This window comes from Sarcophilus harrisii, chromosome 1 (assembly GCF_902635505.1).
Source record: "Sarcophilus harrisii chromosome 1, mSarHar1.11, whole genome shotgun sequence".
Classification (NCBI taxonomy): Eukaryota; Metazoa; Chordata; class Mammalia; order Dasyuromorphia; family Dasyuridae; genus Sarcophilus; species Sarcophilus harrisii.
In genome coordinates, this window is record NC_045426.1 from 562440608 (window position 1) to 562512696 (window position 72089).

A 72089-nucleotide genomic window follows, 5' to 3' on the forward strand; every position below is an offset into this window, starting at 1 on the left:
ATGAACTGATGCTGAGTGAAATGAGCAGGACCAGGAGATCATTATATACTTCAACAACAATACTATATGATGACCAGTTCTGATGGACCTGGCCATCCTCAGCAAGGAGATCAACCAAATCATTTCCAATGGAGCAGTAATGAACTGAACCAGCTACGCCCAGAGAAAGAACTCTGGGAGATGACTAAAAACCATTACATTGAACTCCCAATCCCTATATTTATGCCCACCTGCATTTTTGATTTCCTTCACAAGCTAATTGTACAATATTTCAGAGACTGATTCTTTTTGTACAGCAAAATAACGGTTTGGTCATGTATACTTATTGTGTATCTAATTTATATTTTAATATATTTATCATCTACTGGTCATCCTGCCATCTGGGGAGGGGGGGGGTGTAAGAGGTGAAAAATTGGAACAAGAGGTTTGACAATTGTTAATGCTGTAAAGTTACCCATGCATATAACCTGTAAATAAAAGGCTATTAAATAAATAAAAAAATGTTTCCAAGGATGCAGGTATTGCTGATTATTTAGCTCAGTTATCCCTGTCCAGCTGTTTTGTGTATTGTTTCTCTCAGACAAGAAAAAATCAGCCTATGGGTTGTAGCCCAGTGACCTGCAAAACACAAGAAACAAACACAGACTTACAGTGTGTTCCAAATCCTGGTATACTTAGTATATTAATAATTTTTAGAAACTCTGTAGAGGAAAAAGATACATAGATTGCATTTCTCTGCCATGAACAGGCCTTACCTGGCTTTCTTACTTTCTTACCTGTCAATACACTCATTCCCACAGTACTAGTGGATGCATCATTTTAATGTACATCTGCCAAAAGGCCTGACCTACATCTGCTTTTGTAAGCTACCTTTAGTAAGTGTCAGAAGGGAAAGTACCTAGATCTACTGGCAGCAAGTGATACTTTACTACCTTCATAGCCCAACTTTGTCCTGCTTTGTTGATTGTAGTAACAATTTCAAAAGATCCATGATTTTATTAGTGTAGGAATTCCTTTTACTATTACCATAAATTGTTATTTCTCTATGCATTGATAGTCTTATTGAGTTACTGATGCCAAAATGTTTTTGACCTGGTGATCAATCTTCTGGTGATGATACTAATGATATGTTCTGTGTTTGGCTAGACTGATTCATGGTGTCAGCACCATGGCCAGTGGTAGCACAGAAGCTTGACATGAGTTGAGTCAGCACCACAGCAATGGAGAGTGCAGATCCTTTAAACTGAGCTAACTTGTTTTGTTCTGGACAGGTTGGATATGGTGCATAAAAAGATTTAAAGATAAGAAAGAGCAAAATTTACTGCTAGTATCACCAAAATGATTTTCCTAAAGTTCAGGTTTATATTTAATTTACTTAATAAATTCTAATGGTTTCTTTTTGTCTCTAGAACAAAATCTTCTGCTAACTTTTAAAGCCTTTCTTGGTCCCAGTCAACTCTCCAAAGTTATTATACATTATCACCTTTCCTACAATGCATAATCTAACCAAACACTTGTGTTCCTCATGAACAATATTCTTATTTATTATCTCTACACTTTCTCAGTGACTGTCTGCCTGTGCTTGGAATGCTATCTCACTTTACCACTGCTCGAGTAACACCTTCTACATATAAAGCCTCCCTAGTGCCCTAGGAGGAGGGCTCAACTTTAAAAAATGAACAAAAAAGCAAAAACAAATCCTTGACCATTGAAAGCTACCATGATGACAGGAAAGATCGGAACATAACTTAGAAGAGAATGGCAGTGGCAAAATACCTACAAATGAGTCCTCAAAGGGGAATACAAATTGATCTCTTGGAAGAGTTTAAAAGGGCTTTCAAAATCAAGTAAGGGAAATAGAAGAAAAATGGGAAAAAGAAATGAGAATTAGAAAGGCAAATTATGAAGAAAAACATTAACAGCTTGGGCAAAAAGCTAACAGCTTAGAAAAGGAAGCACAACAATATACTGAAGAAAACAAATCCTTAAAAAATAGATTTGTCAAAATAGGAAAAAAACATATTAAAGAAAGCAACTTCTTAATGGAAAAGTGAAAAACAAATCCCCTGAACAAAACAATTCCTTTAAAAGTACAACTGACCAACTAGAAAAAGAGGTTAAAAAATTAGCTGAAGAAAATAATTCATTAAAAATTAGAATTGGACAAGTGGAAGTGAATGATTCAAGACATCAAGAATCAGTCAAGCAAAATCAAAAGAATAGAAAAAAAGAAAATATAAAATGCCTTATTGGAAAAACTATTGACCTGGAAAATAGATCTAGAAGAGGGTCTAACTACCCAATAGAGATATGCTTCTCAAGACTTGCAAGTATCATCTTCCTACAGAGGGATATAAACAGTTTTCATCTTACTGAATAGCATGCTTTTGTCCTTTTTTATTGACCTTGTTATGCTTCTCTTAAGTCTTATATTTGAAGATTGAATTTTTTGTTCAACTCTGGTCTTTTCATTAGAAAAGTTTGAAAGTCCCCTATTTCATGGAATGTCCATCTTTTCCCCTGAAAGATTATGCTCAGTTTTGCTGAGTAGTTGATTCTTGGTTGTAATGTAGTTATAACCCAAGCTCCTTTGCCTTCTGGAATATTATACTCCAAGCCATCTGATTCTTTAAGGTGGAAGCTATAATGTTCTTAGTTCAGTTTTTTTGGAGGTCTTGGAGCAGCCTTTGTTTCAGTAATCACCACAAGAGTAGCCAGAGGTTAAAGTTAAAATCCTTTATTATCTCTTTCAAAATCTTGTCTTCTTTCCTGGGCCCCAGTTAGCTTTCTTAAAGGCCTTCCAGAGTCTTGGTTTCAGTGGAGAAAATGTAGGAGGACAGGCCTGCTATCAGAGAGCATGAGATGGGATGAATGAATCTGAGTTCAAGGGCTTGTGCTTCAGTCTGCTTGTCTTCCCTAGCTCTCACTCTGGCTGAGGCTCCCAGCTTATATGCTTTCTTATAATTACATTATCATAGGTATGAATCTTGTAGAACTATATTAAATACTAAGTACATGTACTGAACTATTAAGCACAATGTTAAACTAGATAACCATTGTCTTTATCAATTCCACTGACTTAACACCTTGTAAGAATCCTTATTTCAGAGTTCTGGCCCATAACAGGAAGCCACTAAGTCCTGTGTAATTTTGACTGTATCTTCTTGATATTTGCTTTCCTTGATCATTTCTTGAAAGATGCTGTCCATGCTCTTTTTTTTTTTTTTGATTACAGCTTTCTCGTAATTCAATAATTCCTTTTTTAAAATAGCTTTTTATTTTTCAAAATACATGCAAAAATAGTTTTCAACATTCACCCTTGAAAAATCTCATCTTCAAAATTTTTCTCCCTCCCTTTCCACCTTTCCCTTCACTAGATAGTAAGCATTTCAATATAGGTTAAACATGTGCAATTCTTCTAAATATATCTCCACATTTTCATGCTGTGCAAGAAAAATTAAAGCAAAAGGGAAAAAAATGAGAAGGGAAAAAGCAAACAAGGTGAAAATACAATGCTGTGATCCACATTCAGTTTCTGTAGTCCTCTCTCTGGATGTGGATGGTTCTTTCCAACACAAATCTATAGTCCAATAATTCTTAAATTATCTCTCCTAGATCTGTTTTCCAGGTAAGTTGTTTTTCCAATGAGTCATTTTACTGTCATAAAAATTCAGGCTTTAAAAATAATTGGAAACAATATTCATCCTAAGGAATTAGTAGGTCAAATAAGAAATTATAGAAGCAATCAACATTTTCTCCAAGAAAACTATAATAGATAACATACTGAAACTTAGGGGATGCAGCCAAAATAGTTCTTAAGGAAAATTTTCTATCTCTAAATGCTAACATAAATAAAATAGAGAAATTATTCAATTAGAAATACAGCTGCTGTCAGTCACTATATATTTGCTACATTCAATATATGTCAATCCTGTGTTTAAGGAGCTAAATTGTAGCTCTTAAGTCATCCATGAGTCAAGTCCAGGAAGCTCCAGAGGAGACAGAAAAATATTAGTGCATTATTAAGTACTGTATGTTACTTTTTTCTTGCTTTGTTCTCATTAAACAATGCAACTTTGAATCTTCAAAATTATGTGTGCTTATATATGTATGCATGCATGTTCTTGTATATGCATGTGTGTATATGTGTATGTGTGTGTATATATAACCATTGTGAAGTCAGGAAGGCTTAAATCTTTACATTAGTACTTCATGAAGGGTCCATTATCTCCAAAATATACAAAAGGGATGTAATAATCAAAAGGATGAAAATAAACTCTTAAAGGCAGAAGCTCCTCAAGTTTGAAGTCTCAGAAACCAAACAATTCTTGGTTTTGCCTCTTTGTCTGTGAAGAGGGTGCCTTTCATCAATGACTATAAGTACCTATAAGACAGATCCTAGGGATTAGTGAACTTAAACCCACCTATTGGGGGACTAAAAGTAGTTTCTTCTCATTCTTACTGGGATTGACTTGGAATGGTTAAGTACCCCAATGTGAAGCCATGAATAAACATTTAGTACATTTCCTAACTGAGGACATTTTGGGAGGGAGGAGCTATTAATTTTCCATTTCTCCCCCATTCCCACCTTTGATGAAAGCTAATAGAATACTTACTCAGTAACACACAGAAGACTTTCACCATCCTCAAATGGATGCCTGTGAGAAATCATAATAGGAAAATCTTTCCTAGAAGATTTCAAGTAAAAGACAGAAATATATGGAACTTTCTTTTTCACTCATATCAGAATGCTCAAGACCTAAAACAGCTAAGTTTCTGTTATCCTCCATAAATAATGAGAAGTGGGAAATAAAAAAAGAAATGTTCCTGGGATGGAGTGAGTCAATATTCTTCTTTGGCCCCTTTCCTATGGCCCTTTATATAAAGAAACTTAACAAAAAGTTAACACAGAAAAAACTAGTCATTTAACAGAAATGATGTAATACCTCTTTGATGATGAAATATTTTACAATCCTTTGTAAAAAAAAAAGAAGAATCAAGAAAGAAACAGAAAGGCAGGAAAGAAATGGAAAGAAAAAAGAAAGAAAGGAAACAATGAAGGAAAGAGTGAAAAAGGAGAAGAAAAAAAGAGAAGATGAAAGAAGAAGAAAGAAAATGAAAAGTCACTAATACAATGACAACTTCACTGTTAAATGATAAGTTCCTTGAAGGCAATACTATCCCTTTAGTGGTAGGTCATTCCATAGGTGTTTGTTGAATTGAATTAATCTTGACACATATACAAAATTGACCATTATAATTTTTTGTTCTCTGTTTGACATTTCTAAAATGATTTTCTTTTTTTTTAATGTCATGATTAATAATTTGAACAGGCAGCCACCAAGCCAAGCAGCTGCAGTCATTGCTTTAGAAACAGCTGTTTCATAGCTAAATTTATTCCAAATTCACCAGCCACCTCCAGTTTGCTTAGGAGTTGCTAGTGACTTATCTTTAAACATTTTAGTGGTAAGTGAGAGAGTCCTTGTGCTAAATCATACTCTGATAAAAAGCCTGTGTGCCTGAGAAGAAAAGGGATAGAAAATAGGCCAAATTTTTGTTTGTTTGTTTCATTGCCACACATAAGGTACAGCCAGATGTTCCCATTTCATCCTGCTTGAATAAAAAACTCTCATTCAAAAATGTCAATATTATTTAACAGCAAAAGCAATATAATTATAGTATTCAATAAACATTTAACAAGGCACAGACATTTTCTGCTAAAAGAAAACTCACCAGCATGTACCTTTTGGCCATTTAGTAGTTAAATTAGTAATTTTTTTTTAACAACATCTGGTGAACAGTCTCTAATTTCTAAAGTTTTGGAATGAAAAGCCATTGGGCAAATTCAGAGTTATGAATGATTTGCCAGTTGTTTACCTTTATGCCAATCTTCTCCCTGTCCCACATGACTTCAGACAAATTCATTTCAAATGTGTTTTTCATAAAAAATCTCAAGTTATCTGGGCAAAAAGTTAATACCATTCAAGCACTCAGTGATCATCAGTGCTTTAGGATGTCATTATTCTTTTTGCATAGTAGTTGTCCTGGTTAAGACTTAGTAGAAAAAATATTTCAAGTTTATGTCTACATATAAAAAATTAAGTAGACTATGAGGCAGTTATCCATCCAGGTAATTTGATAGAAAAGAAACTCAATTTAACATCTGTGATTTCAGGAAATGAAACAATGGAGTAAAAAAACCCTCAAAATATTGGTTTTTGGACAGAGATATGAAGGTTTGATTTTTCTAATTGTTGTACTAAATTTCCCTTTCATAAAGAAATACAGACAAAGTTTGAGAGACCATTAGAATTATTTTGAAAATACATGTAAATGTGATTAGATCATTAGCTCTTTCTAATCTTGAGTTATTAAGGATGTAGAAGGTGGCAGTGAGTAGCAGCAGCCTGAAGCACTTATGGTATGTTGTATTTCATCTTTTACTTGAAAAGGCCAAGTTTCTGGTTTTTGTTTTTTTTAGGTTTTGCGGATCAGTTAGTTTACATGCCAGGCTTATCCACTCAATATTGGGCTACATTCTGCTTTGAAATGTATGACTTTAGTCATTGACACATATCAAAAAGCTGGACTTGGCTTTCTAGTAGTAAAATAATTTGTATTTATTTGCTTTATGTCTTTCTCCATAGAAGTTTAAAGCACTTCACATTTATCCTAATGCTATACCTGATCCTGGCAAAGATTTAAAATGCATCTCCAGTTTTGGATGCCACATTTTAGGGGAAAATATGACAACTTCTTTTGTAGCCAGAGAAAGATGACCAGGTTTCTTAGAAGGTTGGAAATCATGTTATCTATAATGATCATTTGAGGAGATCTGGACTCTAACTTGGAAAAGAAAAGACTTAGAAAAAGGACATGATGATTGCCTCCCTATATTTGGTATTGGAAAGATGGTCAGATAGAATAAGTAGAGGCACTAGATTGGAAAACTGAGGCATAAGAAATATAAGAGCCTAACAGAAAACAAGGACAGAGCAGACTGAGGTTTTGCTCCAAAATTAATACCTGAGAGCTCTGGGTTTCTCAAGGTTTTCCACTGGCCAATATTCCTCTGGTGGACTTGAAGGAGAGAGTAAAGCAACAGGGTCATAAGCCAAATGAGGATATAGGTGAGAACAAATGACAGACTTCTTGCTCAGACCAATTGCCCCTGAGACAGAAGTGGCTGCCAATGGATATAGTGTACTTGACCCTTAGTCTGAATGGGCAATTATCTGGTTAATTGAAACATTTGTCCCCATTCTTTGAACCAACCTGTGCTTCATATCCAGGTGTATCACAGGCAAAATTTATGGTCATTTATTTATTTATTTTCTCTCTCTGCAGAAGAATGGTACTAGTACTGGAGAATAACTTCCTTGGAAAGTCTGGGACCCTGAATATCCATATTCTGACCTGCTTTGGCCTTTCCTCCTCATACACAAACTTTTCTTCCTACTTCAAGTTGCGGGGATGGTGGAACTTAATTGTTGCTTCTCTGGATGAAAAAATTCTTGGTTGCACATGTCATATAGTGGATCTTTACATACATTTATTCTTGGAGGATTGCAGCTGTTTAAGATATGACCCTTTGTGAGAATTTTGAGCTTAGAGACCTAAATTCTTAGACTTGTAAGGAATATTAGACTCCATTTCTTATGGCTAATCAGGGATTTCTCTTGAACTCTCTAAAAAGCATTATATGCTTCGAAGATATATACTGTTAAATAGTTTTTCCATCGATGGCAGTTTTAAGTGTATTTATAAAAGATCAGAAGCCAACTCCAGAGCTTATCGTGATTGCTCATATCTCTTATATGGATTTTCTGTCTTGTCCTTCAAGCAAGAAGAAACTCAAACATGGACTCCAATGAATTCCTGACTGATTGCTTTTCCTTTTTTTTTTTTTTTTTAAGACATTTTATTTTACTTTATTTTCACAATAGTATTTTGTTTTTCCAATTACATGTAAAGATAGTTTTTACATTCATTTTTGCAAGAATTTGAGTTCCAATTTTTTTCTCCCTCCTTTCCTTCCCCTGCCAAACAGCAATCTGAGATAGGTTATACACATAAAATCATTTAAAATATATTTTCATGTTAGTCATATTGCAAAAGAAAAATCAGAACAAAGGGGAAATACATGAGATATTAAAAAAAAAACAAAAAAAGATGAAAACAGTATACTTCAACTCATAGTTCTTTCTCTGGATATGGATAGCATTTTCCATCCCAAGTCTATTGGAATTGTCATGAATCCCTGTATTGCTGATGAGCCAAATCTCTCATAGTTGATCATCACGTTATTTTCTTATTACTGTGTACAATGTTTTCTTGATTCTGCTCACTTCACTCAGTATCAGATCATGTAAGTCTTTCCAGGTTTTTCTGAAATCTGCCTATTCATAATTTCTTATAAAACAATAATATTCCTTTATATTTATGTATCACAAATTATTTAGTTATTTCTCATCTGATGGTTATTCATATACCACAATTTATTCAGCCACTCTCCAATTGATGGGCATTCACTCAGTTTCCATTTTCTTGCCATTACAAAGAGGTCTGCCATAAACATTTTTGCATGTGTGGGTCCCTTTCCCTTTTTTAAGATCTCATTGGGATATAATCCCAGTAGAAACACTGCTGGATCAAAGGGTATGTACAGTTTGATAACTTTTTGAGCCTAGTTCCAAACTGCTCTCCAGAATGGTTGGATCCATTCACAGTTCTACCAACAATGTATCAGTGTCCCAGTTTTCCCACATCCCCTCCAACATTCATCAATATCTTTTCCTATCATCTTAGCTAATCTTAGAGGTGTGTAATGATATCTCAGTTGTCTTAATTTGCATTTCTCTGATCAATAATGATTTGGAGTACCTTTTCATGTGGCTATAAATAATTTCGATTTCTTCATCTGAAAATTGTCTGTTCATATTCTTTGACCATTAATCAATTGGAGAATGGCTTGAACTATTATAAATTTGAGTCAATTCTCTATATATTTTAGAAATGAGGTCTTTATCAGATCCTTTGAATGTAAAAATGTTTTCCCAGTTTATTGCTTCCCTTCTACTCTTATCTGCATTAGTTTTGTTTGTACAAAAACTTTTTTTTTGCTTACATTCTTTTTTTTTTAAATAATTATAACTTTTTATTGACAGAACCCATGCCAGGATAATTTTTTGCAACATTATCCCTTGCATTCACTTCTGTTCCGATTATTCCCCTCTCTTTCTCCACCCCCTCCCCCAGATGGCAAGCAGTCCTATACATGTTAAATAGGTCACAGTATATCCTAGATATAATATATGTGTGCAGAACTGAACAGTTCTCTTGCTGCACAGGAAGAATTGGATTCAGAAGGTAAAAATAACCTGGGAGGAAACAAAAATGCAAACAGTTTACATTCATTTCCCAGTGTTCTTTCTTTGGGTGTAGCTGCTTCTGTCCATCATTGATCAATTGAAACTGAGTTAGATCTTCTCTTTGTTGAAGAAATCCACTTCCATCAGAATACATCCTCATACAATATCGTTGTTGAAGTATATAATGATCTCCTGGTTCTGCTCATTTCACTTAGCATCAGTTCATATAAGTCTCTCCAGCCCTCTCTGTATTCATGCTGCTGGTCATTTCTTATAGAACAATAATATTCCGTAACATTCATATACCACAATTTACCCAACCATCCTCCAATTGATGGGCATCCATTCATTTTCCAGTTTCTAGCCACTACAAACAGGGCTGCCACAAACATTTTGGCACGTACAGGTCCCTTTCCCTTCTTTAGTATCTCTTTGGGGTATAAACCCAGTAGTAGCACTGTTAGTTCAAAGGGTATGCACAGTTTGATAACTTTTTTGGGCATAATTCCAGATTGCTCTCCAGAATGGTTGGATTCATTCACAACTCCACCAGCAATGCATCAGTGTCCCAGTTTTCCCACATCCCCTCCAACATTCATTATTATCTTTCCCTGTCATTCTAGCCAATCTGACAGATGTGTAGTGGTATCTCAGAGTCGTCTTAATTTGCATTTCTCTGATCAATAGTGATTTGGAACACTCTTTCATATGAGTGGAAATAGTTTCAATTTCATCATCTGAAAATTATCTGTTCATATCCGTACAAAAACTTTTTAACTTAATATAATCAAAATGAACTATTTTATGATCAATAATGATCTCTAGTTCTTCTTTGGTCACAAATTCCTTCCTCTTCCACAAATCTGAGAGGTAAACTATCCTATGTTCTCATTTGTTTATATTATCATTCTTTATGTTTAGCTCATGAACCCATTTCAACCTTATCTTGGTATACAATGTTAAGTATGGGTCTATGCCTATTTTCTGCCATACTAGTTTCCAATTTTTCCAGCAGTTTTTCTGAAATAGTGAATTCTTATCCCAAAAGGTGGGGCTTTTTGGTTTGTCAAATACTAGATTATTATAGTCATTGGCTATTTTGTTCTGTGAGTTTAACCTATTCCTCTGATCAACTAGTCTATTTCTTAGCCAGTACCATATGGTTTTGATGACTGCTGCTTTATAATATAGTTTTAACTCTGATACAGCTAGGCCACCTTCATTTGCTTTTCTCTTTATCAATTCCTTTGAAATTCTTGGCCTTTTGTTCTTCCAGATGAATTTTGTTTTTTTTCTAGTTCAGTAAAATATTTTCTTGGAAGTCTGAATGATATAGCACCAAATAAACAGATTAGTTTAGAGAGTATTGTCATCTTTATTATATTTGCTCGACCTATCCATGAGCACTTGATATTTTTCCAATTGTTTAGAGCTGACTTCATTTGTGTGGAAAATGTTTTGTAGTTTTGCTTATATAGTTCCTGACTTTCCCTTGGCAGATAGATTCCCAAATATTTTATACTATAGACAATTATATTAAATGGAATTTCTCTTTGTATTCCTTGCTGTTGGATTTTGTTAGTGATGTATAAGAACAGCATAACTTTCTTTAAGAAGCTTTCCTAAGTGATTAAAAAAAAAAACACCTCTGTTCGTATTGAGAATGCATCATCAATGGGAGACATCTCCTTCCCTTATTGTCTGTGTGTGTGACCTCACAGACCCTATATAAGCAGTGGGGTCCAGGAAGTAGGTGGAGCTTATTAGGAGTTCAATAGGAGTTCAGCAGGAGTTCAGTAGAAGGTTAGTAAGAGCTCAGGAGAGGGCAGGATGTGAATACATGGAATAAAGAACTGAGTTTGCGAGCTGCTGTCTTCAGGTGTTCTGTTGGATATGAGAACCACTGCTTGGAGAAGCAGTAGCCAGGAATCTGAAAGGACCTGTGATTGGGTAAGATTCCTGAAGGTCTGGGAATTAGGCAAGACTGATAACTAATAACCTCTGGATGGGAGGGTATACTTCTCTTTCTCTATTTTATGAAAGTAGGCCTCTAGAGATATAAAATTTTCCCTTATTACTGCTTTGTCTGCATCCCACAAATTTTGGTATGTTGTCTCATTATTGTCATTCTCTTTGATAAAATTATTAATTGTGTCTATGATTTGCTGTTTCACCCATTCATTTGCTTTTTATTGAATGTAATTTTTATTGCATCATGATCTGAAAAGGATGCATTTACTATTTCTGCCCTTATGCATTTGATTTTAGGTCTTTATGTCCTCCTAATATATGGTCTATTTTTGTGTAGGTTCCATGAAGTGCCGAGAAGAAAGTTTACTCCTGTCTCCATTCAAATTTCTCCAAAGATCTATCATACCTAACTTTTCTAGTGTTCTATTTACCTCTTTAACTTCTTTCTTATTTATTTTGTGATTTGATTTATCTAGTTCTGAGAGTGCAAGGTTGAGATCTCCCACTATTATAGTTTTGCTGTCTATTTCTTCTTGCAACTCTCTTTACTTCTCCTTTAGGAAGTTAGATGCTATACCATTTCGTGCATATATGTTTAGTATTGATATTGCTTCATTGTCTATGCTACCCTTTAGCAAGATATAGTTTCCTTCCTTATCTCTTTCAATTAGATCAATTTTTCCTTTTGCTTGATCTGAGATAAAGATGGCTACCCCTGCTTTTTTTTACTTCACCTGAAGCATAATAGATTTTACTTCAGCTTTTTACCTTTACTCTGTATGTATCACTCTGCTTTATGTTTCTTGTAAACAACATATTGTAAGAATCTGTTTTTTATTCCAATCTGTTATCTGTTTCCACTTTATGGGAGAGTTTACCCCATTCACATTTACAGTTAAAACTACTAATTCTGAAGTTTGCATTTTATTTTTTTACATTTTATTATCCCCAGAGATACTTTTTTCTTTCTTTTTCCTCTTTCCCTTCTCTCTAGTATTTAATTTATGAATACCACTTGCCTCAAACAGTCTTACCCCTTTAGAATCCCTCCCCCTTTAGAGTCTCTCCCCCTTTGCTTATATCTTTTCCCTACTATTTCTATTTTCCCTTCTATTTAGCCTACTCTTCCCTTTTTCCCTTTCCCTTTCTACTTTTCAATAAGGTGAGAGAAGTTTCTCTGTAAACCAAATATGTCTAATATTTTCTCTTTGAGCCAAATCTGATGAGAGTAAGATTCACATAATGTTCATTCCACTCCCTTTTTCCCCTCAAATGTAATAGGTTTCCTTTGCCTCTTTGTGAAATGTAATTTCCCTCATTTTTACCTCCCCTTTTCCCTTTTTCTGGTACCATCCCCTTTTCATCAGAAATAAGTGGAATTCACCTGTTTCATTGAATGCCCATCTTCTTCCTTGGAAGAAAATGCTCAGTTTAACAGGGTAGTTTATTCTTGGCTGCATTCAAAGTTCATTTGCCTTTCAGAATATCAGATTCTAGGCCCTTTGATCCTTTAAGATGATCCTGGGTGATCCTTATTGTGGCTCATCAGTATTTGCATTTTTTTTCTGGCTGCTTGTAACATTTTTCTTTAGTGTAATAGCTCTGAAATTTAGCCATAATATTGTTTGGAGTTTTAATTTTGGGGTTTCTTTCAGGAGGTGTTTGGTGAATTCTTTCAATGGCTATTTTACCTTCTGATTCTATGACATCTGGGCAGTTCTCTTTGATGATTTCCTGAAAAATATTGTCTAGGCTCTTTTATTCATCATGGTTTTCAGGGAGTCCAATAATCCTTAGACTGTCTCTCCTAGATCTATTTTCCAGGTCTATTGTTTTCCCACATAGATATTTTACATTTTTTCTATTTTTTCATTTTTTTGGTTTTGCTTAACGGATTCTTGATGTCTCATCAAGTCATTCATTTCCATTTGTTCAATTCTGATTTTTATTGAATTATTTTCTTCATTTACTTTTTTTTACTTCTTTTTGTATTTGTCCAATTGAGTTTTTACATGAATTGTTTTGTTCCATGGAATTTTTTTCCATTTCACAAATTCTGTTTTTTTAAGGAGTTATTTTCTTTTTCCACGTCACAAATTCTGTTTTCCTGGGAGTTATTTACCTTTTCTATTTCACAAATTCTGTTTTTCAAGGAGTTGTTTTCTTTTTCCATTTTGTAAAATCTATTTTTTAATAAGTAATGTCTTTTCCCAACCCTTTTGCAAAAATTTCCTTTCCTTTCCCCATTTTTCTTCTAACTCTCTTTTGACATCCTTTTTAAGTTCTTCTAGGATAGCTTTGTGTGATGGGGATTAGGTTATATCACCTTTTGGTGGCTTCAGGGAGATGATCTGTTTTTAGTCTCTTCAGAGTTTGAAATCTGTTCTTCTCTTTCACCATAGAAACTATCTATAGTTAGAGTTCTTTTTCCCTTTTTATTCATTAAAAAAAATGGGATCTGTTTTTAGGGAAAGGGAGGTTTTCCAAACTTCCTGTGCAAGCTGCGGTGCTGGGATCATGCTGACTCACTCCCGGTGGTGGGTGGACGTGGCCAGGTCCCATGAGACTCTGGTGCTTCAGGGTTCATTATTTACCTTTTGTGTTTGTATTAGATACTTTGTAACTTCTCTGCTGATCTACTGGCTTGTAACCATGACAGAATAGCCAACACTGTTGTAGAGTCCTCCCCATAGATTCTCCACCACCTGAAGTATGCACTGCCACATGGATAGCACACCTCACCCCAGGTCTGCATAGCATGCACTGCTGTCCTGCGCCTGGCCAACTCTCTTCGTGCCCACCCTAAACAGACCTTTTCTGGTGATCTTTGAATTTATTTTCTGCTGGTAATTTGCTACACTTCCAATATTCATGAATCCTGCCATTCTAGAACTAATTCAGAGGTTGCATTTGCTAATTCATTGAGGGTTATTGGACAAGGTCAGAAAGAAATGTGTATCCTCTCCACCATCTTGGCTCTGCCTCCACCATTCCAATATCTTTGCCAAGAAAACACTAAATGGGATAACAAACAGAATGAAATGACTAAACATAATAATGCTGCATACCACCCAAAGTCTTGGGCACAGAGAACACTAAATGTTTGTGTTGTGATTATATCACAGGGTTAACAATAGCAAAGTCTTATAAGCTTATAAAGTCTTCTGAGCTTTTTTCCAATGGACTTTACACAGAACTTTGTATCTTTCATAAGTACCTTTTTTATGTTTCTTTACAATTATTACATATTTATAGCTAAGAAGATTAGCATCCTGGATATGACTGAAGAAATGGAGGGCAATGGTCAGTAGCTCCAGTGTTGCTAAACCACTCACTGGGGCATATTGAAATTCCAGGGTGATTTGCATTGCTCTGGCTACCAGGACATAATGAGACTGAAAAAGAATTTACTCACCACAATCTAAACAGGTTTTTTTTTTTTTTTAATTCAGGTTCACAACTGTACCCAGTCAGCTGAGCAAACCTTCAGATAAAAAATTTTCTTTTTTATATCATCATTCCTTCAGCAAGAATTCTCCTAGGCTGCTTAGATATTTAGAATAATATGATTAAATTCTTAACTTCTGTGTTCTTCTAAGCTAGGAAAAGATTGGGAAAACTACTTTACAGCTTTACTCTATATTCTTACAGCTTCATCAAGGTCCTGGTATTCTCACCTACATGTGAGTTTTACTAGATAAGGAGGAGCTCCTTGACAGTTGTTACCTTTTTTTAATGATCTTTGTCACTGTCATCTGGAATTATGCCTTATACTTAGGCACTTAATAGATGACACTGAGTGAATGGTAATGGTTGGCCTGAATTTATGATAATCATACAGAAACAACTTGATTCAGTAGCTAAAGTTACCAGAACACTTTGGAACAATTCAAAAGTTTGGGAATGGTTTTGTTATGGATGTAGAAGAAACCTCAAACTCATATTGAGGTTTATTTATTCCCCAACTGGCCATCATTCTTTTGGGAGCTACTTTGAACTTCTTTCAGTTACTGCATGAAAAAAATGCCATTGTACTTCTATATCATCTAATTCGCCTAAATCATTATTCATTTAGGAATGCAAATCTTTTACATGATAATTTTAAAGCTAAGTCTATAGATAATAAAAGTTAACATTCAATACCATGTAAAATTCTTAAATATGTTCTACGAATAATGTTAATCATAGATAATTATCTTGTCTTTTAAAAAAATCATTCTTCATGAAGAAAAATAGAAATTATGGAATATCAATTTAATCAAGGCTGAAACTAGTCATGCTGAGCATCTTAATAGAATTGCCATTCACTCTCTTTCCTACTTGTCATTCTCCCCTACCTGGGAATTGTCATATAGACAACCTTAAAGAGGAAAAACAAAAATGGATCCATGAATTAACAGAAAAGTGTTGGTTAAAATAATTATTATGATGTGCCGCACTGCTAAGTGTTGTGGTTACAAGTAGGAAAGTAGACACAGTTTCTGCTTTCAAGGAGTTTATGCTTTGGTTGAAAAAGACAGCAAAAAAAAGTGATTCCCCTCAAGTTAGATGGAAAAGTCTCATGTCCTCAGAATTCTATTATAGGAATTTTAAAATTTCCTTTTATTATTTGGGGCTCAGGGTGATTTCTTCTGAAAATTTTGATTAATATTAACCTTGCTTAATTGAAAGTTTTACAATGGGATAAGAAAATTTACTTAGAGGAATGTACAAGATTACAATATGTAAATTAATGATTTCTTTGTCTCTCTCTGACATAATTTTGCCTATAAGAAACTATGTTAGCTTTCTAATGATGATTCAAGATTTCTCTGAGGCCAAAACCTATATTCTGGCATAATAATAAAACCTAGGTTTTTACCTCCATAATTTCTGCACTATATTAAATATGTGTTTGATGGCATCACCTACCACATGAACCCAGAGAAGAGATATTTCTTCTATAAAAGTTCCATAATAAAATAGATGTTTAATTCCATTTTTACTAGTAAAAATCTATTTATGATTTTGAATTATCTAATTTTATTATGGACTTTGATGGTAATAACTTTCTTTCCAGGGATTCAGGAGCTGTGGCAGCTAAGGAATTAAAGGTAACAGCACTTAAAAGAAGCAGTTGCATAAGGGACAGCTGCTTCCCTGAATGATGGCTTTGGGAATTGGGCTAGCAGTTTGGGGGTGGTCCTGCTGCTATTTCTGGGCCTCTTAGGTTTACCTGCCCATTGATAGCAGTTGGTCCTTGGTTCATGCTGGTAGCAGCTGTAATGGTGAGCCTGTTTACCATTTAGGTTGCTTCCCTTAATGATGACTGGGAGGACAAATCTGAAAACATAGCTGGATTGGAAGGCACTAATATTCTTAGAGCTCTTGAACTAAAGTTCCTAGATAATTTTCATTGGGATTTGAGGTGGATAGTTGAAGTATAATGGCTGTAGTTTGACTTTCTTGGCTTATCCTGCCACATGTCTCTACTTCAGAATAATTTAACTGCTTCAGTTAGGTTGAGTTGACTATCCTTAGGTGGTTGTTGGTCAGTAAATAGTATAAATGTTTAGCTTCTCCACAATAGTTGCTTCACTGGATAATGATTGCAGGAAATTGGCCCAGAAAACATATAACCTAACACAGAGGTGTCAAACATGAACTACATTAAAATATAATTGGAAAATATAGAAATAAAAAATACAAGAGAATATAGTTATGTGGTTTTCTAAGTCAATATTCAGCCTGTAGTTTTAGTGGCCTCTGTTTTAATTTGGGTTTGACATCAGAGGGAGGAAGGATGATTAAAGAATATTTAAAGGTAAACATATCACTACTGTAAATACTCCAAATATTTTATGATGTGTTTTTTTTTGACAACATTTACTTCCCAATACCACCCTGCCCAAATTCCCTTCCTTGAGAGTGGAAAACAGTTTAGTAAAACTATCCAGTAGAGGCATCCCCAGTAATAAAGTATATAACATTCTACATTTGAAGTGCCACTCTAGCAAATAAACTAACCCTTGCCTAACCCTGGAAGCTTAGATAATTTAAAATACAGCAAAACCTCTGGGGCCTGAAAGGAAACCTGTTAATCCATCAGTCCTCAAGGACAACAGGAGACATCCTCTTACTTCTGTGAAAAACCCCCTGATAAATCTCTTCTCCTTGTGCCCCCCTCCTGCACACAAACTCCTCATCCTGTACTCAATCCCCCTGCAGTCTGTATTTTTGCTTCTGTAAGACTATTGCTTATGATGATAAGGACTCTCCTCCCCATGTTGTTTTGCTCCTCATAAACTCGACCCTCTCCATTAAGACTTGCTCAGATTTGGGACCCTTTTCCCCCTTCTAGCCATGAGTTTCAATAAATCTCCACATGAAATTCCTGTTGGGTCTTATCTTGTATCCGTTTCAGCATAACACATTCATGTTCACCATTTCTTAATAGAGAGTCAAAAAGTATGATCCTTTATCTGTTATCTGGAGCCAACATTGGTGGGTCAAGCAATTTAAAACTGCTACTAAGGCAAGCAGGATATTGGGTATGTATCAACTATATACATCTAATTATCTTGCTATTATTTGCTCCAGTTCACCCAAGTAAGTTGTTTTCTATGATTTGGAGTTTTTTGATTTCTAGCATTTGGAGATTTTTGACTAAATAGGAGTGGGAAAAAAAAAAAAAAACTTCCAGAGAGGAAAACAAAAGAAATAGAAAAGTTCTGTGAGGAAAAGTTTTTTTTTTAAATTGTATAGTTTAGTCTAACCTGATTTACCTCAGTTTCCTCATATGTAAAATGAGTTGTAAAATGAACTGGCAAATTATGCTAGGGTCACTGCCAAGAACCTCTTCCTCCCCAAAACACCCCAACAAAAAATCAACTCAAGTTCCTTTCTTAGTCTCTGAAGTAGAAATGTTCAAGCTTTGGACTTTCATATATGAAAACCCTATTCAATTTTAGAGGCAATTCTAGAGAACAAAATCATAAAAAAATGCTTCACTTATATCCTCTAATTTGTTTTTCTTCTTTTGTTAGTCGTACTTGGGATTCATTGGGAAATCTCTAGGCAGTACATGTGTGATCTTCAAAATACAATTAAAGTCGTTATTTTTCTTGAGTATTAAAGCTTTCTCCACTTTAGGACTCACATAATTTTTCCCCTTTAGTTCATTCTTTTTCTCTTTATCTTGTCAAAATTCTGATTAGATTATTTAGCTGAATAGAAAACTGAATTTGAACTTATGTGGGTCATTCTTTCCCTGACAGAAAATGAAAATATCCGATTTTTTTGGCCAAGTATTTTGAAATTCCTGACAAAATCATATGTTTGAAATATCCCCTGAAAAGACACAACTGCTTTGGTTCTATAGTTAAGTGGATAGAAATCTTATAGTACTGCCTCCACTGTTTTGATTTCATCTTTTTGCAACAGCCTTGAGCAAAGGCTTGGCTGGCCACAAATTCCATGGGATTTGTAATTCTTTATATTTTCGAATAATGGCAAACTATTTGCACTTAGGTAGGAGAGTGGAAGTTTTCCTCATACAGGAGTTTTGGAGGAAATCAGAGGAGAGATCCAGAGAAGAGAGAAAGACCAGATAGAAAATAGACAAAGAGTGATTGAAGTTGTAGTTTGTTTGAGAAAATGGCAAGTTATGGGATCGAGCACATATGTAGAGACTTTGATAAAGAGAAGGAACACCTCTTTATTGGAAACTAAGGGAATAGAGGAAAGAGTAAGAGGTAATGGTAAAGGGTTTTAAGATGAATAGAAAAGGAGTTGCTGCAGTTGGGTATTTTGTCCTTAAAGAGGTGATGTCTTGGATTGCAAAAGAATTGTATTTAAGTGAAGCAGAGCAAAGTCAGTAGCCGCATTCTCTCTTACAACGTCATTCAGAATCCTGTGGCAAGGCATAGGTTAGTATGGCTGGTGATGGCCCTTGATGTAGTGGGAGACCCTGGCTTTTTTAGGCTAATATATTTCCCAGGTCATAGTTTGTTTGAGCTCCCAGGGTGACAACAGGGAATTAAATAGAAGGTAAGATATGTAGCCAGAGATGCTAGAATCCTCTAAAATTAGGAGAATGGGAGTGGAAGGAGAAGCAGAATAGCTCTATGAACATCTAAGAAAGATCAATGAAATATGTTTGCAAAAGGAATTTTCTGAAATAATGTTTATCTAATCTTTCATAAGAGCAACTTTTGATTGAAAGGAGGCTAGATGGAAGAGGAAGGAAGATATTATATTATTGAGATATGAAGGACAGGAGAGATACAAAACCAAAGAAAAGTTTTATCTACTTTACAATTTTGCTGAGAGCTATCCAGGAAGATAAGTCTGAATTTACCTGTTGTTGGAATCTTATGCTGTGGATTGAGGTCAGAGTACAGCTCTGGTTCCAGTCCATTATAGTCAATGCTTATTATCCCTCAGTTATATAAACACTATGTTGTAGGTCAACCAAGAGATCAATGGCATATCCAGGCTCTGACACAGTTGGATACTGTGATGGACATTAGAAACTGGATAAGAAGGGAAATTCTCAAAGAAGAAAAGAGTGTCTTTGGTTGAAATTACCATAAGCCCTAAGGCCAGCTGGGAGGTAATTAGGTAGTGAAGCTGAAAGTTAACATAAACAGTGCACTCAGCATGGGACCTTGGAAAAGAAGAAATATAGAAAAGGAACTTTGTTAATGTGTCTAACACTGTTCAGGGGACATCACCACCTCTTTTTGGGGGTTATGAGTATCATTGTTTCCAAGATGGAATAGTATTTATAATGGAGAATGATAATTCACTGAGTTGCAGAGAAATATCTCTGAAAAATTCCCCCCCCCCCTCTAATTTCATATATTTTTCCCTCCTCCAACCAATGTTCTGATCCTTATTGTCATTTCCCAGGAATATTTGTATTGAGGAGGGAGTGTGTTGGGAAATAGTGATAGTGCTGGACAAAGATGCTAAATAAATAAATTGGATCTCTTGTCATCTTTGAGCTGAGTTAATGGGAAATGGCATCCCATGGCTTTAGAATAATAGACTTTTTAGCTGAAGAAATTGTAAAAGATAGTTTACTCTAAGCTCTTAATTTTAGAGATGAAGAAAATGAGACTCTCAGAGAAGTAAAATGACCTTCTCAAAATCACACAACTTAATTACTTTAAGTGAGCCCCATTTAATTTTCCAAACTACTCATTTGTGTGACCAGATACTGCTCTCTTTTCTTCCCTTCACCCCATCTTCCTCTGACCTATTGTATATGTGAACACTAATCTGATTTAGTCCTCATTTAAAGTGTTTCTAAATCCCAGTTTTCTCTAACTAACTCATATTATGCATAGTTTATCAGTTTAAAATATTTTTATTCTTTTAGGTTAAAAACTCTATAAAATGTTATATTTTTATTTTAGTATTTCCATTTTTTCTGTATTCCTATCTCTCTTTCTTTTTGCTTTCTCCTGCCTTTCCTGAAAACTATATTTTCCTGAGGTCCATACCAATATATATTTTTTTCTTTTTTCCTCTTTATGCATGTAGAAGCAGGTTGCTTGGCTTTTCAAACTAAACTTTCCTCCTGACAATGGTAATTTCAATTCACAATGAATTTTGACATGCCCTTCAAAAGAGTTCTATGCTGCTGATTTAAAAAAAAATATCCCCCAGAAGTCTTGAGATCTACTTCTCAGTTTAATTATTGATGACTTTTGATGTCATTAAATTTCTCTGAGCCTTACTTATGTCATATGTAAAAAAAATCTATAAGTGCAAAGGGATGATGGAGATTTGGATAAGAGAGTTTATCCTACCTGATTTTTTTTCAGCTACTCTTGAACTGGTACCCTCTAGCCAGAGTCAGCTCCTTTTCTCTAACTAAATCCCACATTTCTGGGGTCCAAGGAAAGATTACCTCATTATCCATCATTCCCAGTGTTCTGGGTTCCTCATCTCATATCCTCCTGTCCATTGTATGCCTGAGTGCTGATGTTATGGGAGTTGAGAAACATGGCCCTGATAAAAGGAGAAACAGAGATTGGAGACAAAAATACATGAATACATATGCACACACTTGTGTATGGGTATGTGTGTATGTTTTGGTGGCCAAAGATACAAAATATAAGGGATTATATAGGTCAAGAAGATATCTAGGGCTGACAATTGTATAGGATGTGAAGTATGTTTTGAGTTTGGTTAGATGCTCATGTATTCAGTAATCAATACATTTTGGTCCTAGGGAGTAAATTAAAATGTACTAAAGCCATGTTCTCTGGAGGCTCAGTGCTGTCTGAGATTATATCTGAGTGTAGTGTTGCAGTGAGGATCTTGGTACTCTAAGAAGTAGCATCTTAAAAGTGACATTTAATCTTGAATTTCACTTATTTCATGTAATTTATTTTGTTACATTTCATATAATTACATGCAATAATACTAAGTATTAGCTGCTTAAAATGGTGAAAACATAGCACTGATTGAAGAATAAAATGAATAATAATCATCTGTCACCAAGGAGGACTGATCATGTAAGAAATGAAGGAGAAAGAAGATGACAGTGGCAGCCACAGAAAATAAATTATTTTTTTGTGTCAGAGGCAGCCTAAGGTTTGGGCTTTTCCTTTTATCTCACACAATGAGTTTTTAACTTAGAAAATTTGATTTTTATTTTAGAAACTCCAAAGATGAAAAGTTGTAAAATGATTTTTAGAAAGATTTTCTGAAAACAAAACTATGTAAAACTATTGTTTTGGGACTTAACTGATTTAAGAAAATTGTCCTGAAATTTTATAGTCCCAAAATTCGTTTCTATGTTAAAGAATTCTTATAACAATATTCTTTCTATCTTCTTACATTGAGGGAAATCTTGCTTTTCCCTGAGCACAATACATCACTTACAAAAATTTCCTTTAGAGGTCACTCCTTTTTCCATTTTCCCACCCCCTACCAGTTCATATGACCAGGAGTAACTCCTTTCTCCCCACTGTTATTTCAGAAAATTTCTTTTGCAAACATATTTCATTGATCTTTCTTATTGAAAGCTTTTCTTGAGCTCATATAATATGCTCTTCTAGCATATTTAAAGAATACTACCATCTCTGGCTGCCTGCCTTACCTTCTACTGTTGTCACCCTTGGGAGCTTTATTATTTACATTTTCTATTTCAATGGCAACTTGGTCTTTGAATTTTTAAATTTTAATACCCTTCTTTTTTACTCATTAGACATGGCCATACCTTATATTTCACCATCTTGAAGAGAACTGCAAAATTGTACTTTGAGACCATAACCTCTTTTTCTTCCATCCTCTTATTCTTCCATCTCTGTCATTCTATATATAACTTACATAAAACCTACTCTTTGCCTTAATCATAAATTTTAGGTCTTTTGAATTCTTCTTATTCTTCCATTACATCTCCCTTATTTGGTTTTCATTTTGCTCCACATGCAGTCTTCATTCCAACTTTGGTCACTTTTATATTTCCCTAGATTGTTAAACTAGAAATATTTGCTGCCCTGACCTTGCATTTTCTTAGCTTGTGAATCATCATTTGCTTGTGAATCATCATCCTTGGCATACTTGATTTCTATATTTCTGCTCCAGTACTGGCTGAGTATTTCTAGGGAAATAATGAAATTTGAACTAATTTTCCTATCCTGTCTCTCCCATCCTCCAATTCCCACCCTTTGTATATTTATATTTATAGCCTCCATGGCGTGCTTGATGCTGCTCTATAATTCTGTTTTTCTGCTCTTCTCTGTTTCTCATCTCTAAGGGCAAGTATTTGTTGTCTATTCTCTCATCTATTCTTTTATTCAGTCCTCCCATCAAACCTACCTCCCTCCATCTGTCTAAAACAACAGTGATAACAATAAGCAACTGAATCAGATAACTGTCTTGAACTTCACTGAAAAAACTGCCATTTACTGTGAACTCAAGAGTCATAATTCACTTTTTGTTTCCATTTCTTATTCACTAAAATTAATTACCTTAATATTTCCTTGATCTCTTCCATTTCCCCTATTTCAAGGTTTCCTTCACCCATCCCCATATATATTTAATCTTTCCATCTTCTTACACAATTCCTCAAAAATTTCTCAATTCTAAAAAAACCTTTTCTTTTACCTTTCTACCTTTCTATCCAGCAACTGCCCCATCTTTCAGTTTTCTTTTAATGCTAAATATTTGAAAAACTCACTATATCCACTTTCTACTTCCTCATCCCCACACTTTCTCATTAATACCTTGCAATCTGTTTTCCATTGTCCATATTCTATTGAACCTTCTGTCTCAGAGTTATTATTGCTTTTTTAATAATCAGATCCCATGGTCTTTTTACAGTCCTCAAACTCCTTGAACTCTCTATGGATTTTGATGTTGGTGACTACTACCTCCTACCATCTCTTCGCTTAACTTAAAAGATAGTCTTTTATCTTGGTTCTCTTCCTATCTCTATACTTGTTTTTTCTTTATCTATTATATCATCTTCTCAACATTTGCCTGACTCCTCAGTCTATGTTTATTTCTCAAACATTGCTCTCAATACTCTTCTTTTCTAACTGTACTCTTTAAGCAATTCCAACCATTCAATTATCATCTTTATGGATGTCAAAGATTTTGTCAACCTCCACAATAGCTTTTGTATTTGTTCTCTCCTTTCCACTCATTTAGCTCCTTCCCCATGTCATGCCATGATCACCTCTTGCATGAATTACTGAAATAAGTCATCAAATTCTTTCTTCATGAAGCCATCTTCCTCAAAGTCATCAAAGTAATTGTCCTAAAGCACAGGTCTGACCATATTACTCTCCTGAGCAAAAAATTTTAGTGAATCCCTGTTGTCATTAGAATAAAATATGAATTCTCTTACCATTCAAAATTGGACTGTAATGTGTATTTCTAGACAAATTTTACGTTATCATTTTGCTTCCTTTTTTTTTTGGCAATCTTTGCATTCTGATGAGTGTAAGGAGGAATTTTAAAATTGTTTTAGTTAGAATTTCTCTAATTAGTAGTGATTTAGAACTTTTTTTTCTATATGGCTATAGAAAGCCTGCTTTCTTTCTTTGAGAATGGCCTATTTGTATCTTTAGACTATCAATTAGGGAATGGCTCTCTTTCTTACGAATTTGATTCAGTTCCTTATACATTGGAAATGAGGTCTTTATCTTAGAAACTGATTACAAAGATTTTTTTTTATAATGAGTTATTTATTTCCTTTTTAATCTGAGATTAAGATTAGATTTAATTTTATGTCATCAAACTTACCCATTTTGCCTCTTGATTCCTTTTTTGGAAGCAAATAATAAAAGTTGTTAAATGACTGAGTAAATGAGTGACCTCAAGTTTGAATTATTATCCTTGTTTCCCAGATGAGTGGAAATTGATGTTTCAATGACAGAATCAAGGATAGGTATCTACTTTTTTTGACTCTTGCTTCAAGTTTCTCTTAGTACATTGTTATGTCTCTGACAAGGAATGTTTTATTTTTGCTTTTATCTGTTGAAAATCAGTCAATTGGCACTTATCAAACGTCACTGTGCAATGTACAGGTGAGACACAAACAAAAAAAATATAACCAAAGCAAAAAGCCCCAAAAAGCTTCAATTCTTTTGGGGAGATGATATTTACATAATTAAGTAAAAACAAAACATATAACAAGTAAATGTAAAGTGATTTCAGATGCATGTATGGGATGCTAACACCCAAGGGATAAAGAAATATCTCGTGGGAAGCAGAATTTGAGGTGAACTTTAAAGCAAATTATAATTTTTAAAAAGTGGAGGCAAGGAAGAGATATTCCCAACATGTCAGGGGGTGGGCGTGGTGGCCATCTGTATGAAGGCAAAGAGATGGAGATGTAATAATGTTGTGTATAAAGAATAGAAATTAAGCCAATCTGGCTGGAATGTGGAGTGTGTAGAGTAATATGTAATGAGCCTGGAAAAGCGGACCACAGCTCAATTTTGAAGAGTTTTACAATGCCAAATCAGAGGAATTTGTATTTTATCCTAAAGGCAATAGGAAACTAACTGAACTTTTTGAGTGAAGGAGAAGCACATCTGTGTTTTAGGAATATAACTTTGGCAGCTGTACAGAAGATAGATTGGAAAAAGAAGAGGCTAGATTTAGGGAGACTATTTGCAATACTCTAGGTGAGAAGTGATAAGCGTTTTAACTTAAGGAAGTAGCTGTGCCAGTGGAAAGAAGGGGACAGATGTCAGAGATGTTGCTGAGTTAGAGACAACAACCGATTGAAGAGTGAAGAGTCCCAGAAGACTTAGAAGTTACAAACCTGGAAGGATGGTGACACTATTGAAAAAAAGAAACAAGTTAGAGATTTGAGGGGGAAGATAGTGAATTCAGCCTTGGATATGTTGAGTTAGAGACATCTTTATGCTATTCAATGGGAATTATGTAAAAAGTAATTGGTGAAATTTATGTTTTAACATATATGTCTTAGATACTTAATATATAATATATAAATATTTTATATATTTTAATGTATAATACATGATTGTTTGATGTTTTAAATATGATATGTAAAGGTTTTATATATTTAATACCTAACACATGAATATTTCATATATTTTAATATAACAGCTAGTTTACATATAAACATAAGTATTTTATTTCAAATATATGAATATTTTATATTTTTAAATATAACATTGAATATTTCATGTATTTTAATATATAATTTCACTTCCTTCTAACAAACTGATAAATTGTAAACTCCTTATGGACAGGGATCATTTCATTTTAATCTTTGCATACCTTGCACAGTGCTTGGCAGAAAGAAGATCTTAATAAACACTTGTTGCTTGATTGTCTGGGTTAGAGCTCAGGAGAAGGACTGAGACTAAATATAGATTTGTATATATAATATTATGTTACAGTATGATATGAAACCCATATATCTATATCATATGTGTAATGGGAACATGTCTCCTGTTAATATTTATATTTTGCCCATCACATTACACATCCATATGTATATCAATATTGATCAACATACAATATTGATACAACATATATCTCTCTTATAATGAGTTCATAACTCAAACCATGGGAGTTGACGAGTTTACCAAAAAAAGAGAAAATATATAAAGGATAGAGCCTTGGGTACACATACAGTAGGAATGAAAAAAGGAAGGGCATGAAGAAGGGAGTAAGAGAGAAAGAATGATGATTTAGGAGTAATGCAGTATTTAAAAGAAAAATTAAGAGACAAGAGTGAAAATATGGAGAAGGGAGAATATCCAGAAGAATTTGGCCATTAGAGTCAAATACTTCAGAGAGATCCAATATGATTAAGACTTAGAAAAGGTCGCTGATTTTCTCATTAAGAGGTCACTGATAATTTTGGAAAGAGTATTTTAATTGAATGATGAGACTGGAGGCCAGATTTCAAGAGTGAATGAGTGGAGAGAAAGCAGAGATGAAGCTTACAGATAACTTTATCTAGAAGTTTGGCTATGAAAAGAAAGAGAGATTTGGGTAATAGTTCAAAGAAATGTTGAGGACCTTTTGGGGCAGAAAAGAACAGAGTGTATTTTGGGGGAGCAGTAAACAGGGAGAGATTGAATATGGAAGGAGGCAATGTGATTATGGGAACAGAATAAAGAAGAAAGGAAGGAAAGAAGAATTCGTTGAGCATCTGTTAGGTATTAGGCACTGTCCAAAGCATTTTACAAATATTGTTTCATATGATCCTCACAACAACATGAGAGGTAAGAGCTCATGGTCTTTTTGGGGAGAAGGGCCACTTTTTCATCAGAGACTCTAGGTTAATGACAAGAGTAGGGAGATTTTATAATGGAGAGACTTTCTGCAATTTTTCCATTCCAATCGTCTATGCTAAAAATAATTTATATATGTGTCAAAAAGTCTATTTTCACAAAAATTAGGAGGGAAGATAAATGGTGGTCAAATAGGTGGGAAATTTGAAGACTAGAAGGAAAAAATTCAACAAAGATTCTAATTCATAATCTTAAAACATACAAACAAAAAAGTGCAAAAGAAAAAAGGATTTGGAAAATACAGACAAGTAATTTTTTTTTATCTGATGTCTCATTACATTGGACATTGCACCAAATTCTATTTCATTTCATACCTAAGCAGACAGACAAGCAAGCCCAGCAAAAAGAAAAGTAAGAGAACACCAAACAGCTTTTCTCTAGCTCAGACTGCATATTTTTTCCACATGTGAAGCCTTTATATGTTGGATAATTCCTTCTACAATTTTCAAACTCTAGTGCCAATTAAAAGTGAAGATGAAATATGAAGAGTGAGGAAGTCCAGATGGGATTGGTGGTTATAGGCTGCATGAATCATTTTCCTACTTTGTCAAGTTCAAGAAACTTGGAAAGGTATAATTCTACACCCTGAATCTGAGATCACTTAGGTCTTTGAGTGAAGAGATGTCTCTGGGCCCAGGATCCAGGAGGAAATGGAGTTCTTTTTCAGTGCTAAAAATACCTAATCTTTAATTCACTATTTTCTAGTACTAATTGGTTTTTTAAATCAAGTTTTCATCTTCTTGTGCTTCTTAGATATGAGGAATGAGAGAAAATGTTTTGCCAGGTTTAAAACCCATTGATATACCTCATTCCAGTCAGAGTGTTTACTCTTGGCAAAATGCAACTTCCTGTTTCAAAGAAATAGGATTGTTAAATGGGGTCTCAAGGCTTCTTGAATAGCAAATAACTTTTAAAAGACAAGACTTTAATGAGCCATTGGTAACTGAGTCAGAAACATTAGGATTGAATGTCCCTTTAAATATATATGAGTTTAAAAGCAAGAAGGGAAAAGGTTAGCAAAATGCTCTCTGAATTTCATGGAAACCTCCTGCCATCCCAATCCTCCAAACTTGACAATTGAAATGTTCGACACAGTCAGGAAGCAGCCCTATTCCCCATCTTTTTACATCCAGAGTACATTCATTTATACAAACTATCACCTGTATATTTTATTTTTGTACATAGGAAGAAAAAAAATTCTTCAAAGCCCAATTCTAAAAGTATGGTGCTTCTCTTGTTCCAAATGCTAGAGACATGCTAACCTTTTTCAGAGGGCTGCTCTCTAAGAACAGCAGATAGGGAGGCATAAAAGGGATGGAACATGAGAAAAGGGTATTTTCTTCTAAAAGTTCTAGTTTGGTGTCTGTACTGGCACAGAAAAGGAAGGAGGGGTTTCTACTTCAAACACCTTTTTCTGGCATAAGAATTTTCTACATTGCCAGAAAGTGAAGTCTGTTGGACTGAGATAGCCCATCTAAACCCTCACCCCTGAAGCTCTATAAACACAGGCATTTGCTCTCCAGGCCCAAGCTAACATTTGGGAGAATAATGGGAGATAGGGCTTCAAGTAAACCTTGGGTTTTATTACAAAGACTTCACATGTTCATTTAGGCAAAGTAAACAGAACTCAGTGCAAAATTGATTCAGTGTATAACCTTGCTCTTCTATTGCTTAATGAGGTGATGCTGATAAAATCAAAACAAATACCCTTATGCTTTGTAAATGAAGGGGGGAAAGAGTTCTGGTTTTAATCATGGGGGACTGAGTCACTGACAAGGCTGGCATCCTAGGACAGTGGCTTTCACAGTTCACAGGCATTGCTTCTGAGTAATTTGGGGATTGAATCCTTAGGTCTCTAAGCTTCCCTGGAGAATCGTGGGGAGAACCTTAGTAAGGGAAGAAACTGGTCTGTCAGGTATACACATTTTGCTTTCTCCACAGGTTATGTCACTGTCCCTTCCTTAAATGAAGAAGGAACTCAACCATGCCCTTTTAGTTACCAGGGGGCAGGTTCATGGGGTGATATAGAAAAGAAGGGATTTATATAAGTATGAATTTAGTTTCTGAAATTCAGGAATCCATTGCAATTCAACAAGTATTTATTGATTGCCTACCAATCAATCAATAGAAATCAATATTAAATACCTATTGTATGATAAGTACTTTATTAGGTATTAAGGATATAAATGAAATTCAAGGAATTTTAATTTTATTGGGATTGAGTTCTGTAGCCGATTAAGCACAAGTGGGAAAAAAAAGAAGAGTAAAATGTGATTCATGTAACTGAAGGACTTTTGTGGAAGATTAACAATAGTAGCTCACATTTGCAAAGTACTTTAAAGTTTTCAATTCACTTTGTTCACGTCATAAAATAGAGTCCAAGTGAAGCGACTTGTGGTCCCTTTAAGAAACTATTTCCTATTGATTTGTGATTCCTTTCAGATTGATCTGTGATTCCTTTCAGATTCCCAGACCTTCCTGGCTAAAGCATATCAGTACAGGAAGCCAGGGCCTTTGATTCAAAAATCCTGGTCAAAAGCACCCCTTTGAAATCCAATAGGAGATCCGGGCTTGTCCCAGCCCCCACCAAATCTGAGCCAACTTGGGCTCTCCCAGCTATCACTGGTTCTGATCTGCTCCTGCTGTCCCAGCCCCCATTCTGACTTATGAGTTTCCCAACTCCCACCAAGCAATATAATGAGCTTCCTATCAACTAAGGTCTTTGCAGATGGACCTCTGCTCAACCACCAGGACTTTCTGTCCACTGAGAACTGCATTTGTAGTGCAAAACTCCATTTTCCATAGATCTGTCCGCTGGAATAATATTCTGATAGTTCCCTTGAAAGCTATATTAGTTGGACCATAGTTGAAGTACTATGATTTTGGGTGCCATGTTGTGGGAAGGGCATTGATAAGATGGAAAGAGTCCAGAAGAGATGAATCCAAAATGACAAACCATCTCCAGAATAAACCATATAAGGTGTAGTTGAAGGAACTAAGGATATTTGAATTGGAGAAGAAAAGACATAAGGGGAATATGACAGGTATTTTAAACATTTGAAAGACTGTAGTTTGGGAAGGGAATTTGTCCCGTTTGTCTCCAGAGAGCAAAAGTAATAATAGCTCTTGGGTAAAAGCTGCAAAGAAGTAATAAGGTAAAAGTTCCTAAGAAGTTGTATTATACCAAGTAGAATGTGCAACAAGTGGGTTTGTACCAACCTTTCCCTCTAACACTTTAAGCAAATATGATCCCAAATGTTTAATCTTTCTATTACAGGATTGTTCTTTAGATTATACTAAATTGCCTCTAAAATACCTTCTAAGCTAAAGCTTCTGAGAGATATACATAAACAAAAAATTAATAGTAAATATAAAACAGGACTCAACTGCGAGTGAAATGGGACAGATAGGTAATTAGTGCTATAAAAATGTACACAAGGGGAGAGGTAGTGATGGAAAGGATAGCTCAGGTTGACATATCACCCTTTTCCTACCTCTTAAACAGTAAACTCTAGGGTCAAAGATAAGTCTGTTTCCCTGCTTCTTATTTAAAATGCTTTACAACTTAACCCCTTCCTATCTTTCCAGCCAGAAAACGCTATTCTCCTTCACGTATTCTATAATACAGCCAAATTGACCTTGCTGTACTTCTCATGTGATAAACATATTTCATCTTTGAGCCTTCAAAATAGCTGTCCCCCATACCTGAAATAATATCCCTTCTCATCTCTGCTCAGAATTCATGATTTCTTTTGAAATTCAGCTCACATCATTTTTTTGTGTGACACTTTTTTTGTTGTGCTTAGCTCGGGGATTCCCAAAATATTTCCTTTCCTGTACCCACACCCATATCCACTAGCCTTCAGTAAACTACTTCCTGTGTCCTCTATTCAATATGAAACAAAATGAATTCTACCATTTAGTGTTCATGTAGATATAAGAAATAAAAGTTTAATTTTTATAAAGTTTATTATGTACATAACTTTCTTTTAGTTTCATGAAATTGTTCAATGTAAATGTCTGTCAGAACACATTTAGATAAATTAGTGAGACTCTTTATTCTGTTTCTCATCAACCAACAGTTTTATTCTTGGTATAGCTTGTGAAAGCGAAATCCACATAATGTGGTCAGCCTCTAGTTTGTTTCTTGCTTTGGATTTGATTGAGAACAGGACTAAGAATCCTGATTCACAGAGATAAGTTGTTATAAACACAATTAAAGCCTTATGAGGACTTTGGCTAAATTTGGAGTATGCTTCCCCAATGTTACATTAAGAAAACTGTGTAACTTCATTGATTGGAAACCATTTCAAAATTATTGCAGAGAACTTCAGGGATAAGTTTCATGATTTTTTTATAACTCCATTTCAATATAATTAGTTTCTTTTATAATCCTGTTTTATTTAATGTATTTAAAATATTTTTTTCTGATAAGGAATTCCTAGACTTCTCTCATCTGTCAAAGCAGTCTGTGGCACACATAAAAAAGATTAAAAATCCTTGAATTATTGTCTCTTATGGATCATTATCATTATTGTTTTTCAAGTTTACTTTGAAAGATATTTCTTATCTAAAAACTCATTCACTTAGTTTGGGTTAGTAAGAATTATTCTTCCAATTATTCTTTTCAAATTTTTCAGATTCAATATAACTTTCCCTTCTTTATTGCTATCATACCATCTCTTCTTCCTTTCCTGACATACCATCCTCTCCAATTAATTTTCCTACAAAAATTACTTTTGGAATATTTCAACAGGATAATATAGTTTTCTAGCAAATAGTCTCCATTTCTCCTTGAGAGTACTCACTAGAGCTATGTGAGGTGGCAAGATCACTGTTTTAGCTAATAGTGCCTTTTTGTGGCATATTATCTCTCATCCATCCTCTTATCTATTTTGTTTATGCATATATGCACACACACATATATAAAACATATCCATATGCATGTATACATATATACATATATATGTATTATATTTCTAGCATGAAATCTATGAGCTCAAGTTCTTTCAGCTATCTGATCCTTATTATCTAGGAGATTATTGTTAAGGTATGAATTGGATGAAATGACTTCTGGGATCCCTTTCAGCTTCAAAAATTCTGTGAGTCTATTTGTATTCTAATAAAATTGGCTGTAAGACGAGTTTATGTAAAATGAGTATTTTCCATTGACAGCTCTCCCCACTCTAAATTAGAGTCATATTTCTATGAAAAATAAAAATATTCCCATGGAGTGAATTAAAAAACTGTAAAGAGAAAGGAATTAAATGCTAGTCAGCCCTATAGTGGTCAGCCATTTGAGTTGTGGCAGTATTCACTATTAGGAGTTGCAGTTCTCATATAAATTAATCCCTACCCCCTCACCATAATCCCTTTTGTCATTCTTTCAGTTCTTTCCAAATTCTGACATCTTAATAACCTTTGGCCATTTACCATTCCTTTATTTCACCTGACTCTGCACCATAAAATTATTTCATTTCCAAACATCTCTGAATTCTATATACACAACTACCAGAACTCCAATTCTCTTTTCCTTTCAGGGATGAAGACTATAATATGACATCCTCAACTGGTACTACTATCTAGTACATAATGTCTCTCCTAACAACTACTTGAAAGCAGGGATTATTCTACATCTTGCCTCTGTATTCCTGGCATCTACCAGAATTTAAACAGTAGACATTTAATAAGTCCTTGTTAAATGAGTGAATGTACTTCATCTAGAAAAGTCCTCTCACTTTGCAGCTTCAAGTTAAGTAATAAGAGCTAATTTCTATGCCTGACCACCTGGTTGTCTGGCTACATAGGGCTTGATAAGGAGAGAGCCCAAACAGCCTTTAGGTAGCAAGATTTTAATTAAATAATTCCTGTCATTTGTATGAATTCTGTTAAGTTCTATATCTTCTGGAATTATCAACACTTGTTTGTACTCTTTGTATTTCTTTGTTGTCAGCCATTGGCTACCAATTTACAAATCTAGACTGACTATTGACCCAACCTAAAACTTTTGTGTTTGCTCCAGAAAATTAACCTTGACATTTTCCTACTCTGTTAAATCTGTAATTTCCAAGTTTCCAAAATTGGAATTGATTGAATGACTAAACACAAAGTTCAACAGTCACTAAAAGGATGATGCTTATTGGGAGGGAAGCCTTCCTCCTGGAATGACTCAGATGTATCCTTAACCTTGTGTAACTAGGTGATGCTGTTGGTAGAGTGTTCCAGACTATTGGAATCAGGAAGATGCATTTAAATTTGGCCTTAGAAACCAGCTGTATAACCCTGGCAAATCATTTAAACATGGTCTGTCTCAGTTTTCTCAACTGTAAGATGGGGATGATAGTAAGAGCACCTACTTCTCAGGGGCTGCTGTGAAGATCTAATGAGATATATACTGTACTTAATATAGGGCATATTACAGATGCTTAATAAGTGCTTTTCCTCCTCCCCTCCTTTCCTTCATCTTCTAATGTTCAACATTTTTATCAAAGACTTGAATTAAGGACAAGTTGTCATGCTGATCAACACTGAAGATGGCAGGAAGCTGGAACGATTAGCTAAAATGTTGGGCATAACAAAATCAGGATTTTAAAAGTTTGCAGTAAGTTGGAATGATGAGCTCAATCAAATATACTGAAATCTTACAAAATTAAATACAAAATTCTACAAATTTCATAAATATTGAATTGGAGAAGTCTAGTCACTTGATGATTCCTATGAAAGAGGATTTGGCGTTTTCAGGAATGACATCATCAGCAATTGTCCGGTAATTGCTTATGCATGAGGCTGCTCTGGTCAACAGAGTGACATGGCTTCCACCATAAATTACAGGCCAGCTGAGGAGAGACAGTGTTCCAAATGAGAGACATCATAGTCACACTGAAATCTGTCCTGCTCAAGTCACATTTGAAATACTGTGTTCAGTTCTGTGCACTGCATTTTAGGAAAATCTTTTGTAATTTAGGATGTTATTAGAACAAGGCACACAAAATGGTGAGATGATTAGAGAAATAAAAGCCATATGAAGCTTAGATAAAGTAATGGACATTATTTAGAATGGAAAAGAGATTTAGAGTGAACATTTAGAATGATGGTGTTTTTTAAGTATTTGAAAGTATGTGAAAGAGAAATTAGACCTATTTTACTTTATTTCAGAATGGACAATGGCTAGAAAATATAAGGGAGAATTTTTGTTTTATGTATAAAAGGTATATAATGTATTTGTTGTGTATAGAATGTATAAAATAAATAGAACGCTGGACTGAGAATATTCATTTTTCTGAGTTCAAATCTGGCCTTAGACACTTATTAGCTGTGTGACTCTGGGCAAGTCGCTTAACCCTGTTGTCTTAGTTTCCTCATTTGTAAAATGAGATGGAGAAGGGAATGGAAAACTACTCTAATATCTTTGCCAAAAAAAAAAACAAAACCAAACCCAAATGGAGTCACAAAAAGTTGGATTCTACTGAACAACAACAAAAAAAGAAGTCTTCCTAACAATGAGAACTATCTAAAAATGGAATAGACTACCTTGGGCAGTATAGGGACATTCATCCTGGGAGCTGATTGACCGCTTTCTTTTGTTGCAAAAGGGCTTCTTGTTCAAATTCAGGTTAGACTAGGTGGCCTATGAGATCCCTTCTCAACTTTTAATTTCTGTGCTTATATGAAAATTATCTATATTGCATTTATAGGGAATCCAGGTGACTGCATATAGAGTACAGGCCTAGAGACCAAAAGATTAGAGTTCAAAGCCTAAGACATTTGCTAGCTCTCTATCCTGGGACATATAACTTAAATGCTCTCAGCCTCAGTTTCCTCAACTCAAAAAATGGGATAATAATAGTACTTACCATACAGGGCTTTTATGCAAATCAAATGAGATAATAATTGAAAAGCACTTAGATGGTTGCCTGGTACATAAAAGGCATACAAAAATGTGCTTTTTTAATTTTTAAAGCTTAGAATATATGGGCATAGAAAACAGATAATTGAGCAACACTAGGGTACTACGTGGAGTCTTGAGCTCCCTTTTGGTTCTGCCCATTTAGTCTTGGTATTTGATAAGGCAATGTTTTCTTTGTGCCAAAATGTTTCCTATTTCTAAAAAGTTATATCATGGGATGTCAGATTTGGATAAAATTTTTGAGACCATAGAATCCACCTCACTCAGTTTTTACAGATGTGGAAAATGAGATTATTTCATCAATGCATTAAGTCATTACTGCTTAAATGCTTTGCTATCTATGGAGTTAATCAAGTATTCATCTATTTGACATGTTTCTGACATTTTATTATGATTAAATTAAAAACAACAAGCTCTGCAAAGTTTAGCCACGGATTTATATTAAAAATGAATTCTTAAAGAAAATATATAGCTAGGCTTTAGTTAAATCTAAATCTTAGTCTCTACCAAAAGAAGAAAGAAAAAAGGAAAGAAAAAGAGAAAAAAGACATTCTATTGAAAATAGAAAATTAAGGTTTGAAGTAAATAAAGCAAAATGGACCACATCTTGCAATGACTAATATCTTCATAATACATTAGAAAGACAGCATGTTCACATATGCACTATAAATTCATCTTACAGAAAACTTAATGGGTTGGATTTGTAACAAGTTAAATGAGACTTTTTTTTTTCATTTGATCCAGTTTTCCTTGGCTGACACCCTTTTATGTTTGAGCTAAACCATCTTGGTTTTGAATGCTCCGACATATTTCACCCTCAGCCACATTTCACCATCAGCCTAGTGCCGAATGATTTGGAGTTTTGAAAGGAAAGTTCCCTTCAGATCTTAGGTTTGGGGTGGTGTCATAAACAAATCTGAGCTTCATTCTCATGGCTCACTATGATCTCTTTTAATCCTTTGATGTATTTATATCTATGTTCATGGATTATATGAGTAAGCCATGCACAATTATTTATCTTCTTAAGAACTGGGGCCTAAAATTCTCTGCTTATTGCTACCATGCTGGATGCTCAAGGGCAGATAGGGCTGAAAAGCAAGGGAGCTTTGAATAACTTTGATGGATTTTTCTCTGAAAAGTAAAGATTCTCACAATTCAATACAGTGGCTCTCTTGGCAAAAGTAGAAATCCCTGCTCACACCATTTCCACCTACTTTGTGTTTATCAGATTATTTATATATTCTTTCCTCCACTAGAATATGTGCATCTTAAAGGCAAAGATTACTTTTGTCTTTTGTTTTTCTTTGTAACACTATGTCAGGTAAACAGTAAATATTTAATAAATGTTCTTGATATTGATTAGTTAATTCATTATTGGCCTGAGTCTGTAAATAGGCAATTCCATAGATTAGTAGTTCTAAAAGATAGAAGTACATCAATATGAATTATAGGTTTTAGAAGAATGAACTTCTCTGCCCTCTAAAGCTGCCCAAAAGGACATGGTGAAAATATAGTATTGATAAGAGAAGGAGAAAGAGAGGATTTGGTGTCATGATTTGCACTTAATCCAGAGTGTGTGTGTGTGTGTGTGTGGGGGGGGGTTATTTGATATGATTTGCTGTATGTTTAATTTTCTTTTGTAAAATCTAAAACTGTGAATTCCCCAGAAGAATGAGGAGGTCATCCAGGAACAAATCATTGAAGAAGATATTATGAGTAGTGAAGGAAGCTTGGTTAGAAAAAAATACACACTGGACCAGTGATTCAAGGGTACAATTGTTAATTCAATTCTATTAATGAAATGACTGTCAAAAAGATTCCGAGATAGGAATTTGATGGCAGGCAGATTTGAATAAGAAAAAACAACTTATTCTGCTGGAGGTTCTGGTTGCCAAGGATCTGATATATCACACTGTAACTTTACTTATATTATTGATCATTACATAAAATGATAGTGATTGCATAAATTCCATTTCTTTCAGAAAGAAGAGGACCCAAATGTCAATCTAGAATTGTGGAGCAGAGAATGCATCTGCATTGAAAAGAGCTGAATTAGCCATTCTATTTATTTAGTGAATTTTTTCCAAACAAACCAATTAGGACAGAGTGGTTTGGACAAAGACAAGAAATAACATCCAAAGGCTAGAGCCATAAACCTTCCCTGGAATGCATAATAGGCAAATGCCATGATTAATTCAGGAAAGCAAAACCCCAGAAGTTAATGTCTTTGGAGGTCAGATAGCTATTTCATCTAGTCAGTCATGGGCAAGCATAGAACTTGTGTTGGTCCATGGCCAGTGGGCCTAGGGTCTAGAATCTAGGTAACCATGAGGAAACTGTGGGTGCAAAGCTCGAGAGAATGACTTGACTGAGTGAAGGAAAGATAAGGGAGAATACATAAACCAGGAATTTAGAGGAAGCTGATTCTAAAAGGTCTTACCTAATCCATTTGCCAAAGTCAATCCACATTTACTAATATTCTAGACCTTGACCTAATATCTAGCACAACTAGGATTAGGCTCTCTAACCTGGAGGACAAGACTGAGAAGAAGAGTCTCAGTCAGGCAAGCAAAAGGGGACTTAAAAGAGAATATAATTCCTGGTATTCCTGGTATAATTACATCATGCTACTAGTCCCAACCAGATAATTTGGAAAGAGTAACCAGCAGGATACAGACACCAGACTTTATTAGTGAGAACACACATATGTTATAGCTTCCCACAATTTCAGAGAGAAAGCAGGTGAAAAATTCTCAGCCTGGAATGGTCCCATGGTCTCATGGAATTGGAATTCTACCCATGTTCTTATTTTATGAGATGGTATAGTATATGGAGTGCTGGGCTTGCAGTCAAGAAGTTGTTATTTATTAATTTAATTATGGCTGACTATTGGTGGTCCCAAGAACCATAACACACCAGGCCTTTCTATTCTCCACTATCTCTTAAAATCTGTCCCAAGTCCATATTTGTTTTTTCCATGACATTATCTATCCATCTCATCCTGTGCCATCCCCTTCTTTTACCTTCAATCTTTCCTATTATTAAGGTCTTTTCCAATGAGTCTTGTCTTTTCTTATGTGGCCAAAGTATTTAATCTTCAGTTTCAACATTTGGCTTTTCAGTCAATAGCCTGAATTAATTTCTTCTAGTATTGATCAATTTAACCTCCTTGCTGTCTAAAGGTTTCCCAAAAGCCTTCTCCAAAAGTTCATTTTGAAAGTGTTAATTCTATGAAACTCAGATTTCCTTGTGGTCCAATTCTTACAGCCATACATTGTTGCTGAAAACTACAATTTTGATTATCTTGACCTTTGTTGGCAAGGTTTTTTTAAGTATGCTGCCAATATTTGCCATAGTTTTTCTTCCAAAGAGTAATTGTCTTTTAATTTCAAGACAGATTTGAGTTCAAATCTTTCTCAGATGCTTAATAGCTGCATGACACTAGACTGGTCAATTAACTTCTGTTTGCCTGATTTTCTTCAACTGTAAAATGGGGACAAATAAGGACCTACCTCATAGTTGTTTTGAGAATAATATGAAATAATATTTGTAAAATGCTTAGCACACAGTGCCTGGAATAGGGGTAGATCCTATATAAATGTTTATGTCCTTCTCTTCCCCTTCATTTCCAAGAAGTTACTTATACTGTGACAGGCAGTTGAATTATGGAGCTAGTCTTGTGTATTGGCCCTGCTGACCAAAGAAACTCAGAAATTTGGGATGTGGATATCACATGAGGGGAATCAGTTATGATAGATATGAGCTTCAAGATCATCAAAAGCTGTAGATTTGCTAGGACTTCTTTGTCACCTCTACCCAACCACTCTATCCTTTTCAAATGTTCTGGCAGGGTTTGGCAATAGAAGGAAAAAAATCAAGTCATGGGTGGGGAAGGGCAAATGCAGAAGGAAGTTTTTGCCATTATGGAGGGACAGGGAGAAAAGAATGAGGTACATTGGGGCCCCCTTCAATTGCCTGACAGATCACTAATATCACTGATTGCCTATATCTCAAATCAATAATTAACTATAGCCCTGGATTTTTTTTTTGTTTGTCTATCTGTCCATCTATCTTTTTTCCCCCTGAGACAATTGGGGCTAAGAGACTTGCCCAGGGTCACACACCTAGGAAGTATTAAATGTCTGAGGCCGGATTTGAACTTCAGGGCTGGTGCTCTATCCACTGTGCCATCTAGCTGCTCCCTACCTATCAATCTTTATGGATATTTATACATAGACATATAGAATATATTTGTCAATAGATTATCAATATTTTTATAGACATGTACATTTTATATATATATTTATATATATATATATATACACACACAGATATCCTATAGATAGGTTATCTATTTATCTGCATATGATAAAACCCTATCTATTATCCATAAAATCCAAGCCTATAACTAATTATTATAATTATTAAATTTTATACAAATTATAGGTATACACATATACATACAAGTATATATATAAACACAGAGAGATAGATTATATAATTAATGCGTTTTTCCCCCTTCCTAATGTCTGCTTCTTCCATCTTCCTTTGTAAAACATAAGTATGACTAAGCAAAACAAACCAATGAAATCTCTAAAAATGTCAGAAATTTTTCTTTTGTAGTCCAGTACCTCTCTGCCAAGAAAAATGTATTTTACAATGAGTTCTCTGGACTCAAGATTTACTAATTATTGCATTGACCAGAGTTCTGATATGTGACACTGCAATTTTCTGTGTATTATTGACTGTTGCGCTGCTATTTTCCTTATATTATGGACCATTGCATAAAGTAATAGTGATTGAACAAAGCATAGTGACCATTGCATAAAAAGTTCTCCCAATTCTATTTATTTTATATAATTATTCCCAAGAAATTCCAAATACTTCATCTTTTATATATTTACAGCATAATAATTCTCCATCCTGTTCATATGCCACATATTTGTTCTTTTCTCCAGTTATTATGTATCTTCTTTGCTACCAGTGTTTTGCCATCGCAGAAAAAAATCTACATAGATATCTTTCCTTTTGTCCTTCACTTTTTGGGAGCACACACCTGGAGTAATTTTTTTTTTGTTTTTCTTTAAAAAAATAATAGCTTTTTATTTTTCAAAATACATGCAAAGATAGTTTTCAGAATTCACTCTTTCAAAACCTTGTGTTCCAAATTTTTCTCCCTTTCTCCTCATCTCCTCTTTCCCCTAGACATCAAATAATCCAATATAGGTTAAACATGCAATTCTTCTAAATATATCTTATGCTGTAAAAGAAAAATCAGAATCAGAAGTGGAAAAAATGAGAAAGAAAAAAGCAAGCCAACAACAAAAAAGTGAAAATATTATGTTGTGATCCACATTCAGTCCCCAAAGTACTCTTTCTGAATGCAGATGGCTATTGAAATTGGCCTGAATCACTTGAGTAAAATTTTGAGAGAATTGCTAAGGGAAATCGCAAAAGTCTGGGTTCAGCTGCTGCTTCCGATACACTCATAGGAACTCTGATACCTTTGTGGCCATGGGCAGTTCACTCTCATTGCTGTAGACAACACCTCTTTAAGACTTTAAATAGTTTATTTGGACTGGTAAGAGGAAGTGTACTTACACCAATGAAATCATGGATTTAGCACTAATGGCCCCCACATTTTGAAAGGGTCACATTTTCTTCTGGATTCCTTATATTAATCTTTTCCTCTTTTCCTCCTCCCCTGGGCCTTCATTCTCTCCTTCCCCCTGTCACTGATGCTTTTATAATCTTCCTACACCTCTTTCATCTCCCATGTTTAGGGAGGAAAGTGATATCAGATTTATTTTTAATTTAAAACTGTATGTGGGGGCAATAGTAGAGAGATTTCTGAGTCTAGAATCAGAAAGACTTTAATTCAAAACAAGTCTAAGCTAGTCATTACTTGTGTGAGGGTAATAACAGTACCTACCTTGCAGGGTTTTTGTGAGGATCAAATCACAAATTGGCATAGGACCTAGCACATAGTAGGTGCCATATAAATGCTGATTCCCTTTTTGACTGTTATTTTTGTTTTTCAAGTATTTACAAAATGTTTAAAATACTTTTTCTTATAATTTTACCAGTTTAACGTCAAGCTTCCCAGGCTATCAGTTAGAATCATTACATCTTTCCCTTTTTTCAAGTATTTATTAAACACTGGGCTATGTTCAGGGCATCTAGATGGCACAGTGGATAGAATGCTTTCCCCTGTGTTCAAGTTCAGTCTCAAACACTTACTAGCTGTGTGAATTTGGGTAAGTCACTGAACCCTGTTTGCCTCAGTTCCTCATCTGTGAAATGGCCAATTACCCCAGTATCTTTGCCAAGAAAACCTAAATAGGGTCATGAAGAGTTAGACATAATTGAGAAAGGTTGAATAATTGCTTGATAGTTTGTTTGTGAAAGATGTTTGCTTACCTCCAATCTTCAGTTTTCTCTCCCATCCTGTATGATTTATTAAAAATTATATTCAATGATAATACTTTTACATGCATTATGCATTTGGAATAATTATTGATAATTATGTTATTTCCTATTTTCTATCTACATGTCTACAAATATCCTATTGTTTTTTATAGAATTTATTGGAGTTCAAAATTCTTCATTTTGGAGAATATAGGGTGCATTAAATCTTGAGGATTAATTAACAATATATAGAAGATAATGGTAGGAGTGAAGAGAACTTTATCTTTCCTTCTTAGCCTAGAGTTTAGCTCAAGCTTTTGGAAGAATCTTGGGAAGAAAATATATTTCCACTTAGCTCCTGGATGACTTTTAGTCCACTAAAATGGGCTTTATGGCCTTGTGATTTCTAAAAAGGATTAAATTATGGGAGTGTCAAGGAAGTTCTCACCCTGGATGAGATAGTTGTTTGGGATAATATAATTTGATTCAGAAGCAGACAAGAAAATGGTTCAGGACTGAACTGGGGAAAATATTTATGGCAGTTTGGGGGCTGTCTATTAGCTAGCTATGTGTGACTGTCTAAAGAGCTGTCACTTTTCTTTACTAGGGAGAAGCCTCCTTGTTTCTCCATAAAGGTGACAAATGTGTCCTCTTCACAGGATACCCCTCAGCATATTCAATTTTCCACTAACTTTGCATATATTTTGGGGGAAATGTACCCCTATTTTAGGGGGATAATCTATTACTGCTTTTGTTACTATTCTATCTTAATAAATGATTTTGTTTTCAACCACTTGTATCCTTTAGATTCATAATGAAAGTAAATACTGTGATGGAGGCTTGTGAAGCATATAGTTCAGAGTAGATTCAGACTCATGCTACTTGAACCTGGGATAGCATTGCTGGAAGTTAAATTGTGAGGGGGATTTCATAGATGATATATTATGATTACCAGGGATTTTTATACTTTAAGACTTATATCTTGTTTGAAATTTAAAAGCTTCATTCCTAATATATAGGATTTTAAGGTGGAAAAATGCCTTTTTGGATAGTGATCCATTTATAAGGGGGCAGAGTGGATAGAATGCTGGTCATCATTAGGAAGACATCCTCTTGAATTCAAATCTGGCCTCAGACATTCACTGGTTATGTGGTCTTGGGCAACTTTGTTTGTCTCAGTTTCCTCATCTGTAAAATAGACTGGAGCCGGAAATGTCAAATCACTCTGGGTAACTTTGCCAAGAAAATTCCAAATGGGTTCATTAGGAGTCCATCTCCTGAATGATGAACAACAACCGTTTATAAGGCTCCTGGAGTCATATTTCCAGGAAATGGCCAAATATTCAGTCATAAAATTTGAGAGGGGAGTGTGACATAGTAGAAAGATTTTGGTTCTAATCTTTGTTCAACCTCAGTTTCCTCAGCTGTAAAAATAAGTATTTGATTATTATATTTCTAAGATTCTTTCTAGCTCTAAAAATTTGATAAATAGAATTATGTTGTCTACCTATGTGGAATGGATTCCAGCACATGGTAATTGTATTTTATTAATGATTTTACCTCAAGTTCCAGTTGAAATTTTTTATTGCTTTTTCATATGGAAGTTTGAACCCCTCAAAATTATCCTTTCTCTAGTAGAAGTTCAAGGAATATAAGCAAACACACACACATACACACACACACACATACATATACGACCACCCTTCTATACTTGGATAATGTGATCATTTTAGTTCTATTGATTGAACCCATTCTTATTTGCCTGCCTTTATAGTCAACTCTTCTGCCCTCATTAAGGCAGCATTCATTCTTTGTGTCCTCTTTTGTTTAACCACCAGGAAATTGAAGAGCTTTAGGCCTCATTACATTCTTGCGTAAAACTTTGGCTGCTTTTTCTTTCCGATATTAGTGGAAAAGCCAAGGTATCTCATTAGTTGCCAAGTAGCAGTGGATGGAGAACTGGAAAGTGGCCAAGACCAAATCACTCCTACCCATTTTTTCCAACTTAAGGCAAACTTACTTTCTTTCTCCCATCACCTAAGATATTGCCAGGAGCCTTTAAGAGAATTACTATTAGTTGCCATTGAGTTTTCAGAGATGCTAAATTCATAATCACCTATTGATATCTGGATCCAGATGAACAAGAAATGTAAAAAGTGAAAGCTAGGACCAGTCTGTGAATAAGACTGTCCATCTCTGCCAAGGGCAATGGACACAGGAGATGCTGCTTCAGCTATAGCATTATTCTGATTGGCTGTTATATGAATGACTGAACCTCACTTCCCCCTTCTGATTTAGTGGGAACAGGTCAAGGGTTCTCCTGCAAAATACACAACACTTCCAGTTTAAAATAGATCTTGGAATACCCTAAAAGAGGAAGGAAGAATGTGAGAATGCAATAGGACAGCGTTCTTTGATCCTGAACCCAGTTAGAATGTTAATTATCTGTGCATGTCAGACCAAACAGTGGGACCTCCCCTACAGCAGGCCTCCCCCAGTGAATTAGAGGACCACAAAAATGATTGTGTTGTTGCACCATTTCCAAATGATTTGACCATGATTTTCGGGCAGATTTTGGATGAGGAAGTTGCTTTGTCTATGTAGAATATATATATATATATATATATATATATATATATATATATATATATATATACACACACTATATAGTTTGGCACTAAGCAATATGATCTAAAATTCAGGGGGGAAAATACCACAATAAAAGTAGGACTTATTAGTGTTCAGTATTTGTGAACTTACTGTATGCTCAGTTCTGTGCAAGATTCCCCTTCTGACTTTAGTGTTAATAGGTAAAAATCCACTTTAAGAAATATGTACTACTTAAGTTTAAAGTAGATCTCAGAATACAAAATATAGTTTGTTCCCCTTTTCTCTTTCTGCTACTCTGGGAATAGTTATTAAATCAGTACCATTACAGTGGTGTGATTCAAACTCCAAAAATATTGGGGTTCTATACCATGTTGTGGGGTGTCTCAAAAGAATTTGTTGGCTCAGACCCATCTACAATTCAAGGACAAAGTTTATTATAATGTAATACCAATTAAAGTAGGTTAAATTCTAAAAGAAGTTAACAAAGAGCTAGGAGCAAGAAGGCAAATTTATAAGGAAAAGTTAGACAAACCAGGTGCTTCATGTCACTGATATGCTAATTTTATGGCTTACAGGTGGAATTGAGTTGTCTGGTTCTGACTTTGTGCTCTTAGTTCCCTTAGCAAAGGTCATGGGGAACCTTTCAGAAGTATGTTTTTAGGTCTGAAACCATCTCTAAGTTAAGTGTTGAGCACCTAATTTTGTTCTGTGCTTGTGTTAACTTTAAGCACCTCATTATTGATGCTTATTAGTCTCAGAAACCACGTTATCACTGATCAACAGGCTGTTATCTGACAGCCTGCAATATTGGTGGGCTCAGTATCCTGGTCATATAGAGTAAATTGAGGCAGGATTGCTACATTCTTCCTAAGGTCCATATCACAACAACTGCTTCTGAAAAGTCTTGTTAATTGTCTCTAATGTAACTCAACTCAGGGCATCTGGATGGCAACGTGGCTAGAGCACTAGCTCTGGAGTCAGGAAGATCTGAATTAAAATCTGATCTCAGATACTTATTAGCTGTGTGATCCTGTGCAAGTCATCTTTACTTCAATTTTTTCTTCCATGAAATGAGCTTTAGAAGGAAATGGCAAATAACTCCAGTATCTTTGCTCCAAATTGAGTCAGGAAGTGTTGGACATGACTTAACAGCAACAACAATAACAAATAACTTTGCTCATTTTCCCAGTGACTTCTAGGACCAAAACACTTACCTCTAGAATGAATATTTTATATGTTGTCTCTCATAAAAGAATATAAGAGAACTAGCTAATGTTTTTATTCCCAGCATTTAGAACAATGCTTGCTACACATATCAAGTACTTAATAAATGCTTTATTCATTCATTTACAGAGAACATAAGAGAAAACAAGGCTTCTGTATGAGCCAATGAAAGAACAAAAGATAACAGAACTTCACCATATTCTGAATGGAGAGATACAAATCATAAGCTTTTTAAGAGCTCAGAGAATGAAAGAATTTCCCATGTGCTGAAGCAATCATTTCCTAGAGCTAGGTTAAGGGATGAGGAGGATTTGAAGAGGGGGAGAGGGGAGGATTGCATGGATATCTTCCTCATAGACTGTGCTAAATCAAGTCTTTCCTGATTACAGTTCCTATGATCCAGATAAAGGTGTTTGGGTAATGCTCTAGCTAAATGCCTATATCTTGATTTGTGTCATCATGAAATTCCACCAAATAATATTATTAATATTTGATGGCTATCAAACAGGCTTTTTTAAAACTTTAAATAAGATTTCTAAATTCCTGGTAAGTGGTATTGTTTACTAGTATAAAAAATAAAGAAGAAATATAAAAGAAATAAAGATAGAACATTCCTGAGAAATGGATAATTACTTGTCAAGAGGGGCACGTTGCTATGTTAGCAATATATTGTTGCTTTATTACAACTTTGCTTGCTCTTTAATTCAGAGGTGTGAAGCCCTGCCAGGAACTTGGAATAGACAAGCTAACAGGAGGAAGGGATTTCAAGAAGTACCCTGACAGAAGTGGGAAAACTGGACCAAAGCTGAGGGAAGACATTAACGTCTATTATATTATTATGTCTTGTCAGGGGATTTGGGAGACTTTGAGGGCTGTCCTCCCTTCCTGCTGGGGTCCTGCTGTAGTCAGGAGATTCTATCATTCTTGCTTATGGCTTATCTGTAGGCAGCCCTTTCTAGATTTGGGATTAGCTTCACTTCTACAACAAATCAAGTCTCTGGTCTAGAAGTCATGGTTACTGAACACTTCCTGAGCTGATAATATAATATCTAATATCCCATTATTTTCAATTTTTTTAGATTGATTTCAGGGCCAGTTCTGGGTTGATATGAGATTAGTGGACCTTTCTTTACCTGGTGAAGTGGAATGAGGTGAGGCTGTTTTAAATAATAAATAAGAGTACTGGGAATATTTTCTACTGTTGTTTTCTCTTACTAATAATATTTAAAAAACCGAATTTAACTGTTTTATTTTTACTACTCTCATAAGACAAAGTAGACAAAACTGGCTTTAAAAGGATAAAGAGTTGCTAGAAGTAGGAACCAGTCATTTTTCTGTACCACTTACCAATCATTTCCAAACCATACAGCTGTCTGTGTATACCTCCTCTGTTCTTTCTAGGTCCTATTTTTATGTTACATGAATTCATATGAGGTTCTTGAGGGCAAACATTGTCATTCTTTCTTATATTTACATTCTCTCTGCTTAGCACAGTGCTTGATACACAGTATCACTTAATCAATGTTTTGCCATTTTTTACCAATATTACCAATTCACATTATAGAGTGTTTTACAAAGGGATTTTATATAATATATCTCTTATTTTCATTTGACCCTTGTCCTACTGGGTTCTTACAAGGGTCTTGTTTCTGCTCTGATGGAACTTCTCTCAGTTATCAACCAATAATCTTGCAACTGTGGGCTTCATAAGTCTCTGCTCAATATAACAGGGGTCCTCAAACTACGGCCTGCGGGCCAGATGGGGCAGCTGAGGACGTTTAACCCCCTCACCCAGGGATAAGAAGTTTCTTTATTTAAAGGCCCACAAAACAAAGTTTTTGTTTTTACTATAGTCCGGCCCTCCAACAGTCTGAGGGACAGTGAACTGAACCCCTATTTAAAAAGTTTGAGGACCCCTGAATGAACATTAGAATGGGAAAGGCAACATCCGGAATCTAACATGATTTCTATTCTAAGAAAAGATAGCTTATAAAATGACAGAAGAAAACTTACTTTTGAAATATCTTTCCCTAAACAATGATTGAGTGAGTAATCTAACAAAGCAAACCCATGTGAATTATACTTCTTTTAAAATGCTCTGGGGGACCAAAAAAAAGTTTTGTCATCTGGAATTTGGTTGAATATTTAATGGTAAGAAAACAGCTGAAGCTTTTTGCTAATTCTAGAACATTACCCATTCCCATGGAGGAGTTATTTCAAGTAGCATCCTTTAAAAGGATCCTCTGTTTCTTTTTATGTATCTTCATGGCATTTTTCATTATCTTTTCTTGGCATCTTTTAGGCATATATGCCAGGCTACTATAACCAGAAAAGGAAAACTCTTTTTGTCCATAACAAAGGACTGTTACTTAACTATCAATTAGCTAATAGATCATACTGTTCCTATTGTATATTTTATGGTCTCTAAAATTTTGAGATGTGTAATTGATGTGCACTGGCCACCCCTCCCATGATCCACCATAAAATGGGTCAAAATAAGCTTCATTTTTTCTGTTAAAAAAACAGAGTTAGCAAGAAATTATATGTTGGGTGCATATGGCAGCAAAACCTGGATTCAACTACATCTTTCCAGAGTGTTAAAGTTCTTGCTTAGTTCACCAAGTAACAGTACTTGTTCTAATTCCCAGACCCTTTTTTTTTTCCTGTTCAAGATTCCAATTGAGTTGGGCATATTGAAAGTATCTATTTTCCTTCAGATCTGGCTGTAGTTTTCCTTCTCAAAAATTACACTATGCCAAAAAAAGATCTTAGTACTGTTTTTGACCTGTATTCTTAATGTTTTTTTAAAATAATTTTCCAAGAACGAATTGATCTGGTTCAAACTGGGGGCTGACATGGAAAGTTTTAGTCTATTGCAACTTTTCTAAGTAAATTCTCTGAGGTCAAAGAGTGAAGTACGATTAAAAATCCCATAGCCATAATGGGCAGCCCATAGCTGCCATAAATGCTGTAGAATTTGCAAAAGTACTGAAGTTTCATACACTGTGGTTTCTCTGGCAGTGCAGTATAAGATCAGATCATCTCCACAGTGAAATTCCCAGTAAGATTCTTAGCTGAATCTTAGCCAGCCTTGACATTTGTGGGCAATGTAGCCTGTGAATAACATTTTCTTTTCTTGGACTTGAAAAATTGCTAAACTTTCTCAATTTTTATTAATTGCTGCAAAGTCACTTTTTCATAGCTAGCTCAGAGAGAGGGGAAGCTTTTGGATAATCAAAAGCAGTGAAAAGATTTTGTACATTTGATTAGGTACATGATATGAAAGTTATGTCCATTATGGTAAAGAAGTGAATGAGAGACAGCATCCATAGTAGAGTGGATAGAGTATTGGCCTTTGGAAACTGGAGATCTAGGATGAAATATCACTTGAGACCAGCTGTCTGATCTTGAGCCAAATCATTTAATCCCTTAGTGTCCTAGACCAATGTCAAAGACTATAAGTTACTGGTAAGATGCCAATCTCAAAACAGGGGAGAGAGTTCCTACCCTATGAGTAATTTATACTAATGAACTTATAGGCCCCAAACCAAAAAATAGTTGTACTGCTATTAGTACCTTGCATATAAAAGAACGTTGGATGGTTGCTAGTATAAGTACTTGTTGTTTAGTTGTGTTTCAGTTCTACCCAACTCTTTGTGACCACATTTGGAATTTTCTTGGCAAAAATACTGAAGTGTAAACCATTTTCTTCTCTAGCTCATTTTACAAATGAGAAATTGAAATTAATAGAGTTAAATGACTTACCCAGGATCACACAGCTAGTAAATCACAAATGTCTGATTTGAATTCAGAAGATGAGTCTTCCTGACTTTGGACTGTTCCCCTTTCCTTTCCTTGGTGCCTCCTAACTGCCCACTTTAAGTACAGGGTATTCCAAAAGTCTTAGTGCAGTTTTAAGCTGTTCCACTTGAGAATTTTGTGAAACTTTTTATTATTATTCACATTTTCGTGATGAAGATATTGAGTCTCTGAGGGTTATAACTTTCTTATAATCATACCTTTAGAATCTGAGATCTTTTGTTCCAAGCCCTAAATTCTAGTCATGATACAACTTTGCCTTTTATGCTCTAAGCCAGTGATTCTCAAATTTTTGTTCTTAGTATCTTCGTGTTGTTAAAAAACTATTGAGGATCTGTTCAAAGAGTTTTTGTTCATATGAGTTATATTTATAGCTATTTACTATATTAGAAATAAAAATAATTTTGAATTTGTAGACCCTCTGAAAGGGTTTCAGAGACCCCAACAGTTCTTTGGACTACACTTTGAGGACCACTGCAATGCAAGCCATTGTTAATAAAGGAGGTATATCATGAAACTCTAATTCAGAAGACAGCCAATTTTTTCATCTTGATCTCCAACCAAATTCTTCCATCCCTCTTTCCATGTTGAAAATAGAATCACCTTTTTTGTTGACTGATATCGACTGATTTTCCTAATCTCTTTTATTTCAAGTATTCCCACTTTTATTGGATAGAAGACAGAACAGAAAGTATGGGATGCAAATTAAAAACTTAAAATTGAGGTGGTTCTATCAGTAATTTAAAATCATGATTTTTTCCCCTTGAAGAAAATTCATTATTCATAGCCAACACTATAATAGTTGATGGAGCAGATCCAATGATTACATTATCATTGATATATTCTATTTGTACAAACTGTTCATTTAGTCATCTTAAATTTGGCAATTTTTTTACAACTATGAGGATTAAAGCTTATGATATTGCTAAAATGCTAACTGCCCACGGACCTAGGTAGCTCTGAAAGAGAGGCTGTTGACTTTTGCACAGCCTTCCCTCACTTAAATCCAACTCATTCACATATCACAGGATAATTTCTTTGATGTTATGGTCTTCTTCAAGAACAAACAACAACTGTCCACAGCTAGTTAGGCAGAACATGGTATAAATAAAACCCCAAAGAATCAGTTAATTTCATTCAGTTCCCTCCCTACCAATGACTTTTTTTACTTGAATGTCCATCATTTGTTGAGAATAATTAATAATATATAGAACACAGGAGATGTCACTTCTACTATACTCTGTTCTAATTGGACCATATTTGTCATATTGAGTTCAGTATTGCTAAGCAGGAGAGGATCCAGAGAAAGGATGTCAGGATTTTCAGGGAACTAGAGACCATCTATAGGAATACTAGTTGAAGGATATGTAGTCTAGATGAAAGAGGATTCAATGGAGAGATATGATGAGATGCAATAGCTGTCTACAAGTATTTGAAGTACTATTACATGGAATAAAGATTACATTTCTTTTGCTTGGTTCAAGAGGGCAGATAGAAGCAACTGGTAAATGTCACAGATATAAGTGTAACTTAATGAGAGAATGTGTGGGAAAAAGTATACAAAGCACATTTTCTTTGAGTGATATGAAATCAGAAAGACAGCACAGAAAATTACCAAGATGTTAAGTTTTCTACCACTTATATTCAGAGATCTTCATTCTTCTGTAAGCAACTACAATACACACACACACACACACACACACACACACACACACACTCCTTAAAGAGTTTTTATTATTCAAGAGTTATGTATTTTTCAATATTATTATTATTATTTAAGGGCAATGGATATCAGCAAGGGAAGAATATCTCATACTGACACACTAGACTTTTGGCAGGTATTAAATAAGGGCACATATACTGGGCCAAAGTCACACTCACCATGAAAACATGAGCAGTAGAACAGATTATCAAAATTGCTGCAATAAAGAAAATACAAAGGACCAAGTCCTTGGCAGAAATGTAGGACATGAGGCAATATGGTTGGCATTGGTTCTCATCAGCTAATTGGGTTCTTCCTATTCCAACTAAAAGCAGTTAACCCAGCCTATGAAAGATACTATGAAAAGGGGGCATCTAAGTGGTACACTGAATAGAATGCAGATTCAGGAGTCGGGAAAATTCATATCTCTAAGTTCAAATCTACTCTCAGACATTTATTGGCTATATGATTATACCCTGTTTGGGTTCCTCAGTTTCTTCATCTGTAAAATGAGCTGGAGAAGCAAATGGTAAACTACTCTATTATTTTTGACAGTAAAAACCCAAAATGGTGCCACAAAGAGATGTGATAGTTCTCAAAAGGTCTCTGATGCTGATTTCTAGAAGCTTGATTAAATGGGTGACTGAGAGACTTCAGTTTTGCAGGTGTGAAGCATAGGACCTGTGACCTAGGGGATTCTTCCTCTGAGGTATCAATATTGCCCCCATATTGATTTTGTAGATAGGTTTACGTACTTGCACCAGTACTTCCTGGCCTTGGTCCATTGAGATGATTCCTGTTTATTTGTTTCTAGGAAAGAAAGAGTTACTGCACTGTTTGTCTTGCTAAGAAGAAGGGAACTGGATAACTGGATTGAACAGCCCAGAGTATTAGGTATGGTGATAGTTAATAAGAACTGGGCCTGGAGAAAGTAACTTGATTTGTGTCTCAGAGTGGGGCTTTCAGTTTCTCTCTGTCTTTACTCTCAATAAATGATAAATACTCAAGGAAGAAGAAAATATTCTTGCTTTCTCCCCATTAGTAACTTTATTTTATTTTTGTTTTCTTTCAGACACTCACTCTGTACCTTTTCTTCACATTGCTGTTGTGGTCGGCCTTCAAACATGTAATAGAAGGTAGTAAAAACTAGAGAAAGATAAAGCTTATAAATGTGCTGATTTACCCAGTTTCATGGGAAAAAAAGAAAGGAGTCTGTTAATAAAGATATTAACAACAACATATGGTGGCTCTCACTCAGGAGCATTTGACAAATATATACTAGCAAATCAGCTTTCTGGTGAAATAGTATGTCTACACATTTCAAGATTAATCATACCTGTTAAGTTGCAAATATTTCTTTAATATGCAATAAGAATTTTAATCACTAGGCCTTTATTATAGAGTATCCTCCCCCTTTCATGGGAACAATGGTTTATAAAGTAGAAGTATTTTTCCTTGTTTTTGTCTTTAAATTAGTCCTCTTTTGGATCTTATGAGTGAAGATCCCATTCATGTGGGGGAGATATATGCAGGTAACAAATCCAGGTTGATACTAAGTGGAAGCTATAACCATAAAACCCCAGCACAGAAATAAGAGAATATCTCCTAGTCTATCTAGTCATCCTTCATTACCTTGTCAGTGTCAGGATGTGGCTCCAGATTTCCTACAGCAATGAAATTATATGGGGGCTATCACTGGATCTCATGACCTACATGGCCCCAAAGAGGTAGAGGCTCACATTGGAGGAGCACACATTCCAGCCAGATGTCCCAGGGACACGTCTGCTTCCTTTAAAACCGATTTAGCAAAAGAACTCAATCCTCCGGATTTTAACATCATCATGTCTTTAAAAAAAATCCTCAGAGACTGTTCCTAATTTGGGAACTTTTGTCTCAAATAGTCTTTTGTCTTGTCTACCTAATCTCTACATCATGGGAGTTGATGAGAGGAAGGATCTGGTTACCCAGAGACATGTGTTAAACTGTACTGAAATGTGCGCTATTTAATAGAATAAACACCAATATATCTGAGGGGTCTGTGACTGAATTAGCCGACTAGTATCAAAGAGACTCAGAGCAGTAAACAGTAATTGGCTACTTTCTGAGTAAAAGGTTGAACTTAAAAACTAGTCTCCCCATTCTCATTAGCTTCTTCTGCCTGGAAAAGATATTCCTATATCTGATAAAGAACTAATTCAGTTTTTTTTGAATAGCCTGTTATCTCTTTAAATTTAATTATTAAATGAATTTGTCTATCTATATTTACATTATATATAAATAATAATGATTTTCAGAGGATTCTTGGCCATCATCTTGAGTTTCTCTTGGTCTTGTAAGGGAAAGAAAAAATAAGGACAGTTGATTTAGGAACTTAGTTCACCTGCAAATCAATCTCACAAGTATTCATTCAGAATCAAGGCTACAACATATGATGCACTGCAGATGTGCAAAGATAACAGCCACAAACCAGGACCTGAGAAAGGCTAATAATGCCCTTTGTAATTTTGAAATGCACAAGAAATGAAAGATAGTACCTCTGGATGAATAAGAAGCCTTCAGGAAAATGTACATTTATAAAGGAAAAAAGAATCTACCACAAGTGTTTATTTACATGAAAAAGTAAAAAGCTCTGGAATTCTGAGGGCGATTCAGCCATAGCCAAAGTTAGTCAAAACGCAGACAGGCTCTTAACAGCCTTGTCTTTGGCTGTTTTGACCCTGCTGACTACCTTGATATTAATGTTCTTGATTGCCATCCCTGTGCTAGCTGAGGACAAGCCTTTCTACCTGTCAGTCCCCTCCTTACACCTAATAAAAAAAAAAAATCCCAATTCTGACAGGGACAGATCCCTTTCTATTTAATCCTATACTCAAAAGTTCATTCTCTACTCCTGCTATGCTTTGTTAGCCTCTTCAAAATGTGGTTTGTTGTTGGTTTATTAGAATGCTTTCGTTCAATTATAGAATTAATGCAATTTTTACTTTCATCAGTGAAATACCCTTTTTTGGGGGAATAATATAGTTAGTGTAGGAGATACTGCCTACTTTCCTGTTCAACTATTTCCATTCTAGCATCCCACAGATTGCTTATTTTTTGTTTTAATATTTTTTATTTCATTATTTCCCAATTACATGCAAAAATTTAAAATGATTATTAAAAAAAATTTTTTTTGAGTTCCAAATTTTCTTCCTCTTTCCTTGCTACTTTTCCTTCCTTAAGAAAGTCAATCAAATTGCTATTATTCATGTGAAGTCATGCAAAGCATATTTTCACAGTAGCCACATTGCAAAAGAAAATGAAAACAAAATAGAACCATAAAAATTAAGAAAGTTCAAAAAGTATAGTTTAATCTGCATTCAGAATTCATCAATTCTTTCTTTATGGTGGATAATATATTTCATCATGTGTCCTTTGGAATTCTGATCAGAATTGCTGAGTCTTTCACAGCTAATCATCCTTACAATCACATGTTACTTTCTTTTAAAAAATGCTATATTTGGGGATTGGAATTTTTCATTTTATTCTGAATCCAGCTGGTTCATCTAAGCCAAATTTGTTATTTTCATTGATGTAGGTGTTGCATAAGTATTTTATAATCATTGTAAGAATTCGTAACAACAATAATAGAATGTTTGCTTCCTATTCTCAACATATGCACATAAAAATCTTGATGTAATTATTTAAAACTTTTAAAATATATAATTCATTACAAAATGTGTCATTTTTCAATTAGAAATATCAGTTTCTGATTTTTGAAAAACTTTTCCTAGGAGAGAAACTCAGAAATGGTGGAATTCAATATTAAAATACCTGAAGAGGGACCTGAATTGTACTGGAAAATCCACATTAGAAATGCTAGAATACTAAGTATTGGAAAATTACTTTTACAGAGCATTTTTAGCACAGATTTTTAAAGACTCATTCCTGAAGCCATGGAGTTTTTGTAAACACATCAGTCTTGTTGTTGAATGTTTATGTAGCTGGGGTTGTGAGCTGTTATGTCATCGAAGAGGTGGAAAGCTGTGTACAGGTTTATTTTTCTTTTTTCTTCTCCCTATTTTTTTTTAAAAACCAAATAAGGAAATTGAAGCTTAGGAAAAAAGATTTAGTAAAGGCAATATTAAACTTTGAAAAGTAAACACTTAGGAGCTGAGAAATGCTCGAGAATCTCTACAGCAACATCGAATCAAGGTCTTTAAACCACGGTTTTTATAAGGTTTGACCACAGTGCATAGATGTATAAATAGCGAGGATTTTAACTCATCTAAAATTTGCCACATGACTAGGAAGGGAATCTCTCTTCTTAATATTAAAATTTAGTCGTATTACTTCATTTTAACTGACAGACTTCGTGTTGTCTTCCCAAAGGCTTTACCTGCTCAGTATTTTATATTCTTTAAAAAGTTTTAAATGAGGTCTCACATTTAATCATTTACAAAAACTTAATATGAGAAAGAAATAAATACCCAGAAGTTAAACGTTCTATTAGTATAGATAGGGAGGGAAAGAAAAAAATTAAGAGTAGTTTATCCAAAAACTTTTCTGTTGACAGACAATTGTAGTTTGAAATTTTAGAAAACCTTCAGAGAAGAGGTTAGCTGGAGTTAGGAAGACAAATCTGAAAGCACAAAATATGATAATGTTCATTGTCTGTAACTATCCAGAGGATTACAGGCAAAGAACCAGCACCAAGTGCCTGCTGCTGGGGACACACTATTTAATTCCACCAGCAGGGGTCACAAAAGAATATATAATGATTGTAGAACAAGTTCTCTTCTTGGCAGGGAGTTCTCCATTGTGCCAAAAAATGATTGGGCTGCTTTGATGAGAAAGTAAACTGTATTTTAAAAATTCACAGAATAGAGTTAGAAATAGTTTAGAAAAGCCACTTGGGAGACAAATGAAAGAACAAGCAGAAATGGATATAAAGAAATCCATCTTGAGTACTTGGTTTTTAAGCCTTTGTTTTGGAAAGAGCAGATTTAAGCAGAGGTAACTTTCAGATTTCTCTCAGTTAAGACCCAAGTGTTTAAATGTGTTATTGACATATAGATGGTGGTATTTCTCAATTGCCTGAACATGTAAGCCAATGATATCTATTTAATGTTGAATTATTTAATTTAGGAGATTGGAATTTTTCACTTTTGTTCTTAACCCAATTGCATCTGAAAGCATTTTTGGGAACTAGAAATTAAATTTATAAATTGGAAATTAAAATGAAAAGTTGTTAGTGAGAAGCAGAGAGCTTTAGTGGAAAGAGTGTTGAGTTTGGAGCCAGTAAGTTGGGTTGGAATTTTGGCTTCTAGAATGTGACTCTAGAAAAGTCATATAGACCTCTATGGGTCTGTTTTCTCCTTTGTAAAATGAGGATATAGAACTAGATGATATCTAAAGTTCCTTGAACCTTTGTATCTATGATCCTCTGAAGCAAAATTTCTCTTCTTGCGAAGGAGAAAAATGAGAATCTCCTTATTGAAATGCTTTTATGTCCCTGTGGTTATGATGCTGTGGGAGTTTGTTTCAATGTTACTGATCTCAACCCAAACACACCTTCCCGTCCTGCTCGTGTCCTTCCATAAATCCTCCACAAGGAATCCATCATCTAATACTGATAGTCTTCCTCTAGATTTTTAAAATTTGCATGAATACCAAAGGAACACATAAGCTATCTTGGTTATCCACACTTCCTTTTTGGACTACCTATTCAAAAATATTTTTTCTGTATTACATGGAAAGAGAATTTTTAATATTTATTTTAAAAAGATTTGAGTTCCAGATTTTCTTTTCCCCTCACCTCCCTCTCCCAAAAAGGTAAGCAATTTGATATCGGTTATATATATGCCATCCTGTCAAATATATTTCCATATTAGTCATGTTATGAAAGAAGAAATAGACCAAAAAGGAAAAATCACCAAAAAATAAGGAAGGTGACAATAATATCCTGCTCCTATTTTCAGGGTTTTTTTCCTTATAATTTTCCTTGTTTTCTTTTCTTTCTTTCTTTTTTTTTTTTTTTTGGAGGGAGTTCTTTATTCACAATATGGCTAATGTGGAAATATGTTTAATATGACATATAATCCATATCAGATTGCTTGCCTTCTTGGGGAGGGGGAAGGAAAGAGAAAAAGGAAGGAAGAAAAAAAAGTGGAACTTAAAATCTTATAAAAGTGAGCAATGAAAATTATTTTTATATAGAATGGAAAGAATAAAATACTCTTAAGTGAGGAAAAAAAGAAAGAAAAATAGTATGCTTCAATCTCCATTCAGATTCCATTAGTTCTTTCTCTGCATATGGATACCATTTTTTCATCACGAATTCTTTGGACATGTCTCAGATTATTGTACTGCTGAGAATAGCTGAATCATTCACAGTTAATCATCATACATTATTGCTTTTATTGTGTACAATGTTCTCCTGTTTCTGCTCATTTCACTTTGCATCAATTCTTGTAAGCCTTTCCAGGTTTTTTTGAAATCAGCCTGCTCATCATTTCTTATATCATTTCATTAAAATCACATAATAACTTGTTCATGCATTCCCCCATTTGATGGACATCTCAGTTTCCAATTCTTTGCCACAACAGAGTTGCTATAAATATTTTTGCACACATAGGTCCCTCCTCCCAATCTTCCCCTATCCTTTAAAAAATTTCTTTGGGGTGCAGACCTAGTAGTAGTATTACTTAATCAGAAGGTATGCACAGTTTGATTGCCCTTTGGGCATAATTCTAAACTGCCTCTCAGAATGGTGGCTGAATGTCTTTTGAAGGATGTTCTTTATGCTGTTTCTTTGGCATAATTTTTCATTGGTTATATATGCTATAGGTTTGACAACAACCACCACCACAAACAACTCTCCTCTGTTCAAATTATTGTAAATGAACTTTCACAAGGTGATTTACCTTTGTATGGTACCCAAAATGATGAGAATTAGGATCTTGAAAGGTAATTTTATATTTTTATTAGTCAGTCAACCAGCACTAAGTACTTAACTATCTGCTATCTGTCCCTTTCTCAAAGTCTAATTATTGGATGAAATAGCACACAAATAACTATCCCCAAATGAGTTATATTCAGTATAAATTGAAGATAACAGAAGAAAACTATTAGAACTAAGGGGCATTGGGAATGGCTTCTTGTAGAATTTGGGGTTTTAACTGGAATTTGAAGGAAGACAGAAAGTGGAAATGAAGAGGGAAGAGAATTCCAGGTGTAGGAGACCACAGCTAGTGAAAATGCCCAGAATCAACAGATGTTGTTTTGTTCACCCTTTCACAGTTTCTCAGATTTTGAGAACTTAATGACCCAACATTATATGAGTTTGCTCTAACCCTTCTATCTCTATGTGTTTTACCCTGATGCTTAATTTACTTGGGTCAGGGAATCAGAATTATTACCTTATTTTTAAACTTTGCTTCTTTAATATTTAAATATTTGAATTCTTCACTTGGATGAACTTGGGTTTAAATCCTAGGCTTGCTATTCACCAGCTCTGCAACCTTGGGTAAATTTCGCCTGGAAACGAAAAGATTGTACTCTATCATCTCCAAGGGTCCTTCTAGCTTTAATTTCTATGACCCTTAAAGTACAAGATCAAATTTGTAGTTTATTTTTGATTTAGGAGTCTATACCTGAAGATAGTTCTTTTGGTATTGTCTTGTCTTCATGCTTTGATATGCCATTGGATAAATGGTTTCCAAATGAAGTCATCTGCCTTTCACTCCCAAGTACCATTTCATGCCAAGTAATAATAACATCTAACATCTATATTGAATTTTAAGCTTTGCAAGGATTTTGCAGAAATCATTCTACTTGGGCTTTACTGCAACCTGGGAAGTAGATAATATATCAATTCTGCAAATAACAGAAGTTGCTCAAGATCAAGTTTAATCAACCTTTGTTAACATAATGTTCTCTAAAAACATTTATACTCTTTGGACGTTTTGCTAACAAGTACCAGATATGATCACTGCAAAGATATGGCCTCAATCATCCTGAGATCTGATGAAGACCTTAGTGTAGGTTAAAAAGTTCAAGGTCTCCCACTACATCCAAGGTTATCTCTAATCATCATGATCTATATATATCTGGCCACTAGACGCAGATGGCTCTGCAGGGGAAAGTAAGGCAAGTGATCATGTACAGCCCTTCCTCACTTAAATCCAATTAAATGGCATATCATGGTCTTCTTTGAGAACGAAGGATAAACAACAACAATAAGGCAAATGCCTTTTTTTACAGATGAGGAAAATGAAGGTGAGAGATGTAATGTGATCTCCCAGTTGTCACATAGCTAATGTGTTAGAGAGAGAATTCCAATTTGACCTCAAATTCAGCATTATTTAACCTTTACCATTATTCTTCAGGCATGGTAACCCTAGATATGCTATTGGTCAAATATTATTTTCATATGATTATAGATTTTAAATGAGAAGAGACCTTAAGGGACATTGAATTAAGGGATATTTTACAGATGAGGAAACCCCTGTGGCACAGAGAGGTGAAGTGACTTGTTCACTTTTAATTATACCACATAGTTTCCTATCACTGATTTTTAAAAAATTCATATTTAATTCAATTACTCAGTCTCCTCTAAATTCAACGCAGCCAGAATACTAGCACCAAGACACTTGGGTATGAATGTCAGTTTTACCTCTTGCTATCTGGGTAACTTTTAACAAGCTATGTCACTCGTTAGGTCCTCTGTTTCTTTATCTGTTAAGTAAAGGTATTGGACTCAGATACCCCTTTTAAGTGAAAAATACTTTCTCAACTTCTAGCTAACATCCCAGAAATATAGAAGGTAGAGAAGTTGAGAAAAAGGTGTTGGGAGTGAGTATTTATTCACATTTTTGCTGTATTTTAAAATAAAAATTACAAAAACAAACAGGACAGTGTGTTTTGATATTGTATTTATTTAATGCCAATTTCACTCAATATAAATTTATTTTATTTATAAAATTTCATTCTGACTATATTTCAAAGTTATCATTCAATTATATCTCATATATGTGGGAGATGGAATTCTCTTGTTTTGGAATAAAAATACAGAATCTTAAACTAAAAGGGACTTTTGAGGGGTAATTTCGTTCAATTTCAGGTCCAACTACACAAGTACTTGCATCTAAATGCTTCTAGTGAGGTGTATTTTATTTATCTGTCTCATTTTTCCTTTTGCCAGGCAAGTTACTGCCACATTCTTTGGATAAAGTCATTCCTCATTCCACAGCTTGACATTTTTCACAATACTGTGTCTAAATGCCCTGACTTGCGATTTTTATGGTTGCCCAGGCTTCCTTGCTAAAATGTACCCTTTACGGAACCAGGAAACCAAGTCAAAGTGGCTTAGGGCCAACAGGAAGCATCAATAACCACATGATTATAGCTTTAATTTTCTGAGTCAATCAAAGTCATGGGAATAATTTCCTGGACTTTTAAGAAAAGAAGTAGCCTAAATTGTATGGCGGGGTGAAGGGGAAACCTACATAGATATTGATCCCATTACAAGGACATTCTTTTAGCACCCTTAACAATGTGTGAATACCAGTGGAGCATATGAGAGTAAAATTCTTTATATTCTGATTCAGTGGAAGGCTTGAAGATTAGTTTTCAGTTCCCCAATGCCCAGTGCTTGGGTCCTAGTCCATTTCCTCACATCCTAACATAGTGAGGGTGATGATACTGTATTCTATTCTTGATCCTGAGATTATTAGGTAGTCTCACTCAAATCAGCACAATGGTGATAAGTGACAAAGAATTCAAGTGTTTCAGTTTGATTGTCTCTTTAAAAATTATTTACCTCCTCACTCTTGCATTTTTTCCTATGTGTCAAGATTGAATTGTCCAGTTTTAGACTCTAGCTGTGTGATCCTGGGAAAGTCACTTAATATAGATATAGATATAGATATAAAAACTAATTTTGAGTTGTAGATCCTCTGAAAGGGTTTCAGAGACCCCAAGAATTCTCTGGGCCATACTTTGAGAAACAGTTCTATTCTATAGCTAAGGAAATGCCTTTTAAAGAAATTATTCAATGAGGTATGTTTCTCATTTCATTGCAAAAATATGCTTAAGTATCAGCCTCCCAATAGTATGTATGTAAGAATTAATTAACAATTCCATTCCTAAATCAAATTATATATTGTATAATTTTCTACTCTCCGTTTTGGGGAAAATGTGGATGTAAACCATAAGCAAAAGTGATTCTGGAACTTATCTTGGGACCCATGTTCAGAAACTGATCTTTATATAGACAAGAGCAATATTTGCAAATAAAGTCATCTGATTCTACTCATTTCCAAAGAAAATCTAGAAAGAAAATAAATATTTATTAAGTAACTTCTGTGTTTAAACTCTAGAACTCTGGAGATAAAGTAAAATATAGATCTTATTCTCACAAAGTTTACAATATAGCTTACAATATGGAGATAAATAACAGATGAAAGAAAGGATGTGACAAATGAAAGGAAGAGGACCAGGAAGTAGGAAATTCAGTGTAAGAATGACAATATGAAGAGCTCATGTGGATACTGGTAATACCTTTAAGCTTGAAGCTGAATGTGATAATAACTAAGAGGGAAGGCAATTAAAAGGAAGATGGTATCCAGGTGAAAGGGAAGAACCTCAAACAACCCAAGAATTGTGTAACTACCCTACTGGAGCATGAAACAATTAAAAAAAAATGAAACAGTTGTCAACATAATTATCTGAGAACCTTTCCAAAGAGCCAGATGTTATTGTTGGAAAAGCATATCTACTACATTTTGACATCTAAGAACTTTGACTTTTTTCAAGTTGAAATATGGTGAATAAGTGATTCTTTCAACCATAACAATCACTTTTCTTTGTAATGAATATACAAAACTCTTGGGAAATTCAAATTTGGGAAATTTAAAATACCACAAAATTCAGTAACTTTTGAAATGGCATATGTATCTCACCATAAATTTATACACATACATATATACTTATACATAGTCATAAAACGTTGTGTGATCTTAAAAAGAGTGCTTTTTTTTGGTATTTAAGGACCTGAATTTGAACTCTAAGTCTATTACTTGGTTACTACGTCCATGTTTTCTCATCTTAATAAAGTGATGCAACAGACTAGATGAGCTCTATGTCTCTTTCAACTCTTAATCTTATAACTATTATATAGAAATTCTATAACAGTGACACATATATGTATACATATATATGCATATATATAAATAAAACTTTAAAGTACTGAGAATGTATCAAATTGATTATATTTAAATAATATGTTTTGTGAACTCTCTGAGAATTATAAAGGATTGTAGAGATTACAGTGACCAAACTCTTAATTTGTAGGTGAAGAAAGCAAGAGTCAGAAAGGTTATATGTTCTGGGATTAAGAATTTAAGTCTTTTGTTTATTCCACACTTTAGAATCTTGAAAATTATCTATCTATTTACATTTCCCCTCTTTAATCGTACAAGCAAACTAATTAGGTCTGCTGATTAGGAAATATTCATTTCCTTAAAGAGTGTTGACATTTTTATACTTCTACAATAGTTTTTCACATATCTCCTTATGGTGCCAGGAAAATATGTGTAGGTGGCAGAACTTGATAGGCTCAAGAACTTTCAAGTTTTGTGGTTTAAAGAGGCCTCCCTTATTTTCTTAGAAAGATTTTAAAAGGGGTTTATGAAGGTACAATGCAGAGGGCTTTTAGAAAGGGTTGAAAGAGAAAGAAAGTATTCGACATATAAATGGTGGGGAGAATGCCAGAGTAAAGAGAAAATGGATACACAAAGAGGAGATTGGGGGTAAAGAAGGCAAATTTTGCTTCACTTTTTTTGGTCAAGATATAGCTCTATGCATATGAATTTACAAGTGCATAGAGCAAAATCTTGACAAAACTATACATATAGAGAAGATAAAATTGACAACAAAAAGAACAATAAAATGAAAACCAGTTGGATTAGAACAAGTTCTCATAAAGGATGTAATGATGTGAGATATATATGTGTGTGTGTGTGTATAATGTATTCATGAAGACATCAAGGGTTTGATTCACAAGATATTTGAAGGCAGGGAAGATACCAATGACATGGGGGAAAGGTTGACCTAATTAATTTCTCCTCGAAAAGTAACCAAAAGAACATCAACAACAGCTGTCCTGTATATCTACTTTTTCAGCTATATAATTTTTTTTTCTGAGGCATTTAAGGTTAAGTGACTTGCCCATGTTCACACAGCTAGGAAGCATTAAGTGTCTGAGATCAGATTTGAACTCAAGTCCTCCTACCTTCAGGGTTGGTGGTCTATCATTGTACCACTTAGATGCCCCATTTTTTTTTTTTTTTTGGTAAAAATAACCTACATACATACACATTGAAAGCAGCATGATGATAGGATTCAAAGTGTAGTCGATCACAAACCTGGATACATCTTTACCATCACACAATTGACTAAAAAATATAGCGAATTCAAGTTCCCACTGTGAAGACTGCATATTTTAAAATCAGCCAGAGTCAGGAATTCAGGTTAGGGGAAAATCATCAGTCTTTATTCTCAGTGAAGAAAGATAGAAGGTGGAAGAGAATCGGCGATAGCAATGTGTGCAGCTGAGTCAAGAAGCTAGCTAGACAAGCAGCCACATGACCAGCAGCTACGAGCATAGAACCCAGGCCAATCTCTCCCAGCCTCTCTTCCTGTCTCTCTGCCTCTACCCACCAAAATTGTCATTTCCTATACAACACATCAGGACTTGCACAGAGAGTGGGCGGGGGCCATTCTTTATCCAAGCATGTATATTAATAGAGTATAGTCCAATTACTATTTTAGCCTCACGTACTTGGGCTCTCAGTGCATCAACTCAAGCCTCAGCCCATTACACCCACTATATTTTTTGTTTGATTATGAAAATGTTTGATTTTCTAGTGCTAAATATTGCTTCAAAGATTTTCTTTCTTTTAGAAGCCACTAAAATATAAATCAAAATTATATAAGTTTCCTTGAAAGACATAGCAACAGAAATATCCTTAATTCATGACATTTGGATCATTAATAGAAAAAGGAAATATATATTTGCTCAATGATTTTCAACACTGTCATGGACAAGATCTAGCAGAATAGAAGTTAAATTCTCTGTAGATAGTTATGTCTTCCAGATGCTCTTGTTTATGGTCTTGCCAAGCTCCAAAACATCACAGAATCTCCAAAATAAGCCCCAGAGACACTTTAGAAAGTTTGGCCTGACTATCCATAAAGAAAAAAACAAGTGGATGAAGAGACATATTATTCAGACTGTGACATGCAATTAAATGGACAATTTATAAAGCTCTTGTTCTATATTTATATGTATCTACATCCATTTCATTATCTGATATATCTATTTTTCTGTCAAACACTGCAAATAGAAAATTAAAACAAGTAAGAGGAGACTAGACTGGATTGCCTGAAGTAAATTACAAAGTACTTTTTGTGATTCCTAAACTTTTGGGAAAAAGCTCATCTTTTTAATATAAATCTTCTACACATGTTATGTGATTTTAAGTCAAAGTATGCTTTAGTTAGTAAATAAACATTTCTTAGGTATTTGCTATGTATCAGGTATTGTGCAAAGTCCTGGATATACAAAGAAAAGTAAAAGTCAGGTACTTTTCCCCAGGAGCTCATTATTGTTATTCAGTTGTGTCTAATTCTTTGTGATTTTATTTGGCATTATTTTGACAAAGACAATGGAATGGTTTTCCAATTCTGTCTCCAGCTTTACAGATAAGGAAGCTGAGGCAAATAGAGTTAAGTGATTTTTCCAGAATAATATAGCTAATACATATCTGAGGCTAAATGTGAACTCATAAACATGATTATTCCCAACTCCAATCTCTGCACTATATCTGCTATGCCATCTAGTTGGTCACAAGGAGTTTTATGGCACTCTAACTGAGAAATAGCATGCAAACTACTTTGTGCAAACAAACTACAAATAGGATAAATTAGAAATATTCAACAAAGAAAACATTAGAATTAGGAAAGGCTTTCTGTAGAAAGTTGGCTTTTAACCTAACTGGATATCCAGTTCAAGATGTCCCATAGATATTTGGAGATATGAGCCTGGAGGTCAGCAGAGAGATGTGTTGGATTAGTGATCAGAGTAGAATCATCAGCATAGAGATCCCAACTGATGTCCATGTGAATGGATTGGGGATGAGATAACCAAGTGCAGTATTATAGGATGAAAAAAGAAGGGCCAGGATAAGCCTCTATGAGATACCCATAGTTAGCAACGATCTAGATGAAGATTCAAAAAAGGGAACTGAGAAGGAACAGTAAAATAGATAGGAGGAGAACCAGTAAAGAGTAGTGTCATGAAAATCTAGAAAGAAAAGAATATTAAGGACAAGAAGATGATCGAAAGTAACAAAAGATTCAGATGGTCAAGAAAAATGAAAATCAAAGAAAAGCAATGGACTTTCCGATTGTCAAGCAAAAGATCATTAATTACGTTGGACAGAACAGTTTTGGTTGTATGATGAGGTTACAAGTCAAACTGTAAAGAGAGAAAGAAAAGAAAGGTGAAGCACTCATTGTAGACAGCCTTCTCAAGAAATTAGCTGCAAAAGAGAAGAGATATATGAGATATGATGAGGGGGAAAGTGGTCCAATTGGAGGTTTTTTGAGTGGAAGATATAGCTGTTTAGCAGAAGGAAAGTAGCCAGCAGACAGGGAGAGATTGAAAATAAAAGAGACAATGGGAATTATAGAGCGGACAGTCTTCAGGAAAAGATGAGATGAAATGGAATCACGTGTGTATATGAGTGGATTGCTCTGGCAAGGAGAAGGACCAATTCATCATATAAGTGGGTAAAAGTGGAGGTCATGACAAATGACATCTGGGAGGTGAGAATGGAGGAGAAGAGGATAAAAGTAAAAGTAAACTCTTACTGAAGGGCTTCAAAACTTTTCTGTGTTTGTGTTTGTATCACCAACCTTTAGCACAATCCCTAACAAAAGTAAAGTAGGCAATCCTCTTTTTGTTCTTTAAGAAATTATTAATCATTTTTGTTTTTATTGTTGTGTAGTCATTTTTCAGTTGTGTTTGACTCTTTGTAATCCTTCTTAAGGTGTTCTTGGAAAAATGTACTGGAGTGGTTTGACAAACTCTATCCAATGCACTTCTTAACTACTCCCAACTTTTATTTTTACAATATTTTTATTTCTATATACATCTGTTTTGTTTATTAATAAATGCTTATTATTGAGTATTTGATTATTATTGTAATAAACAGCAAATAGGAAGAGTATAGATCTTGGAGTCAGAAAGACATCTTCCTAAGTTCACATCAAGCTTCAAATATTTATTAGTTTTCCTGAACAAGTCACTTAATTCTGTTTGTCTCAGTTTCCTCATCTGTAAATTCAGCTGGAGAAAGAAATGGCAAACTAGTCCAATGTCTTTTCCAAGAAAACCCCAAATGGGATCACAAATAGTTGGATGAGTGAAAAATGATTGAATAACAACACAACTCTACTCATCTGGAAAATGAGGATATTTATATATCTATTCTACAAGGTTATAATGAGGGAAATATTTTATAAAATCCTGTATATTAGTGTGAATTATTATTGTTGTCTATGATTGTCTCCCCAGGCAAAAATAGCACTCAAATAGACTCTGCAGTACTAATGAGTTGAAGCTCTGGTTTGTAAAAGGGTAAATCAATTCTGGCTGAAATGTCAATTTATTTTACTGTACAAAGGCATCACTGAGGTCGTAGGATAGATTTTAAAAAGAATAATTATAACAAAACTTTATTCTTAAAAAATACAGATTCATTCTTAATACCATAGTTCAATATTGATGTAATTTAAATCTGTATCCATTTTTTGCTTTTGTTCTTGAACTTATTACAAAGAAACCATTGAGGATATTTGTATAAAAAATTGTTCTGCCTTGTGGTGTTTAAATTTTTTTTCAGAAAATAAAGTAGGCTACCTTTTTAAAAAATTATTAATAACTTATTTTTACATCATTTTTCATTTCCATATACATCTGTTTTAGGCCAGGTGCAAGCTAGCCCAAATGCAAGTTTAAGATCTGGAGAGATTGAATCAATAAGCCAGATAATTTTTAAAGGAAAAAAAATCTTTTTACTAAATACTTAGGCTCTGCATGTACATACTTTGATCAGTGCCCCTCCCCAGGTCCCTGCTCAAGGGTAGATAACAACCATTATAGAACAGGAATAAACAGTCCATTAGGTCCAAAGAGTTATGCAATTACCCCTTCCACATCCCAACTTTCCCAATCACAGTTTTGGTATGTGATGGGTAGACATTAAAACTTAGATTTGAGGAGAGTTTTGCAGACATTGCAAATAACATACAAAAACCAATAGATGACACAGAAAAAGTTTAGAAACTCAAAAATTCATTAAATAAATGTATAATATTGTTTAATATCAACACATTTATTTTTAATACCATAATTCAGATTACTTCTCTGGTATGAAAGCCAATAATTTTAAGGCAGATTTTCCAGGGAGGGTGGTGATGGTGATGTGCTTCTAAGCCCTATGATGTGGAAGGGATAAGTGTACTTTCTTCTCACATTGATTTATATAGGATTAATCAAAGGACCATAGTGCATTCATCACTATTCTAGGTCTCCATGACTAAGGGCCATGCATGGGTTTTAACTCAATAATAACATACAGCAAAGACAGCCTTGAATGAATATTGTCTAAGACTCCTTCTGTCTTCTCCTAGTCAGAAAACCATCCCTTGAAGATGAGAGAGAGAGAGAGAGAGAGAGAGAGAGAGAGAGAGAGAGAGAGAGAACAAGAGAAACTGCAAGACAGACAGACAGACACAGACAAATAGACAAAGAGAAGCATTTTAGCAAAACTAACCAACAGAAGCAGTATGGAGAAATGAGTCTTCCCATTCAAAGCCTGGCTCTAGCTGTGTGATGGTAAGTCACTGAACTGCTTTGGATCTCAGTTTCATCATCTATAAAATGGTGGGGTTAGATTAGATCAAACCTTCTTAAACTGTGAATCATAACCCAATGGTAAGTCCCATAACTGAATGTGGGAGTCACAAAATTATAATTTATTATCAGTAAATGTTCGATTTCATTACCTATTTTATATACCTATATTCCTGGGATTACATAAAAATTTCTCAGGAAAAAGGGCCTGTGAGTGAATAAAGTTTAAGAAGCCCTGGTTTAGATAGACTAGGTCTCCATGTCTAATTCTATGGCATTAACTGAATCTGATAGAATGTGCAGTGTCCTACAACCATAATTTTTTACCTCTGCAACGAGAGGAAAGAAGCACATTTTCCCACCTTTTCTTGGAAACAAAGATTGATCATCATAATTGCACAGGGCTTAGTTCTGTTGTGTTGTTGTTGACATTGTTGTTATATCCATTTTCATCATTATAGTCATTTCGTGCTATTATGTTATTTGAAGATCAGAGATTTTCCATTAATATGATGATTTTATTTTTGAAGAAAATGCACATGGGAATATGATGTTTTCTGTATACATTCTTTTCTTAGTTAGCTGTCACTAGTCTGAGGATAGTTTTGGGGCAGGTATTCAGGAAATTCTTAAAGTATGGAGCATCTAGGTAGTTTAGTAGATAGTGCCAGGAAGACTCATCTTCAAGAATTCAAATCTAGCCTCAGATACTTAAAGTTATGTGACCCAGAGCAGGTCATTTAACCTTGTTTGCCTCAGTTTTCTCTAAAAGGAGCTGAAAGAGGAAATGCCAATTACTCTAGCATCTTTGCCAAGTAAACCCAAACAGGATCACGAAAAGTTGGACATAACCAAAACACAAATCCTAAAGTACAGGCTTGGTATTTAGGGTGCTTTAATAGGCCTCAACCTAAGTTCACTGCTACTGACACATAATGGATAATACAACCAGAAGCTGATGATTTGTCATCATTTAAGGTTTGGGTGCCTGAGACAACTGTTTTAGGACCAATTGACAAGTAGATGCAAGTCAATATTGGTAGAAGGTGTTTCTTAATTAGGAGTTTCCTAGTTTTAAATTTTAAATAAGAAAATATTTGAGTTACTTTGCAGACCTAATAAGTGAATCAACACTATTGATATTTGACCATAAAACAATATCATTTCGACTTCTTCTGAAAAGCGAGCACGCAGTTTCTATATGCAAATAATAGTAAGCCATAAGGAAAAAAAAACCTATAATGTGAACTTTCTCAAGTGAAACAGATTTGTGGAGAGATTAGAAATAATACAACATAATGGCAATTGATTTTGAGAATAAATATGACCATTTTAGTGGTCTTGACAAAATCCATTATTAGTCTATTAACAATCAAGAACAAGACTGAGGAAAGCAATCTTGGAACCAATCTTTAGATTGGATACATAGGTTTTTTCATGTTCTGGAACAATTGTAGGATGCATTGGTGTGAAGAATCAATTAAAAATAAATGGGTCCTTACCAACTGTTCCCTATGTGACAGACTCTGTGTTCGACTGTTTTGCAAAAGATTAAAATTAAGGCATTTTAAACAATAAAAGATTATATTTTGACTTACAAGAATACAGTACATTTTAAAGGGTTTGGAAAAGATCAAACCCGTTTGAGAAAATGTCCATTTCGCAGCTCAAAAGCTGAGGAAACTGAGGCTAAAATGAGGGTTTTCCTCTCCCCCCCATCAGTCATATATATCAACTCATTCTATTTAGTTAACCTTGTTATTCAAGGTTTTGTTTCCCAAAAAGTTGTGAATGAAGTAGTTAAGAGAATTGTTTGATTTATGCTTGTTTTAGGAAGATTTTTATTCTGGCATTTATTTTCTCAACATTTCCAACATCTTTAATCAATAGTTTTTAAGTGATTTAGCATTTTAGATTACTGAAATTTTATTCATCTTTCCAAAGAATTCATTCACATATAACTTCTTCCATCAAGGCCTCTCTGCTTCAAGTTTCTACCCACTACAATTATTCCTCTTCTCTACTATCAAAAGTGATTTTCCTAAGATGTAAACCTGCCCATGTCATCCCCACCTTACTTAATAAACTATGATGTCTCTATATTTCCTCAAGGATCAAAACAAAGTCCTCTGTTTGGCCTTTGAAACTCTTCTCAAATTGACCTTTCTTAGCTTTCCAATCTTATATTCCAGTCTCCTAGACTCAGACACACTGGCTGATTTGCTGTTCCTTTCATGGGACACTCCATGTCTCATTTCTGTGCCTTTAAGGAGCTGCCCCTCATGCTTTAAAGTTCTTCTTCCTTGACTCCCTCTCTTAACATCCAAAGCTTCTTCATGATTCAGCTCAAATCCACCTCTGCAAGAAGTCTTCCCCTTTAACCTTTTATTTACTCTATATATCTTATATGTACCTAGTTATTTATATGTTATTTTTCCTGTTAGAATGTGAGCTTCCTCATGACAGGTGTCATTTTTGCCTTCATTTATATGTCCAGAGCATAACAACAGCATATTGTTCTTATTGTTCAGTAGTTTTATTCAACTTTTCATTTGAGATTTTCTTGGCAGAGTTACTAGAGTTTGCCCAGACTTATATACTGGGTAAGTATCTGAGGCCACATTTGAACTCATAGCTTCCAGGTTCCAACTCCAGAACTCTATCCACTCTTCCACCTGGCTGCCCTGGGATATGCTATGAGCTTAATACATATTTGTTAATTGATTGACTAAAAGAAGCAAAACAGTAAAAACAGACCAATCTAGGGTCAGAGATGAAAATTACATTTATTGGCTTATTGGATATAAATCAGTATAAGGGAAACTGATGAAATACTTTGCATTAGAAAGTTCTTCTACCTGTGTGTTAACAATAAATGCTACAATGTTTAGAGTACATCAAGGTTTCCATAATTTTATACATACTATCCCATTTGAGCCTCATAATAACTCTGAAAAGTAAATATTACAACTATTATTTCCATTTTACAAATGGGGAAACCAAGGCTGAGAGAAATTAAAAGGCTTATTTATGGTAACCCAGGCAGTAAGAATCTGAAGTGAGATTAAAACCAGGTCATCCCTGATACCACTTCTATTTGCAGATCCCTTACACTCCCTCTGTATAGCATCTTGTCTAGCAGTCACCTTCCAGTATTCAGTTAAGCTGGTTCATTTGGAAATACCAGGATCTGTGGTCTTCCTTGAATGTTCTGCATCACAGAAAATTTACCTCGTGTGTCATGACAAACATAGGGGGATTCTCCTACTGTTTCTATTTGGATTTCTAGAAGATTTGGCCATCCTCTTCCTGATTTGTTTTCTGAAGCTACCTGGACAAAAACTAAAAGTTCAAATGTAGAGGAGCAATATTTTCTCCAGCTGTGTCACTGCTGGGATTTGGAGTCTTTCTTTGCTTTTCATGGATGTTATTAATTTCACTAGGGAAGATATGCAGTACTGTAACTTCTCAGCATATGAATCCCGACTGTTATGTTTCTCTACACCATTCAATGCCAAGAATTATAAGCAAAGTGTATTGCTTAAAAAAAAAGAGAGGTGCAAAGTACTTCCTAGTGGGAAGATTTGAAAACTGTAAACAAATCCAGGTGCTCAATTTTAGAGCTGATTAAAAAATTCTATGGTAAGGAAGAAATTGGGTATTTGAAAGCCATAGATAATGACAATTAAAATTTCTCATTTTAACAATTTGTCTAAGGTATTTACTTTTAAAGTATTTTATTAGAATTGTTAAAATCTAGCAAAACTGATTATTTGGGTAGATTCATATTTTTGTGCCTAAACATCCTAATAGAAGCATCCTCTTTCCCTTTCATTCTTCCTCTGCTCCTCTCCCTCTCTTCCTCTTCCTCCTTTTCTTTTTTTCTCTTTCTCTCCCCCTGAACCTCCCTTTATCTTCCCCTCTCCATCCCCTCTTTTTCTCCCTCTATTCCCTTCCCTCTCCTGTTCTTCTCCCCCTCAGTTTAAACATATGTAAAATGGCTAGTGACATTAGCTAGCTTCTAAATTCTCCAACTAAATTTCAGAGGTGTATTTAAGGAGGGCTAGCATCTCTGTGGTGAAGGCTTGTTGAGCCCCAGCTTTGATGTCTATTTGTTACCAGCAGTTCCAAGAAGTTGTTAGCATGTTCAGCAGCCACACCCTAGTAAAACCAGATTAACAGATGGGCTAAACCAGGTAACCAACAGATGTCAATCCTATTGGTGAGTTAAGGAAATTCTACCCCAAGCATGTGAAGACTTCCCCTGGAAGAAAGGGTTGATGAAAACAATGTATTCTAATGACCATGAAAGTGACTGAAGCAGATCCTATGGAAT

At 34.7% G+C, this 72089-nt stretch overlaps 1 long non-coding RNA gene across 1 annotated transcript; it reads left to right on the forward strand.

Moving 5' to 3' along the window:
* The first annotated feature begins 11163 nt into the window (after positions 1 to 11163).
* Positions 11164 to 52029, forward strand: LOC116421345. Its single transcript, XR_004231674.1, has 4 exons — positions 11164 to 11321; positions 46352 to 46423; positions 51608 to 51687; positions 51866 to 52029. It is a non-coding gene; the product is annotated as an uncharacterized LOC116421345 (long non-coding RNA).
* Positions 52030 to 72089: the final 20060 nt, after the last annotated feature.